This window comes from Musa acuminata, chromosome BXJ1-4, assembly GCF_036884655.1.
Source record: "Musa acuminata AAA Group cultivar baxijiao chromosome BXJ1-4, Cavendish_Baxijiao_AAA, whole genome shotgun sequence".
NCBI classification, from domain to species: domain Eukaryota; kingdom Viridiplantae; phylum Streptophyta; class Magnoliopsida; order Zingiberales; family Musaceae; genus Musa; species Musa acuminata.
In genome coordinates, this window is record NC_088330.1 from 15191010 (window position 1) to 15263098 (window position 72089).

The window sequence follows — 72089 nt, forward strand, 5'->3', positions numbered from 1 at the left end:
CATTTCATTACATACAAAACATGCTTATACAATAATAACATAATAACCAACAAGACTTGCCCATAATTCTGAATAGCTCTCCACTGCCTCAGCCCAATTCAAACATCTCAAAGAGTGACAAGCTGACCTGAAAGATTTATATAACAACGGAGTGAGCTAAAAACAGCTCAGCAAGTAACAAAGCATATTCAGAACAAAAGGAACGGTTTCAAACAAGTAAGATATCATAATGCAAGGCAGAATACAAGAATTCTCAAGGATACCATATCATTAGATACAAAATCATATGTGTCATGTCATTCAAAACCTATTTGGTTCATAACAGATGGAGCATAGAGTAATTGGAGCATATCAATAGCGTACGAGATGTTCCGGAGCATATCAATGGCAGATAGGACATTTCAGAACATATCAGTTCATAGCAAATGGAGCACATAGTAACTGGAGCATATCAATAGCATATGAAATGTTCCGGAGCATATCAATGACATATGGAACATTTCGAAGCATAACAATAACAAATGAAACATTTCAGAGAATATCAAAGGCGTATGAAATGTTTCGGAGCATATCAATGACAAATGAAACATTTCAGAACATATCAATGGCATATGGACCATTTAGAAGCATATCAAAGAACGAATACGAAATAGAAGCTCAGACGTCGTACCCTAGCATAGTGCATGTGAGGTTTAACTCAATGGTGGCTCCACGCTGTGATGAGTTCTCGACTCCATCCACGGGCAGCCCTTTCCTACTCGAGCCCTCTCACCCTACCGAAGTGCTAGGTCGGCTCTGAATTTCAAATCAAACAGATAAATGGTGAAGTTGGATTTCAAACATAATATGGTCCATCCATTTCTGAATGACCACCAAACATAATCTAGAGCATCGCGGGCTCTAAGCACATACCTTTGACCATTTCTGGCAAAGGTCCAAATAATCCCACAAACACTATAGTACAAAAGGGTATTGTGAACAATAAATTGGGACATATCAGAAGCATATGCGGAACAACGAAATGTACATGTGCCTTTATGAAACATTACGATACAAACATGAAGTTTATATAACATATTTAGGTATCCAAATACATGTAGGACAAGAGCATACAAGAATTCAAAGTAGTAATATAAAGCTCAATTGAATAAGAAAGCCAAAGGATATTAATTTCCAAAGGAATGAAACCAGAATATGAGAAATCGACCAAAGCTCGATTTCTGGCAGAATACAAGAGGCACATTGAACAAATGAATCAAACTATAAATTGTGCTCCAATTTTACTGAGAAAATATGTCGTTAGAAAGATATTTCAATCTAGTTTCTGATGAAATAAATTTTGTACGAATCAAGGTTTCCAACAAGGAGTTACCATAGATTTAGTAACCCAAGATCAAAGAACAAATCTCAATTTTATATAATTCACAAGGTCGGTGCAACAGAAACTGGGTAAGTGTTTGGAATCCAAATCTTTCAATCTATATATCAAAAGAAAGATCTGCGAGTCTAGTTTCTAATGAAATCAGTTTTGAACAAATCAGAGGTCAATACATGGAATTATAACCATAAAAAGGTAGAAAGGTCAGAATCTCAAAAGTTGCACAGATTCGAATCGTTTCGTCTAAACATAAGATATATCAAATGCAAGGCGAGAACAATTCAAAATTCTTCATATTCAAAGTAAATGTAGAGATCAAATTATAGTAAGTAAAGATCAGGACACTTGCAATAGGAAAGATTAGAACAATAACAGGAGAAACGATCGGGAAACTTGCCTTTCAAATATTTTGATCTGAAGATCCAAGGAAAGTGTCAGCCCAAATCCTACTACTTTTCCTCCGTGTCCTCTCCCTCTTTCGTTTTCTACATATGTCTTCTCTTTTTCCTCCACAACTGCAGCTCATGTAGAATATAGAAGCATAGTCGCCTGCTCTCTCTTACTCTCGTTCCTTCTTTTTCTTTCTCAAACGTAGCTGCCACAGCCATCGCTGCTACCGCTGCCACAATCGCAGCCCCTTCCACTACACTACCTTCTTTCCTCCCTTCTCTCATTCCTACTTTTTCTTTCCTAAACACATCTGCCGTAGACGCAACCGCCACCACCGTAGTTGCAATCACGGCCACAGGCCCCTCTTTTTTTTTCCCTTTCCTTTCTTCCTCTTTCCCAAAAGCAGCTACTGCAGCCACCACCGCTGCCGCAGCTACCGCAGCCAACGTCGCAGCCGCAGTTGGAGTCGCAGCCATGGCCGCAGCCACCACACCCGCAGCCTCTTCTTTCTCCCTTGCTCTGTTTCCTCTCCTTCTCTTCCAGCCGCAACCCCTTCTCTTCTTCCTCTCCTTCCCTTCTTCCTTTCTCTTCCTCTTTCACTGCCACAGCTGCAGCTGCCACATCCGCAGCCGCAGCTGCTTCTTTCCCTTCTCCTCTTCATTCTCCTTTCTTCTTCCCTCCTCCTCCCTGGCGTCACAGACCCTCTCCTCTGTTTCCTCTATAGGAAACAGAGGTATCACAACCTCTTCTCCTGCTTCCTCTTCTCCTTCTCTTCCTCCTCTTCTTCTTCTCCTCTTCGAACGCCCCACACCTCTCCTCTGTTTCCACCTGCAGGAAACAGAGGTGCTGCAGCCCTAGCTGCTGCCACCTCTCGCTCCTCTCCCTCTTCCCTCTCTTTTCCCTCTTCTTCTCCTTCTCTTCTTCTCCTCTTCCCTTTTCCTCCCCAACGCCACACACCTCCTCGCTGCAACCTTGCCACAGCTATTGTAACATCCCTCATTTCTGAATTTTCGTATAAGTTCATAGTTGTAATATAAGTATCTATTTTAAATTTGATAAAAAGTCAAAGTATGAATCTGAGAACTTATTCATAAGATTTGGAGGATTTGTTCAAAAAAAATCTGAGGACCTATATGTAAACCCTGAGGACCTAATCGTAAATATAATAATACAAGGACTAAACTGCAAAATACACAAAATACAAATCCCACCGTTTAAGCCTCTCTGCCTTCGTTCTTAAGGAAGCAGAGAAGGCAGCTGCGTGGGTGATCAGGGAAAGAAAGAAAGAAGAAGAAGAAGAAGAAGAAGAAGAAGAAGAAGAAGAAGAAGAAGAAGAAGAAAAAATTGGGGCTTTAAGGTTTCTTGCTCAAATCTTCTCATTTAGGGTTATAATTCTCAAAGGCAAGTGTTCTAACCCCATCCTACAGAAGTATTAGTCTATGTTCCTATATTGATTCTGAAAGATTTATGCTTAGAACCTGATATTTCTCTGTTTGGACATAAAACCAATGATCTGAAATTTTTTCGGTAAACTGATCCCTATGCACTGTTTCAGCTATAAATTTTAGCACCAAATGTGGATTCAGGCAAGACCTAGCTCGTTTGAAATTAGACTCTTATATATTTCTTTTGACACAAATTTTGTAGATTTTGGACACCGAATACTTACCCAAACTTTTGTTTCAAATGAGCCTATAGATGCTGCAGAACAGGGATCAAAATTTCTGACCTTTCGATACTAAAATACCTATAAGTCCCTGTTGGAAATTCTGATTTGTACCAAACTGATTTTGTTCGAAATTAGACTTGTAGACCTTTCTTTTGACATATAGATTGAAAAATTTGGAATTCAAATGCCTACCCTATTATCTGTTGAATCCGACCCTATGAATTCTGCAAAACAGTGATTTTGTTTTTGACCTTATGTTACCAAATCAAAGGAAACTCCTTGTTGGAAACCATGATTCGTACGAAACTTGTTTCAACAGAAAATAGATTGATAAATATTTCAACAGTAGCTTTCTTAAGGGTATTGGAGCATAATTGATAATATGAAGTATTTGTTCAATGTGCCTCTTGAATTCTGTCAGAAATCGAGCTTTGGTCGATTTCGCGTATTCTGTTTCATTCGTTTGGAAATGGATTCCATTCAGTCCCTTTCGCTCAATTGAGGCTTTTGTTGGTGCTTGAACTCTAGTTTGATCTTGTCTATAAATTATTTACATTCTTGAAATCCTTTTGTGTAATGTTTATGCTATATCGCATTGACACATATAGGCACATGTATATCCCATTGATCCGCGTTTGCTTTCGATATGTGCCTATTCTAGTTTCATTCCTTTGGATATTAAATTCATCTAACCTTCTTATTTGAATTGAGCTATATATGATTGCTTGGAATCCGTGTATATTCTTGCTTTCATTTCATTCCAAATCTGAACACATTTGTGAGAGGTTGTTGCTTGCATCGTATTGACTCGTAAAGGCACATGTACATTTGTTGTTCCGCGTGTGCTTCCGATATGTGCTATTTGTTGTTCATACTGCCATTTGTACTTTAGTGTTTGTGGGATTATCTGGACCTTTGCCAGAAATGGTAAAGGGTATGTGCATAGAGCTTGAGATGCTCTACCGGCCCCCCTATGACTTCACCTAGACGTGGGTGGATGGAGCTCCCAGACGTGGGAGACTTCTGTCTGGTGGTCATTCAGAAATGGATGATTCACATTCTGTCTGCGGTCCCACTACACCTTCTGTATGTTTGATATGATATCCAGAGCTTTGGTTATGTGTTTCTGTACATGCTTTGGATAAGAATGTTATGAATGCAACGTCAAAGACGACGTTTGAGCTTCTGTTTGGTATTTGATATTGATATGCTCCGAAATGTTCCATATGTCGTCGATATGCTCCGGAACATTTCATATGCCATTGATAAGCTCCGATATGTTTCATTTGTCATTGATATGCTTTGAAATGTTCCATACGTCATTGATATGCTCTGAAACATTTCATATGCCATTGATAAGCTCCGATATGTTTCATTTGTTATTTATATGCTTCGAAATGTTCCATACGCCATTGATATACTCCGGAACATTTGATATGCCATTGATAAGCTCCGATATGTTTCTTTTGTTATTGATATGCTCCAAAACGTTTCATTCGTTGCTGATATGCTCCAATTACTCTATGCCCCATCTATTATGAACCAAATATGTATGATTGAAATGACAATTATGATTCTACACCTAATGATATTACGTCTATGAATTCGTATATTTTGCCTTGCATTTTGAAACTTTATCTCTTTGGAAGTTGTCCTCTTTTGACATGGATATGTTAGTCACTTGCTGAGCTCTTTATGCTCACCCCGTTGTTGTATAAATTTTTCAGGATAGCGTATCGCTTGCTTAAATGTTAAGATCGGGCTGAGGCAGTGGAAAGTTAGAAGATTTTGGGTAGATCTTTATTAGCATATATGTATTTGTTGTATAAGCCACTCTGTATCTAATGAAATGTTGACGATGAATCTAAGCTTGTGGATTTTGTGTAAGTTAAAGGATCTCTCATGTTTAGGATTTTGGAATGTTAAGTTAAATTCGTGTAATGATATGAACTTATGGTAAACGTTGGTTTGGTGACTGCATAGACTTCCCCACTTGTGAATTTATGTTGTGGTTATTAATTTGATGAGTTGGGTTCAGATTTTATGAATCATCGAGCAATGTGTTGTATGTTTATAAACTACGCAGGTTTTATAGATATGAATTTGATAGAATGTTTTCAGTGTCCTCAAATGTTAGTTTGGATCCTGTATTAGTCTGTGATGAAAATTTTTAATATCATGGATATTTTTGAGGGGCGTGACAGAGTTGGTATCAGAGCTTGGTTTGAGGATCACTGAAATATTTGATATGTTGACGTGCAAAATATATTGAAGTCTAGTGAACTATACTGATCGGGAAAAATTTTCTTTATTGTCTTTGGGAATCTAGGATGATGAGGACATTTAGTCCTCCTACTTCATCTGATTTTGATTAATTAAGGGGGATGAAAGGGTTGATCGAGGGTACTAAATCAGAGTAGTGCAATGAAAGCTTGGTGGACCTAATTTCATTGGTGGTAGAAAAAGGGATGATGCAAACAGAGAAGATATTTGATGTACAAAATTGTTCTGATGATCGAAAGATTTCTTTTGCCACCTTATATTGGAAGTAGAGGCTGATCATTAATGGGAACAATGAAAAAAAAAAAAATTTTTTTGAAGATCAGTGGCAAGAATGATAAGGACAAGTTTATCAATAAAAATATGATTGGAAATGAATCAGAAAGTAATAACAAGAGGTTCAAGACATTTGGATTTGAAATGGGAAGTCACCACAAAAGACTCAATCACGTGTGAATTGCAAGTTAAATTATGAAACAAGTTTGTGTTTTCGGGTGACTGGAGTCTATTTTGCTTGTGGAAAGTTGGATCATGAAATAAAAGACTGCCCATTGAACAAGAAGAAAGAGTCACTGCCTCATAAATCATCAGCCCATGTCAGAATGTATGCTATCACTGAATATGATTCTAAAACTTCTGAATCAGTGGTCAAAGGTATTATGTATGTTTATGAAAGAATGCAAATATTTGTTTGACCATGGGTCCTACCTACGATTTGATTCGTAACATGTTGCTTATCACTTGGGCATTCAACCTAGACCACTGCATTATGTGATATATATAAAATATGATCATTGGAGGTTATTTGATAATGAACTTGAATCTGGTCCTCTTGTCTGATTTTTATTGGAGAACTTGAACTTTTGCTGATTTAGTTCTCCTAGAGATTTGGAACTTTGATATTATACTTGGTATGGATTGACTATCTTCTTATCATACCAGTATGGATTGGTATATAACAAATGATCACTTTTTGTATATTTGATCAGTCGATCTTTTATTTTGAAAGTATTGGAAATGATTTATCTCTTTGCCTAATATATCCCAGAATGACTTGCTTGGATTACCTCCAAACGTGACTTTGCTTTTGATTTGGTACTTAGGACAATTCGAAAATCTAAGCCTCTCTACAGAATGACATCATTTGAGTAAGTGAAATTAGAAAAGCAACTACAAGGACTATTAAATAAGGATTTTATTTGGCTTAATATTTCATCATGGGGTGCTCTGAGGTTTGTTAAGAAGAAAGATGGAACATTGAGGCTTTGTATTGATTATAGATAGTTGAATCAGGTGACCATCAAAAATAAGTATCCCATACCCAGAATTGATGATTTGTTTGATCAACTGCAGGGTGCACAAGTATTCTCTAAGATTGACCTGAGGTAAGGTTACTATGAGTTGAAGATTAAGGAGGAGGATATTCCAAAAATAGTTTTCAAAACTCGATATGGTCACTATGAATTCTTGGTGATGCCTTTTTGGTTTGACTAATGCCCCTACAGCTTTTATGGAACTAATGAATAGGATATTTCAACCGCTCTTGGATGGCTATGTAATTGTATTTATTGATGACATATTGGTGTATTCAAGGAGTAATCAGGAGCATGAGGAACACTTGAGAAATGTATTGTCCATACTAAGAGAAAAGAAGTTGTATGCAAAGTTCAGCAAATGTGAATTGTGGGTGAATGAAGTTGCCTTCTTAGGCCATGTGATTTTAGGGAAGGGTATATCTGTTGATCCAAAGAAAATAGAAGCTATAGTTGAATGAGAAGTACCAACAAATGTAATAGAAATTAGAAGCTTCTTGGGCATGGCAGGTTATTATAGGAGATTTGTGGAGGGATTTTCTTGAATCGCTCAACCTCTCACCAAACTCACTAAAAAGAATGTGAAATTTATATGGGGTGATGATTATGAGCAAAGTTTTCAAGAGTTAAAAAGAAGATTAACCAGTGCTCCTATTCTCACTATTCCAAGTGGTAGTGAGGGATTTGTAGTTTATACTGATGCTTCAAGAAAGGGCCTTGGATGTGTTTTGATGTAGGAAGGGAGAGTGATTGCTTATGCTTCTAGGCAACTAAAAGGTTATGAATTGAATTATCCAGCTCATGATTTGGAATTGGCAGCAATTATTTTTGCTCTAAAGATTTGGAGACATTATTTGTATGGTCGACAATTTGAAATCTTTACTGATCACAAGAGTTTGAAATATATTTTCACTCAGAAAGACTTAAACATGAGGCAACGAAGATGGATAGAACTTCTAAGGATTATGATTGTGCCATCCGTTATCACTTGGGCAAAGCCAATGTGGTAGCTGATGCTCTTAGTAGAAAATTTATATGTTTTATGGCTAGCAGGTTTTATAGATATGAATTTTATAGAATGTTTTCAGTGTCCTCAAATGTTAGTTTGGATCCTGGATTAGTTTGTGATGAAAATTTTTAATATCATGGATATTTTTGAGGGGCGTAACAGCTATCCTCCTCTCTTCTTCTTCTTCTTCTTCTTCTTCTTCCTCTTCCCTTCTCCTCCCCAACGCCCCACACATCCTCTCCTCTGTTTCCACCTGCGGAAAACAGAGGTGCTGCAGCCCTAGCTGCAGCTGCTGCCTCTCTCTCTCTCCTCTCCATCTTCCCTCTCTTATTCTTTTCTTCTTCTTTTCTTCTCTTCTCCCTCTTCTTCCTCCTCTTATTTTCCCTCTTCTTCTCTTCTCCCTCTACTTCTCTTCTTCTTCTCCCCATGCCCCACCGCTCCTCTCTCTGTTTCTAGAAACAGAGAGACGTGGGAGGCGGTGGGATAAAACCGAAATTTTCGGTTTCTTTATTTTTTTCTTTTTACAACTTACAGTTTAGTCCTTAAAATTTCTATATTTACATATAGGTCCTCCAATTTACATATAAATCCTTATTAATAAATTTTCAAAAGTGAGGGATATTACACTCTCCCCCCCCTTAAAAGAAAATTTAGTCCTCTAAATTGATCATAGCTCAATCGATGAAAAAATGAGGATTATGATTTCTTTATTTCCTCCTCCTGCTCTCAATTAATTTCATCAATACAATATAATGACACAATTATCCAAGAGTGACCGAAATATCCTCCTGCTTGATCCTCAATAGATGATAACCCGACCTTCAATCAATTTCTAAAAATACTTGTGCACCCTGCAATTAATCAAGCAAGTCGTTACTTCAGAAAATACTCGTTTTTGATGGTCACGTGATTCAATTGTCCATAATCAATACAAAGCCTCAATGTTCCCTCTATCTTTTTAACTAACACCGGAGCACCCAATGATGAAATATTAAGCCAAATAAAATCCTTATTTAATAGTCCTTGTAGTTTCTTTTCTAATTCCACTTACTCAAATGATATCATTGTGTAGAGAGGCTTAGATATTGGGATTGTCCCAAGGACCAAATCAAAAGCAAAGTCACGTTTGGAGGTAATCCAAGCAAGTCATTCTGGGATACATTAGGCAAGGAGATAAATCATGTCTAATACTCTCAAAATAAAAGATCGGCTGATCAAATATGCAAAAAGTGATCATTTGTTATATACCAATTCATACTGGTATGATAGGAAGATAGTCAATCCATACCAAGTATAATATCAAAACTTCAAATCTTTAGGAGAACTAACTCAGCAAAAAGTTCAAGTTCTCCAATAAAATCAAACAATAAGACCAGATTCAAGTTCGTTATCAAAAAATCTCCAATGATCGTATTTACATATAGCACATAATGTAGTGGTCTAGGTTGAATACCCATGTGATAAGCAAAATATTACGAATCAAATCGTAGACGGGACCCATGGTCAAACAAATATTTGCATTCTTTCATAAACATGCATAATACCTTCGATCACTAATTCAGATGTTTTAGAATCATATTCAGTGATAGCATACACTCTAACATGGGCTGATGATTTATGAGGCAGTGACTTTTTTTTTATTCAAGGGGCAGTCTTTTATTTTATGATCCAACTTTCCACAAGCAAAATAGACTCCAGTCACCCGAAAACACAAATTTGTTTCATTATTTAACTTTAATCACACATTATTGAGTCTTTTGTGGTGACTTCCTTTTTCAAATCCAAATGTCTTGACCCTCTTGTTATCACTTTCTGATTCATTTCCAATCATATTTTTTTTTGGTAAACTTGTCCTTATTATTCTTGCCACTGATCTTCAAAATTTTTTTTCATTGTTCCCATAAATGATCAGTCTCTACTTCCAATATAAGGTAGCAAAAGAAATCTTTCGATTATCAGAACAATTTTATACATCATATATCTTCTCCATTTGCATCATTCATTTTTCTACCACCAATGAAATTAGGTCCACCATGCTTCCGCTGCGCCACTCTGATTTAGTATCCTCGATCAACCCTTTCATCCCCCTTAATTAATCAGAAACAAATGAAAATAGGAGGACCAAATGTCCTCATCATCCAAGAACACTAAAATGCATCAAAGAAAATTTCCACTGATCACTATAGTTCACTAGACCACAATATATTTTGCACGTCAACATATCAAATATTTCAGTGATCCTCAAACTATGCTCTGATACCACCTCTGTCAGGCCCCTCAAAAATATCCATGATATTAAAAATTTTCAACACAAATCAATCCAGGATCCAAACTAACATTTGAGGACACTGAAAAAATTCTATCAAATTCACATCTATAAAACCTGAGCAGTTTATAATCATATATCACATCACTCGATAATTCACATTTATGGCAACCCAAGCTAAACTCGACAAACATTAACAACATTTATAAATTCACAAGCTAAATAAATTATACAATCAGAACTCCAATTATTCACCACAAGTTCATATCATCATAAACTAGACTTAACATTCCGAAATTCCAAATAAGAGAGATCTTCTAACACTTTAACACAGTATATCTATTTCGATTCATCGACAACATTTCATTACATACAAAACATGCTTATACAACAATAACATAATAACCAACAAGACTTGCCCATAATTCTGAATAGCTCTCCACTGCCTCAGCCCAATTCAAACATCTCAAAGAGTGACAAGCTAACCTGAAAGATTTATATAACAACGGAGTGAGCTAAAAACAGCTCAGCAAGTAACAAAGCATATTCAGAACAAAAGGAACGGTTTCAAACAAGTAAGATATCATACTGCAAGGCAGAATACAAGAATTCTAAAGGATACCATCTCATTAGATACAAAATCATGTGTCATGTCATTCAAAACCTATTTGGTTCATAACAGATGGAGCATAGAGTAATTGGAGCATATCAATAGCGTACGAGATGTTCCGGAGCATATCAATGGCAGATAGGACATTTCAGAACATATCGGTTCATAGCAAATGGAGCACAGAGTAACTGGAGCATATCAATAGCGTATGAAATGTTTCGGATCATATCAATGACATATGAAACATTTCGAAGCGAAACAATAACAAATGAAACATTTCGGAGCATATCAAAGGCGTATGAAATGTTTCGGAGCATATCAATGACAAATGAAACATTTCGGAACATAACAATGGCATATGGACCATTTCGAAGCATATCAAAGAACGAATACGAAATAGAAGCTCAGACGTCGTACCCTAGCATAGTGCATGTGAGGTTTAACTCAGTGATGGCTCCACGCCGTGATGAGTTCTCGACTCCATCCACGGGCAGCCCTTTCCTACTCGAGCCCTCTCACCCTACCCAAGTGCTAGGTCGGCTCTGAATTTCAAATCAAACAGATAGATGGTGAAGTGGGATTTCAAACATAATATGGTCTATCCATTTCTGAATGACCAACAAACACAATCTAGAGCATCGCGGGCTCTAAGCACATACCCTTTACCATTTCTGGCAAAGGTCCAAATAATCCCACAAACACCAGAGTACAAAAGGGTATTGTGAACAATAAATTGGGACATATCGGAAGCACATGCGGAACAACGAAATGTATATGTGCCTTTATGAAACATTACGATACAAACATGAAGTTTACATAACAGATTTAGGTATCCAAATACATGTAGGACAAGAGCATACAAGAATTCAAAGCAGTAATATAAAGCTCAATTGAATAAGAAAGCCAAAGGATATCAATTTCCAAAGGAATGAAACCAGAATATGAGAAATCGACCAAAGCTCGATTTCTGGTAGAATACAAGAGGAACATTGAACAAATGAATCAAACTATCAATTGTGCTCCAATTTTGCTCAGAAAATATATCATTGGAAAGATATTTCAATCTAGTTTCTGATGAAATAAATTTCATATGAATCAAGGTTTCCAACAAGGAGTTACCATAGATTTAGTAACCCAAGATCAAAGAACAAATCTCAATTTTACAGAATTCACAGGGTCGGTTTCAACAGAAACTGGGCAAGTGTTTGGAATCTAAATCTTTCAATCTATATATCAAAAGAAAGATCTGCGAGTCTAGTTTCTAATGAAATCAGTTTTGAACAAATCAGAGGTCAATACATGGAATTATAACCATAAAAAGGTAGAAAGGTCAGAATCTCAGAAGTTGCACACATTCGAATCGTTTCGTCTAAACAGGAGATATATCAAATGCAAGGTGAGAACAATTCAAAGTTCCTCATATTCAAAGTAAATGTAGAGATCAAATTATAGTAAGGAAAGATCAGGACACTTGCAATAGGAAAGATTAGAACAATAACAGGAGAAACGATCGGGAAACTTGCCTTTCAAATATTTTGATCTGAAGATCCAAGGAAAGTGTCAGCCCAAATCCTTCTACTTTTCCTCCGTGTCCTCTCCCTGTTTCGTTTTCTACATATGTCTTCTCTTTTTCCTCCACAACTGCAGCTCATGCAGAATATAGAAGCATGGTCGCCTGCTCTCTCTTACTCTCGTTCCTTCTTTTTCTTTCTCCAACGCAACTGCCACAGCCACCGCCGCTGTCGCTGCCACAGCCACCGCCGCTGCCGCTGCCATAATCGCAGCCCCTTCCACCGCACTACCTTCCTGCCTCCCTTCTCTCATTTCTACTTTTTCTTTCCCAAACACAGCTGCCGTAGACGCAACCGCCACCACCGCAGTTGCAATCACGGCCACAGGCCCCTTTTTTTTTTTCCCTTTCCTTTCTTCCTCTTTCCCAAAAGCAGCTACTGCAGCCACCACCGCTGCCGCAGCTACCGCAGCCAACGTCGCAGCCGCAGCCGGAGTCGCAGCCACGGCCGCAGCCACCACACCCGCAGCCTCTTCTTCCTCCCTTGCTCTGTTTCCTCTCCTTCTCTTCCAGCTGCAGCTGCCATCGCCGCATCCGCAGCCCCTTCTCTTCTTCCTCACCTTCCCTTCTTCCTTTCCCTTCCTCTTTCCCTGCCACAGCCACAGCCGTAGCTGCTTCTTTCCATTCTCCTCTTCCTTCTCCTTTCTTCTTCCCTCCTCCTCCCCGGCGTCACACACCCTCTCCTCTGTTTCCTCTGTAGGAAACAGAGGTATCACAACCTCTTCTCCTGCTTCCTCTTCTCCTTCTCTTCCTCTTCTTCTCCTTCTCCTCTTCGAATGCCCCACACCTCTCCTCTGTTTCCACCTGCAGGAAACAGAGGTGCTGCAGCCCTAGCTGCTGCCACCTCTCGCTCCTCTCCATCTTCCCTCTCTTTTCCCTCTTCTTCTCCTTCTCTTCTTCTCCTCTTCCCTTTTCCTCCCCGACGCCACACACCTCCTCACTGCAGCCTTGCCACAGCTATCCTCTCTTCTTCTTCTTCTTCTTCTTCTTCTTCTTCTTCCTCTTCCCTTCTCCTCCCCAACGCCCCACACATCCTCTCCTCTGTTTCCACCTGTGGGAAACAGAGGTGCTGCAGCCCTAGCTGCAGCTGCTGCCTCTCTCTCTCTCCTCTCCATCTTCCTTCTCTTATTCTTTTCTTCTCTTCTCCCTCTTATTCTCTTCTCCCTCTACTTCTCTTCTTCTTCTCCCCACGCCCCACCGCTCCTCTCTCTGTTTCTCGAGACGTGGGAGGCGGTGGGATAAAACCAAAATTTTCGATTTTCTTTATTTTTTTCTTTTTGCAACTTACAGTTTAGTCCTTAAAATTTCTATATTTACATATAGGTCCTCCAATATACATATAAATCTTTATTAATAAATTTTCAAAAGTGAGGGATATTACATAATCGGTTGCTAGTTGTCCATCAATATTCTCGTAATCGGTTGGTTTGAAGCGGATTAGTAGTCCTTTTTTGAATTGTCGCCATAAAAGGACTCCATAAGTATGTTCAAACTAGCCAAACCACTGTATAGCATCCCCTTCAAGATGTATAGCTGCAATTTTCACCATAGATGCATCCGCGGTTTTGTGGTACCGAAAATATCGCTCCGCGCGCGAGATCCAACCAATCGGGTCTCTTTCTTCCCATCTAGGGAAGTCCACTCTCATGCATGGATAGTTAGGGTCGGTCATAGAGCTTCCCCTCTCTTGGAAGTCATATCTTTGGGGTTGGTGTGATTGGGCAAAGCTCTCTCCTTGATGTGATTTCTTCGGGCTTAGTGGTCGACCCAATCTGAGTTCGGTAAAGAGCGTCCGAATCTTATCCTCCATTCGCGCCTCGAAGGCTTCGAATTTAGCATTGATTACCTCCTCATATGCCATAGTATATGCTGCCAAATCTATGATGTTAATATCTCTCTTTTGTTGTCAGGTTAAATGTATGTATTGGTTGAGAGAGGTGATGGTCGAAAGGGTTGGTAGATCGGTGGATGTAGGCTACGGTTTAGGCTTGTTTTATGGCTATTTTGGGTACAGTTTGAGGGTATGGTTTGGTGGAGTTTTAGGGCTGTAGATGAAAGTGTTGGATCTATGGTAGATGGTAGCAAAGGTTCGATAGAAATAAGTGGAAGTTGCAGCAAGTATGTGCTGTCTTGTAAGAGTAGAATTGTCGTCGAAGAAATAACGGTTTCTCGACGTAATTTCCACCAAAAAATTGAGAGAATTAAGGAGGGAATTGATAGCAAAATCACAGTTTATATGAAAGCAAGGATATCTAATTTAATCAAGAAAATTTCAGCAGTATAACAGCAAGGAAATTGGTGCAAGTTGCGATTGCAAAATTCTCGTCGAGAAATTTCAGCGGGCTATGACGAAAATTTGCAGCAACACAAAATCGGTTTTAGAAAAGATTTTCTTAATAGATTAATCATATATGGAATCCAAGATGATCTATGAAGTGTATAAGAAATTTCATTCAAAAAAGATTGCAAATAGATGGGTTAAGGCAACAATATACGGTTGAAACTTTCTACAGCACAGATTTTTAAGTATAGCAGATTGGACGTAAAAGATCAATGGTTTATATTGAAAATTTTTTGATGAATCCATAGGGAATTCCACTGTTAGGAAGTGTCAAAGTTATCATAAAAATTTCGTAGAGATTTGGATAGAAACAACGTAGTATCAAGATAAAAAAATCAGTGCTATGCGGCTGAAATTTTACAGTGCAGATTTTCAAGTATAGCAGATTAGACGTAAAATATCAATGGTTTATATTGAGAATTTTTTGACAAAACCAAAGGAAATCTGCTGTTAGGAAATGTCAAAGATGTCATAAAAATTTCATAGAGATTTGGATAGAAAAAACACAGTAGCAAGAATAAACAGACGGTGCTATACAGTTGGAATTCTGCAATATATCTTTCGTCGTAGAGATGAAAACTTTATGATGAAAAGTTTATGCAGCAATATAGGAATAATTTTTTTGAGATTTTCAAATAAGGATAACTAAATTGCAGAAGCAGTAAGGTAGAAAACCAGAACCTATTGCAATTCACGGGGAGATCAAAGGATGATCCGTGGTGGTGGAGATGACGACGGAATTTGGCAACGATTTCTTAAGCAATGTGGGAATTGCTTTGGGCGGTTGTGGAGGGTTGATGGATGGCTGTGGAAGGGCAGCGAGACGCCAAGAACGCTGCTCTGATACCAAGTGTTAGAACCCTTGCAGATTCTAAACTTAGGGTTGATCTCTATAGGGGATCGGCCTCCTTGGAACTCAATAGGGGTTCCTCCCTCCAAGTTGCTACTCAAAGGCTGCAGAAATGATTCATCTATTGCTTATGAAAAGAGGTGGAATACATGACTATTTATAGGGCTTCTAAACCCTAACTCCTAATAGGACTCCTACTCAAGACTCCTATTTCTAACCAACTCCTAATATGACTCCTACTCAAGACTCCTATTTCTTTACAACTCCTTATTATTCTCTAAGAAATAACCACGTAACCCTAGCCGGCCACTTCATCTCTTTAATAGGTGTCGACTTAGGTAGGTTTTACATGAATGTCCCTCTCAATTAGGACGCTCCAAGCTAGAGTCCTAACAGCCGTCACCCTAGGGAGATCTGGTCGCTGCTACAGTACCGTCGCCCTTGGGAAATAGCCAACGTTGTAGGAGATCAAATCACCGCTACAGTGTCGTCGCCCTAGGGAGATCTGGTCGCTGCTACTGTACCGTCGCCGCTACAACACCGTCGCCCTAGGGAGATCTTGTCGTTGCTACAGTACCATCGCCCTTGGGAAATAGCCGACGCTGCAGGAGATCAGATCATCGCTACAGTGCCATCGCCCTAGGGAGATCTGGTCGCTGCTATAGTACCGTCATCGCTACAGTACCATCGCCCTTGGGAAACTACCGGCTTTGCAGGATATTAGATCACTGCTACAGTGTCGTCGCCATCGAGTTTTGATAAATGACGATATTCCCCATCGAGTTTTGATAAATGAGGATAGTGGGAAATAAGATGTTTTGAGACCTACCACATAGCCAACAATCGTCATAGATCATGTCTCAATAAGCTCTGCTGAATCAGCAGTCTCGTATACAGCAATCTTCTTATCAGCCTGAACTTCTGGAGTAAAGAATTCCAAGCTTAGATCCGGACTTCCAACCGAAGCCTTGAAGAGGCTAGTCCAAGGCCGAGGGTCACTGGAAATGAGAGTAGGCTGACGCGATCTAGAGCACGACCTGCTTCGATGCTGCTTCGTCGAAGGAGTTTCTCTCTGGAGAGGATATGGTGGAGGAGCAACTTGAGGGGTAATAGTAGGGAGTCTTGTCATCGTATCAACACTCCCGCTGTTAGGATCGAGAGCACTAAGAGGGGGGGGGGGGGGTGAATTAGTGCAGCGGAAATCTTACAGCGATTAAAACCAAAAGCTGCGTTCGTTCAATAAAAACTATTATGATGCAAAAGCTAATTCTTAGTTTGTATCTAAGTGTAGTTTGCGTCTAAGCGCAGATTGCGTCTAAGCGCAGTTTGCGTCTAAACACAGTTTGCGTCTAAGCGCAGTTTGCGTCTAAACACAGTTTGCGTCTAAGCGCAGTTTGCGTCTAAGCGCAGTTTGCGTCTAAACACAATTTGCGTCTAAGCGCAGTTTGCATCTAAGCACAGTTTACGTCTAAACGCAGATTTACGTCTAAACGCAGTTTTACGTTTAAACGCAGATTTACGTCTAAACGCAGTTTTACGTCTAAACGCAGATTTACGTCTAAACTCAATTTACGTCTAAAACGTCTAAACACAGTTTGAGCAGTTTTACGTCTAAACGCAATTTTACGTCTAGATGCAGTTTCAAAGGGATCTGAACTTTAGAAACTCGTTCGTAAAAGCGCAGAAGACAGTTTTACAGAATCAAGGCGTAAACGTAAACTGCAATGTAAATATCATACGAAAATGCTGGTTTACGTCTGAAAGCAGATTCGGACAGATCAGTACTTAAAAACTTGTTCGTGAAGGCGTAGAAGACAGTTTTGCAGAATTAAAACGTAAATGTAAACTGTAATGTACGAAAACACCGATTTACGTCTGAATGCAAATTCAGAAAGAACAGCACTTAGAACTTGTTCGTAAAAGCGCAGAGAGCAGTAGTTATGAAGGAGGTTTGCAGTAATGATAAAGTGCTCAAAATAAACGCAAACCAGAGATTTAGAGTGGTTCGGTCAGTCTTGACCTACTCCACTTTTGGCTTCCTCCACCGATGAGGTCACCGACGTCAACTAGAGGCCTTCCTTCAATAGGCGAAGGCCAACTGCCCTTTTACAGTTTCTCTCCTTTGGAAAGGCTCAGGAGACAACCTTTACAGATCCTTTCTCTCCTCTCTTTACAACTCAAAACTTGAAGAATAGAAAAGAGGAGAACTTTTGGACTTTACACAAATTTGAGCTCTTAGACTCACTGAAAAGATCAAGAATTCGGTGTGGATCTGTATCTTTTCAGTGCTGAATGGGTGGGGTATTTATAGGCCCCAACTCAGTTCAAATTTGGAGCTCAAAACGATCAAATCCCGGAATTCCGGGATCAGGCGGTTGCACCTCCTGACTGGAGAGGTTGCACCGCCTGGCAGAGCTCGAAGACCGAGCTCAGGCGGTGCCACCTCTCTGTCAGGGAGGTTGCACCGCCCAGTCTTGCTCGAAGACTGAGCTCAGGCGGTGCCACCTCTCTGTCAGGGAGGTTGCACCGCCCAGTCTTGCTCGAAGACTGAGCTCAGGCGGTGCCACCTCCCGGCTGGGGAGGTTGCACCACCCAGTCTCGCTGGGAGGCTTAGCCCAGGTGGTGCCACCTCCTGGCCTAGGCGGTTGCACCTCCTGGTGCAATCAGGGTCCGAATGGTTAGCTCTATTCGGCCCAATTTCAGTCTTTCAAGGGCCCAATTGCCCCAAGATTAAGCTAATGGTATCACCTCCCATTTTCCAACTTAATCAACGTGCTAACTACGATTAGATCTAAGACAGTTTCTGCAGCTTTGCTTCGGTGCGTCAATTGCTTCTTCCGGCGAGTTTCCGGCGAACTTCCGTCGATCATCCGATGAACCCTCGGTGATGCTCCTGCGGACTTCCGGCAAACTCCTGGACTTTGCGACGATCCACTTGGCGAGTTCCGACGAGCTTCGCTTTGCAAGCTTCTGGACTTCTCGGATCTGTTCTCGCAGAACCTCCGACAACCGTCCGAACTTCCGTCGAACTATCGAACTCCCAACGTGATCATGAACTTGACTCCGGCGCAACTCCTGCTGCTTGTCTAACTTTCATCGTAGTTAATCCTGCACACACAAAAACTTCGATCGAGACAATTAATCCTAAGCAATTAACCAAGTTGTCCGGCATGTCATTGGTCCCTCGACGCTTCGTTCGATTCTTCGGCGCATCGTCCTTTCCTGCAGCCTATTGCCCAATCGGTCAGTTGACTCCGTAACTCCGATATCCTTGGCACAATACCCGCTCTTCTTGGTCCGATGCCCGAGTCCACGGCTCGAAGCCTTCTGTCGATACGTCGACCGATCCACCGGCCCGACGTCCAATCTTCTGACATGTTCCTCCGGCACAACATGATGTTCCTGCTTTAATTGTCTCATCCTGATCGAAGCACCCTGCGTCACTCCAAACGCAGATTAAATCATAAACATATATCAAGGAGTTTCATCATCAAAATACGAGATTCAACAATCTCCCCCTTTTTGATGATGACAACTACTTGATGACGAAGTTAAACTTAACTCCCGGAGTTTAAACAAACTCCCCCTATCAATATACCTTATTGATAGAAACTCTTAGATTCAAAAATCTAAGCAACATGTCATCATAATCGGAGTTTACCTTAACTCCCAGAGTTTAAACAAATTCCCCCTATCAATATGCCATATTGATAGAACCTTGAATTCAAACTGAATTCAAGTCATTGTAATATTCATCATGAATACTTGCAACACGTCAACATGAACATATGCAAAAACTTATGCATCACATGTCATGTCATCAACATACTTTCATCAACATACTTCTCCCCCTTTGTCATCAACAAAAAGGAGAAGTATCACAATCAAGTGTTTGTGATATTGGTTCAACTCATTGCATGAAAAACATATTATCAAGTTTTATCATCATGCAATTTTGCTAGAAAATATAGCAAGTTTTGAATCATGCTTAGAATATTCAAGCTATCAAGTTTTAGATATGCAAGTTTTATAGCATACAAGATAGCACTTGGTATGAAAATTATAGATGTTCAAGATAGCAAGTTCTACATCATGCAAGCTAGCAAATTAGAGATGTTCAAGAAGGCAACTCTTGCTTCTTGAAATATGAAAATTTTGTCCACTTTGCTAGATGCGCAAGTTAGCATGTTTTGCTTCTTGAGATAGGCAAGATAGCACCTTTGCTTCTTTTGAGATAGTAACTTTTCGCTTCTCTTTAGACTACAAGCTAGCAATTTTTTACGATATACAAGTTAGCAAAAACTTCGAAAGCAAATGCAAGATAACTTTCTTGTGTAGGCTCATGATTATTGCTTCCTATTGTAATGTGCAGGTTGCAAGTCTTGCTTCTTGAGATATTCAAGATGGTGATGTTCAAGAAGACAACTTTTGCTTCTTGAAATAAGCAAGTTAGCAATCTTTGCTACTTAAGATAGGCAAGCTAGCAATCAAGTTTTTGCATCTTCTTGACTTGTGCAAGCTAGCTATCTCCCCCTTTGTCATTGTAAAAAAGAAAGGAAGAATACAGTTTTGTAGTTCTTTTTCCTTTTACAACGATTTCAAAATCATGACAAAGGATGAATAATCAAGTTATGAATGTCAAGACAATTTTTCATCATGAATATTTTATCATTGCATGCATCATTATCATAAGTTGAAGTATTACATGCATAATATCATATCATCATTCATAATTACATTAATGTTTCAATATAGCAATTTCTTCTCAAAATGTGTAACTTAGCACTCATAGCATTTTAAATCATGATTTACATCATATGCAATACATCACATCATAATTAGAAAGCACAAGTATTGCATGCATAATTGCAAATCATAAATGTTTCATATCATGATGGTATCAATTTTGTCACATTATATCCTACCATGCATGATCAATAACTCCTCATTTGTATTTCATGCATTATTTCATTTCATCTCATAAGGAATATCAAGAAAAGTTATTGGATGAGGAGATAAATATTTTATGAATACACGGAATTGTATAAAAATCATATCATAAGTGTTTCGTGTATTCATATTATCACATGAAGCATATTATCATTTTTGAGATTCATAACATGAATAACGTTATTACTATTTCATCAAAATCAATTTCGAGATTCACACAATATCATGCATTAATCTCGATAAGATGGGAAAAGTATTTTATTTTTAAGTAATTCTTTTAACACATCATAAAAACTCATTCATAATTCAAGTAATTTACAAGAGATCATAGATAAATTTATCACTTGTATTTCATCAAAATCGAGAACTCTAGAGATAGAAAATGATTGAAGCATTTAACATGATTGAAGCATGATTCATATTTAAAGTGTATCTTATGTCGTAAATACGAATCAAGCATTTGTCAAATCTGAAATCATCCTCAAAATTACATTCAATAAATTCATATATCACAAGCATAGATTTATTAAAAAATCAATAAGATAGAGGATTGCATTTCAAGTGTTTATCAATTGTAGCATTTCATCACATGGCAAGATATCATCAAGTAGAATTACGATGCAAGATCTTGATATCTTAACATGATGTAAATTCAAATATGGCACTTATAGTATCAATTCATGAATACCAAAAGATATTATTTGTGATTTCAATTTTGCAAGATCATGATTATGATTTAGACATAACTTATTCAAATCAAATCGTCAACTTGAAACTCATAATCAAGTCATTAAAATTAATTTCGAAATTCACAAAATATCATGAAATCAAAAGACAAGTTGCATTTCATTTGAAGAACTCCGTTTTGATAAATGTAGGGAGCATAATGAACGATCTTGATTTATAAAGAGCTTCATGTTATAATTATCAAGATCATGATTTTAATAATTATTCTCTTTAGCAAAAAATCACAAAAGCACTTTATTTTTGCCTAAGAAATCTCATTGTATTATGATTTATAAATTCTTTTTCTGCACATGAATCATAGGAGATATGTATGTGAAACAAATCTTTGCAAGCAAAGACACTATCATTCATATTTCAAGATGGAATTTGTAAGCATGAATCATTTCATCAAATCCATTTTAGAAAAATATTTTTCATAAGTGTATGAGAAAATCCAATTGTTAGGATACCAATTGTTAAGTGAATCCGAAAATGAAATTAGTACTTTCATGCATTCGGATAAGATTTTGCTATAGATTTTCAAGTTCAATTATGAAGATAAAACATGCTCATGATCATAAAAATTTATGTATCCAAAACATATAATTTCCAACATGTTATAGTGTAAAATCATCATGGCAATTAAGTGTTTTGAACATTGAATCAAGAATGTCCGAAAAATAATCTTAACACGTTCATGCATTCAAGCACATTTTTGCCATAGTTTTTTAAATATACTCATGAGAATAACACATGCTTATCATCGGCTTAAAATCTCATGCATAAAATTGTTAATCGAAATATTTAATTTCATCATTATGCATTTCTTCAAATCAAACATGATCTTTAATCAAAATCAACGTAATGCACATTATTACTTCTTAACCATGATTTCATATTTTCAATCAAGATCATTTTATTTGTTTATCATAAAATATGCAATATTATCATTTTCGAAATTACTTAGTATGATCATAATAAATTTTTTTTTTAACATGTAATTTTTAAGAAAATTAATTCTAAACTAAAAGATAAAAATACATCATGAAAGCATCAAGTAATTTCAAAATAAATTAGGGGGATTTCGATTACCTCATCATTGTAGGCTTTTAAGGCGTAGTTTGCCGCCTTGCTTTTGTTGACTTTCTCTTCTTCGGAGGAGCTCGATTCATCCCAATTTTTGTTCTTCTTCTTGCGTTTAAAGCAAGTAGATTGATTCTTTTTGCTTTTTAATTTTCGTTTCATTTGTAGTTTAAGTTCACCATCACTTGAGCTTATGCTCGAGTGGTCTTCAAATGTTCTATGTCCCAAATCCTTCCTGTTCTTTGGAAGGTTGTTTTGTTCATCATTGTCCTCATCACTTGAGTCATCGCTCAAGTGGCATTCATTTGTCCAGAGTTCCAAATCCTTCCTGTTCTTTGGAAGGTAATTATGTTCAACATGTTCATCATGTGCATTGTGCACCATTTCATATGTGATCAATGAACCAATTAGTTCTTCAAGTGGAAATTGGTTCATGTTTTTCGATTCTTGAATAGCAGTTGCTTTTGAATCCCAAGTTTTAGAAAGTGAGCGCAAAACTTTGTTAACGAGTTCAAAATCCGAAAAGCTTTTACCAAGTGATTTTAAACCATTGAGGACTTCCGTAAAACGGGTGTACATGTCAACAACGGTTTCGCTTGGTTTCATATGAAAAAGCTCGAAATCATGCAGTAAAATATTAACTTTCGAGTCTTTGACTCTACTAGTTCCCTCGTGCGTGATTTCAAGAGCGCGCCAAATATCGAAAGCCGTTTCGCACAAAGAAACCCGATTGAACTCATTTTTGTCCAAAGCGCAAAATAAGGCATTCATAGCCTTTGCGTTTAAAGAATAATACTTCTTCTCTAAATCCGACCATTCGTTCGACGGTTTAGAGGGAAGTTGAAAACCGTTTTCAACGATATTCCATAAATCCAGATTTAGAGAAATCAAGAAAACTCTCATTCGAGTTTTCCAATAAGTATAGTCCAATCCGTTAAAGAACGGTGGACGAAAGACCGAAAAGCCCTCGTGAAGAGCCATTTCTCTCGGGTGTAAATCCGAAATGAGAAATACCCTGCTCTGATACCAATTGTTAGGATCGAGAGCACTAAGAGGGGGGGGGGGGGGTGAATTAGTGCAGCGGAAATCTTACAGCGATTAAAACCAAAAGCTGCGTTCGTTCAATAAAAACTATTATGATGCAAAAGCTAATTCTCAGTTTGTATCTAAGTGCAGTTTGCGTCTAAGCGCAGATTGCGTCTAAGCTCAGTTTGCGTCTAAACACAGTTTGCGTCTAAGCGCAGTTTGCGTCTAAACACAGTTTGCGTCTAAGCGCAGTTTGCGTCTAAACACAGTTTGCGTCTAAGCGCAGTTTGCGTCTAAGCACAGTTTACGTCTAAACGCAGATTTACGTCTAAACGCAGTTTTACGTCTAAACGTAGATTTACGTCTAAACGCAGTTTTACGTGTAAACGCAGATTTACGTCTAAACTCAGTTTACGTCTAAAACGTCTAAACACAGTTTGAGCAGTTTTACGTCTAAACGCAATTTTACGTCTAGACGCAGTTTCAAAGGGATCTGAACTTTAGAAACTCGTTCGTAAAAGCGCAGAAGACAGTTTTGCAGAATCAAGGCGTAAACGTAAACTGTAATGTAAATATCGTACGAAAATGCTGGTTTACGTCTGAAAGCATATTCGGACAGATCAGCACTTAAAAACTTGTTCGTGAAGGCGTAGAAGACAGTTTTGCAGAATTAAAACTTAAACGTAAACTGTAATGTACGAAAACACCGATTTACGTCTGAATGCAGATTCGGAAAGAACAACACTTAGAACTTGTTCGTAAAACCGCAAAGAGCAGTAGTTATGAAGGAGGTTTGCAGTAATGATAAAGTGCTCAAAATAAACGCAAACCAGAGATTTAGAGTGGTTCGGTCGGTCTTGACCTACTCCACTTTTGGCTTCCTCCACCGACGAGGTCACCGACGTCAACTAGAGGCCTTCCTTCAATAGGCGAAGGCCAACTGCCCTTTTACAGTTTCTCTCCTTTTGACAGGCTCAGGAGACAACCTTTACAGATCCTTTCTCTCCTCTCTTTACAACGCAAAACTTGAAGAACAGAAAAGAGGAGAACTTTTGGACTTTACACAAATTTGAGCTCTTAGACTCACTGAAAAGATCAAGAATTCGGTGTGGATCTGTATCTTTTCAGTGCTGAATGAGTGGGGTATTTATAGGCCCCAACCCAGTTCAAATTTGGAGCTCAAAACGATCAAATCCCGGAATTCCGGGATCAGGCGGTTGCACCTCCTGACTGGAGAGGTTGCACCGCCTGGCAGAGCTCGAAGACCGAGCTCAGGCGGTGCCACCTCTCTGTCAGGGAGGTTGCACCGCCCAGTCTTGCTCGAAGACTGAGCTCAGGCGGTGCCACCTCTCTATTAGGGAGGTTGCACCGCCCAGTCTTGCTCGAAGACTGAGCTCAGGCGGTGCCACCTCCCGGCTGGGGAGGTTGCACCGCCCAGTCTCTCTGGGAGGCTTAGCCCAAGCAGTGCCACCTCCTGGCCTAGGCGGTTGCACCTCCTGGTGCAATCAGGGTCCGAATGGTTAGCTCCACTCGGCCCAATTTCAGTCTTTCAGGGGCCCAATTGCCCCAAGATTAAGCTAATGGGATCACCTCCCATTTTCCAACTTAATCAACGTGCTAACTACGATTAGATCTAAGACAATTTCTGCAGCTTTGCTTCGGTGCGTCAATCGCTTCTTCCGGCGAGTTTCCGGCGAACTTCCATCGATCATCCGATGAACCCTCGGTGATGCTCCTGCGGACTTCCGGCAAACTCCTGGACTTTGCGACGATCCACTTGGCGAGTTCCGACGAGCTTCGCTTGGCAAGCTACTGGACTTCTCGGATCTGTTCTCGCAGAACCTCCGACGACCGTCCGAACTTCCGTCGAACTCTCGAACTCCCAACGTGATCATGAACTTGACTCCGGCGCAACTCCTGCTGCTTGTCTAACTTTCATCGTAGTTAATCCTGCACACACAAAAACTTTGATCGAGACAATTAATCCTAAGCAATTAACCAAGTTGTCCGGCATGTCATTGGTCCCTCGACGCTTCGTTCGATTCTTCGGCGCATCGTCCTTTCCTGCAGCCTATTGCCCAATCGGCCAGTTGACTCCGCAACTCCGATATCCTTGGCACAATACCCGCTCTTCTTGGTCCGATGCCCGAGTCCACGGCTCGAAGCCTTCTGTCGATACGTCGACCGATCCACCGGCCCGACGTCCAATCTTCTGACATGTTCCTCCGGCACAACATGATGTTCCTGCTTTAATTGTCTCATCCTGATCGAAGCACCCTGCGTCACTCAAAATGCAGATTAAATCATAAACATATATCAAGGAGTTTCATCATCAAAATACGAGTCTTGAGTAGGAGTCCTATTAGGAGTTGGTTAGAAGTAGGAGTCTTGAGTAGGAGTCCTATTAGGAGTTGGTTAGAAGTAGAAGTCTTAAGTAAGAGTCCTATTAGGAGTTAGGGTTTAGAAGCCCTATAAATAGTCATGTATTCCACCTCTTTTCATAAGCAATAGATGAATCTTTTCTGCTGCCTTTGAGTAGCAAGAACCCCTATAGAGTTCCAAGGAGGCCGATCCCCTAAAGAGATCAACCCCAAGTTTAGAATCTGCAAGGGTTCTAACACCTGGTATCAGAGCAGCGTTCTTAGCATCTCGCTGCCCTTCCATAGCCATCCATCAACCCTCCACAACCGCCCAAAGCAATTCCCACAATTGCTTAAGAGATCGTTGCCAAATTCCGCCGTCATCTCTACCAACACGGATCATCCTTTGATCTCCCCGTGAATTGCAACAGGTTCTGGTTTTCTACCTTACTACTGCTGCAATTTAGTTATCCTTATTTGAAAATCCCAAAAAAATTATTCCTATATTACTGCATAAACTTTTCGTCATAAAGTTTTCATCTCTACGACGAAAGATACATTGCAGAATTCCAACCGTATAGCACCGTCTGTTTGATCTTGCTACTGTGTTTTTTCTATCCAAATATCTACGAAATTTTTATGACATCTTTGACACTTCCTAACAGCAGATTTTCCTTTAGTTTTGTCAAAAAATTCTCAATATAAACCATTGATATTTTACATCTAATCTGCTATACTTGAAAATCTGCACTGTAAAATTTCAACCGCATAGTACTGATTGTTTGATCTTGATACTATGTTGTTTCTATCCAAATTTCTACGAAATTTTTATGATAGCTTTGACACTTCCTACTAGTGGATATTACTTTGGTTTCATAAAAAAATTCTCAATATAAACCACTGATCTTTTACGTCCAATCTGCTATACTTAAAAATCTGTGCTGCAGAATGTTTCAACCACTTATTGTTGCCTTAACCCATCTATTTGAAATCTTTTTTGAATGAAATTTCATGTACACTTCATAGATTATCTTAGCTTCCATCTAAGATTGATCTATTGAAAAATTCTATTAGGATCGAGAGCACTAAGAGGGGGGGTGGGGGGGGGGGGGTGAATTAGTGTAGCGGAAATCTTTCAGCGATTAAAAACGAAAGCTGCGTTCGTTCGATAAAAACTATTTTGATGCAAAAGCCGATTCTACGATTACTTATGATTAAGTGCAGTTTAAGTCTAAACACAGTTTGCGTCTAAGCGCAGTTTACGTCTAAATGCAGTTTGTGTCTAAATGTAGTTTGCGTCTAAATGCAGATTGCGTCTAAGCGCAGATTGCGTCCAAGCGCAGTTTGCGTCTAAGCGCAGTTTGTGTCTAAGCGCAGTTTGCGTCTAAACTCAGATTGCGTCTAAGCGCAGTTTACGTCTAAGCTCAGATTCGGAAAGATCTGAACTTAGACACTTGTTCGTAAAAGCGCAGAAGGCAGTTTGCAGTTATAAATGGAATCAAAACGTAAACGTAAACTGCAAAGAAACTCGTACGTAAAAGCGCAGAAGACAGTTTGCAGTTATAAATAGAATAAAAACGTAAATGTAAACTGCAATGTAAAGATCGTACGAAAACACCGATTTACGTCTGAATGCAGATTCGGAAAGATCAGAACTTAGAAACTTGTTTGTAAAAGCGCAGAGAGCAGTAGCTATGTAGGAGGTTTGCAGTAATGATAAAATGCTCAAAATAAAAGCAAACTAGAGATTAAGAGTGGTTCGGTCAGTCTTGACCTACTCCACTTTTGGCTTCCTCCACCGACGAGGTCACCGACGTCAACTAGAGGCCTTCCTTCAATAGGCGAAGGCCAACTACCCTTTTACAGTTTCACTCCTTTTGACGGGCTCAGGAGACAACCCTTACAGAACCTTTCTCTCCTCTCTTTACAACTCAAGACTTGAAGAACAGAAAGAGGAGAACTTTTGGACTTTACACAAATTTGAGCTCTTAGAATCACAGAAAAGATCAAGAATTCGGTGTAGGTCTGTATCTTTTCAGTGCCGAATGGGTGGGGTATTTATAGGCCCCAACCCAGTTCAAATTTGGAGCTCAAAACGATCAAATCCCGGAATTCCGGGATCAGGCGGTTGCACCTCCTGACTGGGGCGGTTGCACCACCTGGCAGAGCTCGAAGACTGAGCCTCTAGGCGGTGCTACCTCTGTCAGGGGCGGTTGCACCTCTCTGCCAGTGCTTGAAGACCGAGCTCAGGCGGTTGCACCGCCTGACTGGAGAGGTTGCACCGCCTGGTAGAGCTCGAAACTTGAGCTCTGGCGGTGCTACCTCCTGACAGAGGAGGTTGCACCGCCCAGTCTCGCTCGGAGACTGAGCCCTGGGCAGTTGCACCTCTTGGCTGGGGCGGTTGCACCGCCCAGTCTCGCTGGGAGACATAGCCTGGGCGGTGCTACCTCCCTGCCTGGGCGGTTGCACCTCCCACAGCAACCTGGGTCCGAATGGGTTGAACCATTCGACCCAATTTGAGTTCTTCAGGGGCCCAATTGCCCCAGGATTAAGCTAATGGGATCACCTCCCATTTCTAACTTAATCAAAGTGCTAACTACGATTATTTCCTAAGACATATTCTGCAGCTTGCTTCGGTGCGTCACTCGCTTCTTCCGGCGAGTTTCCGGCGAACTTCCGTCGATCATCCGATGAACCCTCGGTGATGCTCCTGCGGACTTCCGGCAAACTCCTGGACTGCGACGAACCACTTGGCAAGTTCCGACGAGCTCCTTTGGCAAGCTTATGGACTTCTCGGATTTGTTCCCGCAGAACCTCCGACGACTGTCCGAACTTCCGTCGAGCTCTCGAACTCCCAACGTGATCATTGTCATGACTCCGGCGCAACTCCTGCTGCATGTCTTTCTTCCATCGTAGTTAATCCTGCACACTCAAAACAAAAACTTCGATCGAGACAATTAGTCCTAAGCAATTAACCAAGTTGTCCGGCATGTCATTGGTCCCTCGATGCTTCGTCCGATTCTTCGGCACATCGTCCTTTCCTGCAGCCTATTGCCCAATCGGCCAGTTGACTCTGCAACTCTGATATCCTTGGCAAAATACCTGCTCTTCTTGGCCCGATACCCGAGTTCACGACCCGAAGCCTTCTGTCGATACGTCGACCGATCCACCGGCCCGACGTCCAATCTTCTAACATGTTCCTCCGGCACAACATAATTTTCCTGCTTTAATTGTCTCATCCAGATCGAAGCATCCTGCGTCACTCAAAATGCAGATTAAATCATAAACATATATCAAGTAGTTTCATCATCAAAATACGAGATTCAACAATCTCCCCCTTTTTGATGATGACAACTACTTGATGACGGAGTTAACCTTAACTCCCGGAGTTTAAACAAACTCCCCCTATCAATATGCCATATTGATAGAAACTCTTGGATTCAAAAATCCAAGCAATATGTCATCATAAACTTATGCATAACATGTCATGTCATCAACATACTTCTCCCCCTTTGTCATCAACAAAAAGGAGAAGTACCACAATCAAGTGTTTGTGATATAATTTTAACTCATTGCATGAAAAACATAATATCTATTGTTACCATCATTCAAGTTTGCTATCATCAAATGGTAAGATATCAATATGTAAAATTACGATTCAAGTTCTTGATATCTTAACATGATATGACATTCATAGCATCTATTCATATGAATGCTGCTTTTGATATCTCATCATAATATGGCATTCATAACATTTATTCATATTTTTCAAATATGGCACTCAGAGTATCAATTTATATATTTCTCCCCTTTTGTCATCAACAACAAGGAGAACGATATAAGCAAATTTTAAATATAAGTGCGATGCCATAAGTTGGTTCATGTCATTTTCCAACAGTGAGTGATAGGATACTAATTATGCAAACATCTCGAGGAAAACATGACATGGAGATAGCTTTTATTGCTTCTTCCTTTTTATTTGTTATCTTTTTACATGAAGGAGGAAAGCCATATGTGAAGTTCAAATCGATAAGATATTAAATCACATTTCATTTTTGCAAGAATTAAGATATGTAAGTGAGTCAAATCCTTGTATGTAAAAATATCTTCCTTTTATAAGAGGGAATCATCAAATATGTTTCTCGAAAAATATTTTTCACATGATAAGTGCATTTGCTAGATGATTTCATATGTCAAAAATCAATGATGTGAATTAAACTTGATATGACATATGCTTGTTAAATTCGGAAGAGGATAATGTATCAAGAAAATCCAATTGTTAGGATCAAGAAAATCCGAAAATGAAATTTGACACTTTCATACATTCGGACAGGGTTTTACTAGAGATATTCAATAACAATCATGAAGGTAAAACATGCTTATTATCATCGAAATTTTTGTATTCAAGCACATAATTTCAAACATGTAATCATGGTAAGTAATTGTGTAAAATTATTATGGCAATCAGGTGATTTGATCATTCAATCAAAAAAGTCCGAAAAATAATTTTAACACGTTTAATCATTCGGACATATTTTTCCATAGTTTTTCAAATATAATCATGAAGATAAGGCATGCTCATCATCATGGTAGTATGATAGCAAGTTTACCATATACAAGCTAGCAAAATTTTTAACATTTTAAGACACGCAAGCTAGCAATTTTAAGATGTTCAAGAAAGCAACTCTTGCTTCCTGGGTTATGCAAGTTGCAAGCTAGCAAATTTTGCTTCCTTTGCAATGTTTGAGCTCGCAATTTTGCTTTCAATGCAAAGTGCAAGTTTAGCATGTTTAGCATGTTGAGATAGGCAAGATAGTGATGTTCAAGAAGACAACTTTTGCTTCTTGAAATAAGCAAGTTAGCAATCTTTGCTACTTAAGATAGGCAAGCTAGCAATCAAGTTTTTGCATCTTCTTGACTTGTGCAAGCTAGCTATTTCTTTGAGATGACCCTTTACATCAATTCAAGATAGAACGTTAGCAACTCTTTCTCAAGATAGGCAAGCTTGTGATGTTCAAGATAGCAAACTATACATCATGTTAGCTAGCAAATTAGAGATATTCGAGAAAGCAACTCTTGCATCTTGAAATATGCAAGTGGCAAGCTAGCAAATTTTTCTTTGAGATATGCACATTAGCAACTCTTTCTCCCCCTTTGTCATTGGCAAAAAGAAGGGAAGACCCTCTACATTAATTTCTAAATTATGACAAAGGTTAGTATCAATCTCATTTGTGCATCATTATATATTCAAATTAAAACATGCACATTTTCAAAACATATAAACTTATTATTATATGCATCATTCCAAATCATAAATATTTCAAATCATCATGGTATTAATTTGTCACATTTCATCCTACCATGCATGATCGAAACTTCTCATTTGCATACATCAAAATAAATTCATGAATATCTCATGCATTCATATCATCACTTGAGGAATATTGAAAAGAAATAATTGGGTGATGAGATAAATATTTCATGAATACAAAGAATTGCATAAAAATCATATCATGAATACAAGGAATACCAGTCACAATCATTCAAGAGAAAAAATCATCATTCATTTTCAATTCCTTCAATTTGATAAATCAAGATCATGATTTTGATAAACCTCATTTCAAATTTAAATCATCAAAATCATTTTTATGGTTCACAAAATATATAACATAAATAGATTCATGATTTCATTGATAATATATTTTCCCCCTTTTTATGTGTTTCATTTTAAGTGGTCGATTTCATGTTACCATGCCTTTTCATTTATGAAAACATGCAATTTTCAAGAAAATTAAATAAAAAAGAAAAATGCATTATGAAAAGCATTATGTAATTTTAAAGTAAATTAAAGGCATTTTTATTATCTCAGCGTCGAAAGGCGTAAAGGCGTAGTTTGCCACCTCGCCTTTGTTGATTTTCTCCTCGTCTTCGGAGGAGCTCGATTCATCCCAGTTTTTGTTTTTCTTCTTGCGTTCAAAGCAAGTAGTTCCGTTCTTTTTACTTTTTAATTTTTGTTTCATTTGTAGTTTAAGTTCACCATCACTTGAGCTTATGCTCGAGTGGTCTTCAAATGTTCTATGTCCCAAATCCTTCCTATTCTTTGGAAGGTGGTTCTCAAGTTCTTCACGTGCATTGCACGTCATTTCATATGTGATCAATGAACCAATTAGTTCTTCAAGTGGAAATTGGTTCAAGTTTTTCGATTCTTGAATAGCAGTTATTTTTGAATCCCAAGTTTTAGAAAGTGAGCGCAAAACTTGTTGAATCTCGGATTTTGATGATGAAGTCAATTGTCATTTGTTGTCTAATCTATGTGTTGAGATAAGTGTGCAGGATTAACTACGATGAAAGATAGACAAGCAGCAGGAGTTGCGCCGGAGTCAAGTTCATGATCACGTTGGGAGTTCGAGAGTTCGACGGAAGTTCGGACGGTCGTCGGAGGTTCTGCGAGAACAGATCCGAGAAGTCCAGAAGCTTGCCAAGCGAAGCTCGTCGGAACTTGCCAAGTGGATCGTCGCAAAGTCCAGGAGTTTGCCGGAAGTCCGCAGGAGCATCACCGAGGGTTCATCGGATGATCGACGGAAGTTCGCCGGAAACTCGCCGGAAGGAGCGATTGACGCACCGAAGCAAAGCTGCAGAAGTTGTCTCAGATTTAATCGTAGTTAGCACGTTGATTAAGTTGGAAAATGGGAGGTGATCCCATTGGCTTAATCTTGGGGCAATTGGGCCCCTGAAAGATTGAAATTGGGCCGAATGGAATGAACCATTCGGACCCTGATTGCACCTGGAGGTGCAACCGTCCAGGCCAGGAGGTGGCACCGCCTGGGCTAAGCCTCCTAGCGAGACTGGGTGGTGCAACCTCCCCAGCCGGGAGGTGGCACCGCCTGAGCTCAGTCTTCGAGCTAGACTGGGCGGTGCAACCTCCCTGACAGAGAGGTGGCACCGCCTGAGCTCAATCATCGAGCAAGACTGGGCGGTGCAACCTCCCTGGCAGAGAGGTGGCACCGCCTGAGCTCGGTCTTCGAGCTCTGCCAGGCGGTGCAACCTCTCCAGTCAAGAGGTGCAACCGCCTGATCCCGGAATTCCGGGATTTGATCGTTTTGAGCTCCAAATTTGAATTGGGTTGGGGCCTATAAATTCCCCACCCATTCAGCACTGAAAAGATACAGACCTACACCGAAATCTTGATCTTTTCTGTGATTCTAAGAGCTCAAAAGTGTTGTAAAGCCTTTAAGTCTCCTCCTTCTGTTCTTCAAGTTTTCAGTTGTAAAGTGAGGAGAGAAAGGTCTGTAAAGGTTGTCTCCTGAGCCTATCAAAAGGAGAGAAACTGTAAAAGGGAAGTTTGGCCTTCGCCTATTGAAGGAAGGCCCCTAATTGACGTCGGCAACCTTGTCGGTGGAGGAAGCCAAAAGTGGAGTAGGTCAAGGCTGACCGAACCACTCTAAATCTCTGGTTTGCGTTTATTTTTGAGCACTTTATCATTACTGCAAACCTCCTTCATTACTACTGCTCTCTGCGCTTTCACGAACAAGTTCTAAGTGCTGTTCTTCCGAATCTGCATTCAGACGTAAATTCGTGTTTTCGTACATTACTGTTTACGTTTACGTTTGATTCTGCAGAACCGTCTTCCGTGCTTTTACGAACGAGTTTCTTTGCAGTTTACACTTACATTTTGATTCTTTTGATAACTGCAAACTGTCCTCTGCAATTTTACGAGCGAGTTTCAACATTTAGACGTAAAACTGCATTTAGACGTAAAACTGCATTTAGACGTAAATCGGCTTTCCTCGCACAATCATCAGATCTCAGTTCATGTTTACGTCTTGATTTCAACTGCATACTACCTTCTGCGAGTATACAAACGAGTTTCAAAGTTTAAACGTAAATCTGCGTTTAAGACGTAAATCTGCGTTTAGACGTAAATCTGCGTCTAGACGTAAATCTGCGTTTAGACGTAAATTTGTTTTTTGCAGATTACGTTTTGAGCTGAAAAACAACAGCACACTGTCTTTATACTTCTGCTTAAACTGCTTCTAGACGCAAACTGTGTTTAGACGCAATCTGCTCTTAGACGCAATCTGCATTTAGACGCAATCTGCGCTTAGACGCAATCTGCGCTAAGACACAAACTGCGCTTAGACGCAATCTGAGTTTAGACGCAATCTGCATTTAGACGCAAACTGCGTTTAGACACTAACTGTGTTTAAACGTAAACTGCACTTAATCATAAGTAATCTTAGAATCGGCTTTTTGCATCAAAATAGTCTTTATCGAACGAACGCAGCTTTCGTTTTTTAATCGCTGAAAAATATCCGCTGCACTAATTCACCCCCCCCCCCTCTTAGTGCTCTCGATCCTAACAAAACTTTGTTAACGAGTTCAAAATCTAAAAAGCTTTTACCAAGTGATTTTAAACCATTGACGACATCCGTAAAACGGGTGTACATGTCAACAACGGTTTCGCTTGGTTTCATATGAAAAAGCTCGAAATCATGCAGTAAAATATTAACTTTCGAGTCTTTGACTCTACTAGTTCTCTCGTGCGTGATTTCAAGAGTGCGCCAAATATCAAAAGCCGTTTCGCACAAAGAAACCCGATTGAACTCATTTTTGTCCAAAGCGCAAAATAAGGCATTCATAGCCTTTGCGTTTAAAGAAAAATACTTCTTCTCTAAATCCGACCATTCGTTCATCGGTTTAGAGGGAAATTGAAAACCGTTTTCAATGATATTCCATAAATCCAGATTTAGAGAAATCAAGAAAACTCTCATTCGAGTTTTCCAATAAGTGTAGTCCAATCCGTTAAAGAACGGTGGACGAAAGACCGAAAAGCCCTCTTGAAGAGCCATTTCTCTCGGGTGTAAATCCGAAATGAGAAATACCCCGCTCTGATACCAATTGTTAGGATCGAGAGCACTAAGAGGGGGGGTCAGCGATTAAAAATGAAAGCTGCATTCGTTCGATAAAAACTATTTTGATGCAAAAGCCGATTCTAAGATTACTTATGATTAAGTGCAGTTTACGTCTAAACACAGTTTGCGTCTAAGCGCAGTTTGCGTATAAATGCAGTTTGTGTCTAAATGCAGTTTGCGTCTAAATGCAGATTGCGTCTAAGTTCAGATTGGGTATAAGCGTAGTTTGCGTATAAGCGCAGATTGCGTCTAAGCGCAGTTTGCGTCTAAACTCAGATTGCGTCTAAGCGCAGTTTACGTTTAAGCTCAGATTCAGAAAGATCTGAACTTAGACAATTGTTCGTAAAAGCGCAGAAGGCAGTTTGTGTTGAATCTCGGATTTTGATGATGAAGTCAATTGTCATTTGTTGTCTAATCTATGTGTTGAGATAAGTGTGCAGGATTAACTACGATGAAAGTTAGACAAGCAGCAGGAGTTGCGCCGGAGTCAAGTTCATGATCACGTTGGGAGTTCGAGAGTTCGACGGAAGTTCGGACGGTCGTCGGAGGTTCTGCGAGAACAGATCCGAGAAGTCCAGAAGCTTGCCAAGCGAAGCTCGTCGGAACTTGCCAAGTGGATCGTCGCAAAGTCCAGGAGTTTGCCGGAAGTCCGCAGGAGCATCACCGAGGGTTCATCGGATGATCGACGAAAGTTCGCCGGAAACTCGCCGGAAGGAGCGATTGACGCACCGAAGCAAAGCTGCAGAAATTGTCTCAGATTTAATCGTAGTTAGCATGTTGATTAAGTTGGAAAATGGGAGGTGATCCCATTAGCTTAATCTTGGGGCAATTGGGGCCCTGAAAGACTGAAATTGGACCGAATGGAGCTAACCATTCGGACCCTGATTGCACCAGGAGGTGCAACCGCCTAGGCCAGGAGGTGGCACCGCCTGGGCTAAGCCTCCTAGCGAGACTGGGCGGTGCAACCTCCCCAGCCAGGAGGTGGCACCGCCTGAGCTTAGTCTTCGAGCAAGATTGGGCGGTGCAACCTCCCTGGTAGAGAGGTGGCACCGCCTGAGCTCGGTCTTCGAGCTCTGGCAGAGAGGTGCAACCGCCTCAGTCAAGAGGTGGCACCGCCTGGGCTCAGTCTTCGAGCTCTACCAGGCGGTGCAACCTCTCCAGTCAGGAGGTACAACCGCCTGATCCCGGAATTCCGGGATTTGATCGTTTTGAGCTCCAAATTTGAACTGGGTTGGGGCCTATAAATACCCCACCCATTCAGCACTAAAAAGATACAGACCTACACCGAAATCTTGATCTTTTCTGTGATTCTAAGAGCTCAAAAGTGTTGTAAAGCCTTTAAGTCTCCTCCTTCTGTTCTTCAAGTTTTGAGTTGTAAAGTGAGGAGAGAAAGGTCTGTAAAGGTTGTCTCCTGAGCCTGTCAAAAGGAGAGAAACTGTAAAAGGGCAGTTGGCCTTCGCCTATTGAAGGAAGGCCTCTAGTTGATGTCGGTGGAGGAAGCCAAAAGTGGAGTAGGTCAAGACTGACCGAACCACTCTAAATCTCTGGTTTGCGTTTATTTTGAGCACTTTATCATTACTGCAAACCTCCTTCATAACTACTGCTCTCTGCGCTTTTACGAACAAGTTCTAAGTGCTGTTCTTTCCGAATCTGCATTCAGACGTAAATCGGTGATTTCGTACATTACAGTTTACGTTTACGTTTTAATTCTGCAAAACTGTCTTCTACGCCTTCACGAACAAGTTTTTAAGTGCTGATCTGTCCGAATCTGCTTTCAGATGTAAACCAGCGTTTTCGTACGATATTTACATTGCAATTTACGTTTACGCCTTGATTCTGCAAAACTGTCTTCTGCGCTTTTACGAACGAGTTTCTAAAGTTCAGATCCCTTTGAAACTGCGTCTAGACGTAAAATTGCGTTTAGACGTAAAACTGCTCAAACTGTGTTTAGACGTTTTAGACGTAAACTGAGTTTAGACATAAATCTGCGTTTAGATGTAAAACTGCGTTTAGACGTAAATCTGCGTTTAGACGTAAAATTGCGTTTAGACGTAAATCTGCGTTTAGATGTAAGCTGTGCTTAGACGCAAACTGCGCTTAGACGCAAACTGTGTTTAGACGCAAACTGCGCCTAGATGCAAACTGCGCTTAGACACAAATTGTGTTTAGACGCAAACTGCGCTTAGACGCAATTGGCACTTAGACGCAAACTGCACTTAGATACAAACTGAGAATTAGCTTTTGCATCACAATAGTTTTTATTGAACGAACGTAGCTTTTGGTTTTAATCGCTGTAAGATTTCCGCTGCACTAATTCACCCCCCCCCCTCTTAGTGCTCTCGATCCTAACAGTTTGCAGTTATAAATGGAATCAATACGTAAACGTAAACTGCAAAGAAACTCGTTCGTAAAAGTGTAGAAGACAGTTTGCAGTTATAAATAGAATCAAAACGTAAATGTAAACTGCAATGTAAAGATCATACGAAAACACCGATTTACGTCTGAATGCAGATTCGGAAAGATCAGAACTTAGAAACTTGTTCGTAAAAGCGCAGAGAGCAGTAGCTATGTAGGAGGTTTGCAGTAATGATAAAGTGCTCAAAATAAAAGCTAACCAGAGATTTAGAGTGGTTCGGTCAGTCTTGACCTACTCCACTTTTGGCTTCCTCCATCGACGAGGTCACCGACGTCAACTAGAGGCCTTCCTTCAATAGGCGAAGGCCAACTACCCTTTTACAGTTTCACTCCTTTTGACGGGCTTAGGAGACAACCCTTACAGAACCTTTCTCTCCTCTCTTTACAACTCAAGACTTGAAGAACAGAAAGAGGAGAACTTTTGGACTTTACACAAATTTGAGCTCTTAGAATCACAGAAAAGATCAAGAATTCGGTGTAGGTCTGTATCTTTTCAGTGCTGAATGTGTGGGGTATTTATAGGCCCCAACCCAGTTCAAATTTGGAGCTCAAAACGATCAAATCCCGGAATTTCGGGATCAGGCGGTTGCACCTCCTGACTGGGGCGGTTGCACCGCCTGGCAGAGCTCGAAGACTGAGCCTCTGGGCGGTGCTACCTCTGTCAGGGGCGGTTGCACCTCTCTGCCAAAGCTCGAAGACCGAGCTTAGGCGGTTGCAACACCTGACTGGAGAGGTTGCACCGCTTGGCAGAGCTACCTCCTGACAGAGGAGGTTGCACCGCCCAGTCTCGCTCGGAGACTGAGCCCTGGGCGGTTGCACCACTTGGCTCGGGCGGTTGCACCGCGTAGTCTCGCTGGGAGACATAGCCTGGGCGGTGCTACCTCTTTGCCTGGGCGGTTGCACCTCCCACAGCAACCAGGGTCCGAATGGGTTGAACCATTCGACCCAATTTGAGTTCTTCAGGGGCCCAATTGCCCCAGGATTAAGCTAATGGGATCACCTCCCATTTCTAACTTAATCAAAGTGCTAACTACGATTATTTCCTAAGACATATTCTGCAGCTTGCTTCGGTGCGTCACTCGCTTCTTCCGGCGAACTTCCGTCGATCATCCGATGAACCCTCGGTGATGCTCTTGCGGACTTCCGGCAAACTCCTGGACTACGACGATCCACTTGGCAAGTTCTGACGAGCTCCTTTGGCAAGCTTCTGGACTTCTCGGATTTGTTCCCGCAGAACCTCCGACGACTGTCCGAACTTCCGTCGAGCTCTCGAACTCCCAACGTGATCATTGTCATGACTCCGGCGTAACTCCTGCTGCATGTCTTTCTTCCATCGTAGTTAATCCTGCACACTCAAAACAAAAAACTTTGATCGAGACAATTAGTCTTAAGCAATTAACCAAGTTGTCCGACATGTCATTGGTCCCTCGACGCTTCGTCCGATTCGTCGGCACATCATCCTTTCTTGCAGCCTATTGCCCAATCGGCCAGTTGACTCTACAACTCCGATATCCTTGGCAAAATATCCGCTCTTCTTGGCCCGATGCCCGAGTTCACGACCCGAAGCCTTCTGTCGATACGTCGACCGATCCACCGGCCCGACGTCCAATCTTCTGACATGTTCCTCCGGCACAACATGATTTTCCTGCTTTAATTGTCTCATCCAGATCGAAGCATCTCGCGTCACTCAAAATGCAGATTAAATCATAAACATATATCAAGTAGTTTCATCATCAAAATACGAGATTCAACAAATTCATCTCTAAAAACTATTTTGTGTTGCTACAAATTTTCGTCATAAACCGCTGAAATTTTTCAACGACAATTCTGCTATCGCAACTTGCACCAATTTTCTTGCTGTTATAGTGCCGAAATTCTCTTGATTAAATTAGACATCCTTGCTGTCATATAAACAGTGATTTTGTTATCAATTCTCTCCTCAATTCTCTCAAGTTTTTTGTAGAAATTACATCGAGAAACTATTGTTTCTTCGACGATAATTCTACTCTTACAAGACGGCACATATTTGTTGCAACTTCCACTTATTTCTATCAAACCTTTGCTACCATCTACCATAGATCCAAAACTTTCATCTACAGCCCTAAAACTCCACCAAACCACACCATCAAACTGCACCCAAAATAGCCACAAAACAAGCCTAAACCGTAGCCTACATCCACCGATCTACCAACCCTTTCAACCATCACCTCTCTCAACCAATACATGCCTTTAACCTGACAACAAAAGAGAGATCTGAGGAGGTAATAAATGCTAAATTCGAAGCCTTCGAGGCGCGAATGGAGGATAAGATTCGGACGCTCTTTACCGAACTCAAATTGGGCCGACCACTAAGCCCGAAGAAATCACATCAAGGAGAGAGCTGTGCCGAATCACACCAAGCCCGAAGATATGATGTTAGGACTCTAGCTAGGAGAGTCCTAATTGAGAGGGACATTCTGTTAGGACTCTATTAGGACTCTAGCTAGGAGAGTCCTAATTGAGTGGGACATTCTGTTAGGACTCTAGCTAGGAGAGTCCTAATTGAGAGGGACATTCATGTAGGAGTTTTTTCTTAGAGAAGAATTAGGAGTTGTAAGGGAATAGGAGTCTTGAGTAGGAGTCATATTAGGAGTTGGTTAGAAGTAAGAGTCTTAAGTAGGAGTCCTATTAGGAGTTAGAGTTTAGAAGCCCTATAAATAGCCATGTATTCCTTCTCTTTTCTAAAGCAAAAGATGAATCTTTTCTGCAGCCTTTGAGCAACAACTTGGAGGGAGGAACCCCTATAGAGTTCCAAGGAGGTCGATCCCCTAAAGAGATCAACCCCAAGTTTAGAATCTACAAGGGTTCTAACACCTTGTATCAGAGCAGCATTCTTGGCACCTCGCTGCCTTCCACAGCCATCCATCAACCCTCCACAACCATCCAAAGCAATTCCCACAATTGCTTAAAAGATCGTCGTCGAATTCCGCCATCATCTCCACCACCGCAGATCATCCTTTGATCTCCCCGTGAATTGCAATAGGTTCTGGTTTCCTACCTTACTGCTGCTGTAATTTAGTTATCCCTATTCGAAAATACAAAAAAAAAAAAAATTTCGTTCCTATATTGCTGCAAATTTTAATCGTAAGTTGCTAAAATTTTTCGACGAGAATTCTGCTATCGCAACTTACACCAATTTTCTTGCTGTTACTGTCGAAATTTTCTTGATTAAATTGGACATCCTTACTGTCATATAAACTAAGATATTGTTGTCAATTCCCTCCTCAAATCTCTCAAATTTTTTGTGGAGATTTCGTCGAGAAACCGCTGTTTCTTCGACGATAATTCTGCTCTTACAAGACAACACAATTCTGCAGCAAACTTTCACTGATTTATATCAAACCTACACATGCCTTTAACCCGTCAACAAAAGAGAGATCTTAACATCACAGATTTGGCGGCATATACTATGGCATCTGAGGAGGCAATCAATGCTAAATTTGAAGCCTTTGAGGCACGAATGGAGGATAAGATTCGGACTCTCCTTACCGAATTCAGTTTGAGCCGACCACCAAGCCCGAAGAAATCACATCAAGGAGAGAGCTCTAACCAATCACATCATGCCCAAAGAGATGACTTCCAAGAGAGGGGAGGCTCTATGACCGACTATCATGCCCCTAAAAATATCCATGATATTTAAAATTTTCGTCACAGACCAATCCAGCCAGGATCCAAACTAACGTTTGAGGACACTGAAAAACATTCTATTTATATTCACATCCATAAAACCTGTGTAGTTTAAAATCATATATCACATTTATGGCAACCCAAGCCAACTTGACAAAAAATGAACAACATTTATAAATCCACAAGCTAAATAAATTATACAATCAAACTCCAACTATTCACCACAAGTTCATATCACCATAAATTAGACTTAACATTCTGAAATTCCAAATAAGAGAGATCTCCTAACACTTTGACACAGTATATCCATTTCGGTTCATCGACAACATTTCATTACATACAAGACATACTTATACAACAATATCGTAATAACCAACCAGACTTGCCCATTATTCTGAATAGCTATCCACTGCCTCAGCCCAAATCAAACATCTCGAAGAGTGACAAGCTGACCTGAAAGATTTATATAACAATGGAGTGAGCCAAAAACGGCTCAGCAAGTAACAAAGCATATTCAGAACAAAAGGAACGGTTTGAAACGAGTAAGGTATCATAATGCAAGGCAGAATACAAGAATTCTCAAGGATACCATCTCAATAGATACCAAATCATACGTATCATGTCATTCAAAACATATTTGATCCATAACGAATGGAGCACAGAGTAATGGGAGCATATCAATGACAGATAGGACATTTCAGAACATATCAATTCATAGCAAATGGAGCACAGAGTAATTGGAGCATATCAATGGCGTATGAAATGTTCCGGAGCATATCAACGATATATGGAACATTTCGAAACATAATCATCAGTGAATGAAGCATTTCAGAGCATATCAAAATCAAATATCATACAGAAGCTCAAACGTCATCTTTGACGTTGCAAACATATCAATCTTATCCAAAGCATGTACAGAAACACATAACCAAAGCTCTGGATATCATATCAAACATACAGAAGGTGTAGTGGGATCTCAATCAGAATGTGATTCATCCATTTCTGAATGACCACCTGACAAAAGTCTCCCATGTCTGGGAGCTCCATCCACCCACGTCTAGGTGAAGTCAAAGGGGGCCGGCAGAGCATCGCAGGCTCTAAGCAATATCCCACAAAGCGGGCAAATAAGCGCATACCAGAATATCCCACAAAGCGGGACCCCACAAAGCGGGCAAATCAGCGCATACCCTTTACCATTTCTGGCAAAGGTCCAGACAATCCCACACACCAGAGTACAAAAGGGCAGTTTCAACAATAAGTAGCATATATCGGAAGCACACGCGGAACAACGAAGCTTACATGTGCCTTTACGAGTCAATCCGAAGTAAGCAATAATCTTTCACAAGTATATTCAGATTTGAAAGGAATTGAAAGCAAGGGCACATATGGAATCCAAGCAATCACATATAACTCAATTCAATAAAAAGATTTGATGAATTCAATGTCCAAAGGAATGAAACTGGAATAGGCACATATCGAAAGCAAATGCGGAACAATAGGATATACATGTGCCTATATGAGTCAATACGATATAGCATAAACGTTACACAACAATTTTCAAGAATGCAATAATTTTAAGGACAAGAGCATACAAGAATTCAAAGCAGTAATATAAAGCTCAATTGAATAAGAAAGCTAAAGGATATCAATTTCCAAAGGAATGAAACCAGAATATGAGAAATCGACCAAAGCTCGATTTCTGGCAGAATACAGAAGGCCCATTGAACAAATGATTCAAACTATCAATTGTGCTCCAATTTACTCAGAAATAATCATTGGATAATACTTTCAGATAAGACAGGCTTCATATGAATTGAACTGTCCAACAGAGAGAGTTACAAATAATTTGGTAAACAAGGGTCGTAGAACAAAATCTCTGTTTGGCAGAATTCATAATGTCAGATTCAACAGATAACTGGGCAGGTGTTTGGATTCCAAATCTTTCAATCCATACATCAATGAAAGGTCTACGAGTCTAGTTTCCAATGAAACCAGTTTTGAACAAATCAGAGTTTCCACAAAAGACTTATAGGCAACTCGGTATCAAAAGGTCAGAATCTCAAAAGTTGCACAGATTCGAATCGTTACGTCTAAACAGGAGATATATCAAATGCAAGGCTAGAACAATTCAAAGTTCCTCATATTCAAAGCAAATGTTGAGATAAAATTGGCAGTGAGGAAAGATCAGGATACTTACAATAAGACATATCAGAGCAATTATAGGAGAAACGATCAGGAAACTTGCAATAGAAATGATCGAAATAGTTGCAACAGAAAGGATCGAAACACTTGCAATAGAAAGGATCGAAACAAGCAGGAAACTTGCCTTTCAAAGATTTCGATCCGAAGATCCAAAGAAGGTGCCAGCCCAAATCCTTCTACTTTTCCTCCGTGTCCTCTCTCTGTTTCGTTTTGTGTTCTCGTTTTCTTCCTTTCTTCGCAACTACACCACGTGTCGAACATCGAGGCACAGTCACCTGCTCTCTCTTACTCTCAATCTCATTCCTTCTTTTTCTTTCCCAAACGCAGTTGCCGCCGCCGCCGCACTACCTTCCTTCCTCCCTTCTCTCGCAGACATAACTGCTGCATACGCAGTCACTGCCGCTGCGGCCGCAATCCCGTCCGCAGCCCCTTTTTCCCCCTTTCCTTTCTTTTCTTTCCCAGCTGCAACTGCCGCAGTCGCAGTCGCAACCATGGCCGCAGCCACCACAGCCGCAGCCTTTTCTTTCTCCCCTGCTCTATTTCTTCTCCTTCTCTTCCAACTGCAGCTGCCACTGCCACAGATGCCTCTCCTTCTCCTCTTCCTCTCTTCTTCCCTTTTTACTTTCTCTTCTTCTTCCTTTCCTTCTCTTCTTCCCCAGCTGCACTGCTGCAGTCGCAGCCTCAGCCACGACCACAACCTCTTCTTCCTCCCCTGCTCATCTTCCTCTCCTTCTTCTCTTCCGACTGCAGCTGCCATCGCCGCAGCCGCAGCCGCCTCTTTCCCTTCTCTTCTTCCTCTCCTTCCCTTCTTCCTTTCTCTTCCTCTTTCCCTGCCATAGCTGCAGCTGCCACAGCCGCAGCCGCAGCCGCAGCTACTTCTTTCCCTTCTCCTCCTCGATCGCCCCACACCTCTCCTCGGTTTCCACCTGCAGGAAACAGAGGTGCTGCTGCCACCTCTCGCACCTCTCCCTCTTCCCTCTCTTTTCCCTCTTCTTCTCCTTCTCCTTCCTTTCTTCTTCTTCTCTTCTTCTCCTTCTCTTCCAGTCGCAGCTGCCACCGCCGCAGCCGCAGCTCCTCCTTTCCCTTCTCTTCTTCTCCTCTTCTTCTTCCCTCCTCCTCCCCGGCGTCACACACACCCTCTCCTCTGTTTCCTCTGTAGGAACAGAGGCATCACAACCTCTTCTCCTGCTTCCTCTTCTTCTTCTCTTCCTCTTCTTCTTCTTCTTCTTCTTCTTCTTCTTCTTCCCTTTTCATCCTCAACGCCCCACACATCCTCTCCTCTGTTTCCACCTGCGGGAAACAGAGGTGCTGCAGCTGCCTCTCTTTCTCCTCTCCATCTTCCCTCTCTTCTACTTCTTCTTTTCTTCTCTTCTCCCTCTTCTTCCTCTCTTCTTTTCCCTCTTCTTCTCTTCTCCCTCTACTTCTCTTCTTCTTCTCCCCACGCCCCACCGCTTCTCTCTGTTTCTCGAAGAAACAGAGAGAGCGTGGGAGGCGGTGGGATAAAACCGAATTTTCGGTTTTCCTTTATCTTTTTCTTATTGCAACTTAACAGTTTAGTCCTTGAAATTTCCATATTTACATATAGGTCCTCCGATTTATAAATAAATATTTATTAATAATTTTCAAAAGTGAGGGATATTACACTCTCCCCTCCTTAAAAGAAAATTTAGTCCTCTAAATTGATCATAGCTCAATCGATGAAAAGATGAGGATTATGATATCTTTATTTCCTCCTCTTGCTCTTAAATAATTTCATCAATACAATACAATTACATAATTATCCACGAGTGACCGAAATATTCTCCTCCTTGATCCTCAATAGACGGTAACCCGACCTTCAATCAGTTTCTAAAAATACTTGCGCACCCTACAGTTAATCAAGCAAGTCGTTACTCTAGAAAATACTCATTTTTTATGGTCACCTAATTTAACTGTCTATAATCATTACAAAGCCTCAATGTTCCATACATCTTTTTAACTAACACCGGAGCACCCCATGATGAAATATTAAGCCAAATAAAATCCTCATTTAATAATCCTTGTAGTTGCTTTTCTAATTCCACTTACTCAAATGATATCATTGTGTAGAGAGGCTTAGATATTGCGATTATCCCAAGGACCAAATCAAAAGCAAAGTCACATTTTGAAGGTAATTCAAGTAAGTCATCCTGGGATACATTAGGCAAGGAGATAAATCATGTCCCATACTCTTAAAATCAAAGATCGGCTGATCAAATATGTAAAAAGTGATCATTTGTTATATACCAATCCATACTGGTATGATAAGAAGATAGCCAATCCATACCAAGTATAATATCATAACTCCAAATCTCGAGGAGAACTAAATCAGCAAAAGTTCAAGTTCCCCAACAAAAATCAGACAAGAGGACCAGATTCAAGTTCATTATCAAAGAATCTCCAATGATCGTATTTACATATAGCACATAATGTAGCGGTCTAGATTGAATACCCAAGTGATAGGCAAAATATTCCGAATCAAATCATAGATGGGACCCATGGTCAAACAAATATTTGCATTCTTTCATAAACATGCATAATACCTTTGACCACTAATTCAGAAGTTTCAGAATCATATTCAGTGATAGCATACACTCTGACATGGGCTGATGATTTATGAGGTAGTGACACTTTCTTCTTATTCAAGGGGCAGTCTTTTATCTTATGATCCAACTTTCCACAAGCAAAATAGACTCCAGTCATTTGAAAACACAAACTTGTTTCATAATTTAACTTACAATTCACACGTGATTGAGTCTTTTGTGGTTGACTTCCTTTTTCAAATCCAAATGTCTTGACCCTTCTGTTATTTCTTACTGATTCATTTCCAATCATATTTTTTATTGGTAAACTTGTTCTTGTCATTCTTGCCATTGATCTTCAAAAATTCTTTTCATTGTTGCCATCAATAATAAGTCTTTACTTCCAATATAACGTGGCAAAAGAAATCTTTCGAGTATCAGAACAATTTTGTACATCATATATCTTCTCCGTTTGCATCATTCATTTTTCTACCACCAATGAAATTAGGTCTACCATGCTTCCGCTGCGTCACTCTGATTCAATATCCCCGATCAATCCTTTCATTCCCACTTAATTAATCAAAATCAGATGAAGTAGGAGGACTAAATGTCATCGTCATCCTAGATTCCTAAAATACATCAAAGAAAATTTCCACCAATCACTATAATTCACTAGACCTCAATATATTTTGCACGTCAACATATCAAATATTTCAGTGATCCTCAAACTATGCTCTGATACCACCTCTGTCACGCCCCTAAAAATATCCATGATATTTAAAATTTTCGTCACAGACCAATCCAGCCAGGATCCAAACTAACGTTTGAGGACACTGAAAAACATTCTATTCATATTCACATCCATAAAACCTGTGTAGTTTAAAATCATATATCACATCACTCGATAATTCACATTTATGGCAACCCAAGCCAACTTGACAAAAAATGAACAACATTTATAAATCCACAAGCTAAATAAATTATACAATCAGAACTCCAACTATTCACCACAAGTTCATATCACCATAAATTAGACTTAACATTCTGAAATTCCAAATAAGAGAGATCTCCTAACACTTTGACACAGTATATCCATTTCGGTTCATCGACAACATTTCATTACATACAAGACATACTTATACAACAATATCGTAATAACCAACCAGACTTGCCCATTATTCTGAATAGCTATCCACTGCCTCAGCCCAAATCAAACATCTCGAAGAGTGACAAGCTGACCTGAAAGATTTATATAACAACAGAGTGAGCCAAAAACGGCTCAGCAAGTAACAAAGCATATTCAGAACAAAAGGAACGGTTTGAAACGAGTAAGGTATCATAATGCAAGGCAGAATACAAGAATTCTCAAGGATACCATCTCAATAGATACCAAATCATACGTATCATGTCATTCAAAACATATTTGATCCATAACGAATGGAGCACAGAGTAATGGGAGCATATCAATGACAGATAGGACATTTCAGAACATATCAATTCATAGCAAATGGAGCACAGAGTAATTGGAGCATATCAATGGCGTATGAAATGTTCCGGAGCATATCAACGACATATGGAACATTTCGAAACATAATCATCAGTGAATGAAGCATTTCAGAGCATATCAAAATCAAATATCGTACAGAAGCTCAAACGTCATCTTTGACATTGCAAACATATCAATCTTATCCAAAGCATGTACAGAAACACATAACCAAAGCTCTGGATATCATATCAAACATACAGAAGGTGTAGTGGGATCTCAGTCAAAATGTGATTCATCCATTTCTGAATGACCACCTGACAAAAGTCTCCCACGTCTGGGAGCTCCATCCACCCACGTCTAGGTGAAGTCAAAGGGGGCCGGCAGAGCATCGCAGGCTCTAAGCAATATCCCACAAAGCGGGACCCCACAAAGCGGGCAAATAAGCGCATACCAGAATATCCCACAAAGCGGGACCCCACAAAGCGGGCAAATCAGCGCATACCCTTTACCATTTCTGGCAAAGGTCCAGACAATCCCACACACCAGAGTACAAAAGGGCAGTTTCAACAATAAGTAGCATATATCGGAAGCACACGCGGAACAACGAAGCTTACATGTGCCTTTACGAGTCAATCCGAAGTAAGCAATAATCTTTCACAAGTATATTCAGATTTGAAAGGAATTGAAAGCAAGGGCACATATGGAATCCAAGCAATCACATATAACTCAATTCAATAAGAAGATTTGATGAATTCAATGTCCAAAGGAATGAAACTGGAATAGGCACATATCGAAAGCAAATGCAGAACAATAGGATATACATGTGCCTATATGAGTCAATACGATATAGCATAAACGTTACACAACAGTTTTCAAGAATGCAATAATTTTAAGGACAAGAGCATACAAGAATTCAAAGCAGTAATATAAAGCTCAATTGAATAAGAAAGCTAAAGGATATCAATTTCCAAAGGAATGAAACCAGAATATGAGAAATCGACCAAAGCTCGATTTCTGGCAGAATACAGAAGGCCCATTGAACAAATGATTCAAACTATCAATTGTGCTCCAATTTACTCAGAAATAATCATTGGATAATACTTTCAGATAAGACAGGCTTCATATGAATTGAACTGTCCAACAGAGAGAGTTACAAATAATTTGGTAAACAAGGGTCGTAGAACAAAATCTCTGTTTGGCAGAATTCATAATGTCAGATTCAACAGATAACTGGGCAGGTGTTTGGATTCCAAATCTTTCAATCCATACATCAATGAAAGGTCTACGAGTCTAGTTTCCAATGAAACCAGTTTTGAACAAATCAGAGTTTCCACAAAAGACTTATAGGCAACTCGGTATCAAAAGGTCAGAATCTCAGAAGTTGCACAGATTCGAATCGTTACGTCTAAACAGGAGATATATCAAATGCAAGGCTAGAACAATTCAAAGTTCCTCATATTCAAAGCAAATGTTGAGATAAAATTGGCAGTGAGGAAAGATCAGGATACTTGCAATAAGACATATCAGAGCAATTATAGGAGAAACGATCAGGAAACTTGCAATAGAAATGATCGAAACAGTTGCAACAAAAAGGATCTAAACACTTGCAATAGAAAGGATCGAAACAAGCAGGAAACTTGCCTTTCAAAGATTTCGATCCGAAGATCCAAAGAAGGTGCCAGCCCAAATCCTTCTACTTTTCCTCCGTGTCCTCTCTCTGTTTCGTTGTGTTCTCGTTTTCTTCCTTTCTTCGCAACTACACCACGTGTCGAACATCGAGGCACAGTCACCAGCTCTCTCTTACTCTCATTCTCATTCCTTCTTTTTCTTTCCCAAACGCAGTTGCCACAGCCGCCGCCACTGCCACAATCGCAGCCCCTTCGACTGCACTACCTTCCTTCCTCCCTTCTCTCGCAGACATAACTGTTGCATACGCAGTCACTGCCGCTGCGGCCGTAATCCCGTCCACAGCCCCTTTTTCCCCCTTTCCTTTCTTTTCTTTCCCAGCTGCAACTGCCGCAGTCGCAATCACAACCATGGCCGCAGCCACCACAGCCGCAGCCTTTTCTTTCTCCCCTGCTCTATTTCTTCTCCTTCTCTTCCAGCTGCAGCTGCCACTGCCACAGCTGCCTCTCCTTCTCCTCTTCCTCTCTTCTTCCCTTTTTACTTTCTCTTCTTCTTCCTTTCCTTCTCTTCTTCCCCAGCTGCACTGCTGCAGTCGCAGCCTCAGCCACGGCCACAACCTCTTCTTCCTCCCCTGCTCATCTTCCTCTCCTTCTTCTCTTCCGACTGCAGCTGCCATCGCCGCAGCCGCAACCGCCTCTTTCCCTTCTCTTCTTCCTCTCCTTCCCTTCTTCCTTTCTCTTCCTCTTTCCCTGCCATAGCTGCAGCTGCCACAGCCGCAGCCGCAGCTACTTCTTTCCCTTCTCCTCTTTGAACGCCCCACACCTCTCCTCGGTTTCCACCTGCAGGAAACAGAGGTGCTGCTGCCACCTCTCGCTCCTCTCCCTCTTCCCTCTCTTTTCCCTCTTCTTCTCCTTCTCCTTCCTTTCTTCTTCTTCTCTTCTTCCTCACCTTCTCTTCTTCTCCTTCTATTCCAGTCGCAACTGCCACCGCCGCAGCCGCAGCTCCTCCTTTCCCTTCTCTTCTTCTCCTCCTCCCCGGCGTCACACACACCCTCTCCTCTGTTTCCTCTGCAGGAACAGAGGCATCACAACCTCTTCTCCTGCTTCCTCTTCTTATTCTCTTCCTCTTCTTCTTCTTCTTCTTCTTCTTCTTCTTCTTCTTCTTCTTCCCTTTTCATCCTCAACGCCCCACACATCCTCTCCTCTGTTTCCACCTGCGGGAAACAGAGGTTCTGCAGCCCTAGCTGCTGCAGCTGCCTCTCTTTCTCCTCTCCATCTTCCCTCTCTTCTACTTCTTCTTTTCTTCTCTTCTCCCTCTTCTTCCTCTCTTCTTTTCCCTCTTCTTCTCTTCTCCCTCTACTTCTCTTCTTCTTCTCCCCACGCCCCACCGCTTCTCTCTGTTTCTCGAAGAAACAGAGAGAGCGTGGGAGGTGGTGGGATAAAACCGAATTTTCGGTTTTCCTTTATCTTTTTCTTATTGCAACTTAACAGTTTAGTCCTTGAAATTTCCATATTTACATATAGGTCCTCCGATTTATAAATAAATATTTATTAATAATTTTCAAAAGTGAGGGATATTACACCGACCCCAACTATTCGAGCATAAGAGTGGACTTTCCTAGATGGGAAGAAAGAGACCCAATTGGTTGGATCTCGAATGCGGAGCGATATTTTCGGTACCATAAAACTGCGGATGCATCCATGGTGGAAATTGCAGCTATACATCTTGAAGGGTATGCCATAAAATGGTTTGACTGGTTTGAACACACTTATGGAGTCCTTTCATGGAGACAATTCAAAGACGGACTACTAATCCTCTTCGGACCAACTTATTACGAGAACATTGACGGACAACTAGCAAAGATCCGATAAACCTCTAGCATTCAGGAGTACCAGACCAGGTTTGAAAGGTTATCTAATCAAACTCGTGATTGGTCTGAAAAACAGTTATTGGGGACCTTTATTGAGGGTTAAAGCCGGAGATCCGGGGAGAAGTTAAGGCGCGACAACCTTACACGCTTATGGCAGCCATCTCTTTCGCATGACTTCAAAAGGAGCGATTGAACCATGAAGCCCGGAGGACTAGGATCACACCACGACCTACAATACTAAAGCCCTCAGCCCCCCCTACAATCAACCGAGTCCTTCCACTGAAAAGGTTAACAAGAGAAGAACTTCGGGAGCGATATGTGAAGGGGTTATGTTGGCATTGCGACGAGCCGTGGAGCCGCGAGCATCGCTGTAAAAGGTAGACTTCTTATGATTGAACCAGTAGAAGAAGAGGTCATTGAACACCTAGAAGAGAGCCTTGAACATGAAGAAGAAGATATGGAAGAAGAGCCACAGCCGACCGACATTACGGTACACGCACTAGCCGGCTACTCAAATCCGCAAACGATGAAAGTTGGAGGCCTTCTCAAACAACAGCCGATCACTATTCTCATTGACACGGGTAGCACTAATAACTTCCTGAATAGTAAGGTTGCTGCTCGGATGGCACTGCATATTGAAGGTTGTAGCAAGTTCGATATAAAGGTTGCCGATGGCAGAATCCTAAAGTGCGACCAAAGATGCCTACAGGTGAAACTATTACTACAAGACCAAGAAATTATCACCGATTTCTTCCTCCTACGGTTGAATCTCGTATTTTGATGATGAAACTACTTGATATATATTTATGATTTAATCTGTGTTTTGAGTGACGTAGGATGCTTTGATCAGGATGAGACAATTAAAGCAGGAAAACCATGTTGCGCCGGAAGAACATGTCAGAAGATTGGACGTCGGGCCCGTGGATCGGTCGACGTATCGATAGAAGGCTTCGGGCTGTGGACTCGAGCATCGGGTTAAGAAGAGCAGGTATTGTGCCAAAGATATCGGAGTTGCGGAGTCAACTGGTCGATTGGGCAATAGGTTGCAGGAGAGGACGATGCGCCGAAGAATCGGACGAAGCGTCGAGGGACCAATGACATGCCGAATAACTTGGTTAATTGCTTAGGATTAATTGTCTCAATCGAAGTTTTGTTTTAAGTGTGCAGGATTAACTACGATGGAAGAAAGACATGCAGCAGGAGTTGCGCCAGAGTCAAGACAATGATCACATTGGGAGTTCGAGAGTTCGACGGAAGTTCGGACAGTCGTCGGAGGTTCTACGGAAACAAATCCGAGAAGTCCATGAGCTTGCCAAACAAGCTCATCGGAACTCGCCAAGTGGATCGTCGCAAGTCCAGGAGTTTGCCGGAAGTCCGCAGGAGCATCACCGAGGGTTCATCGGATGATCGATGGAAGTTCGCCGGAAGCTCGCCGGAAGAAGCGATTGATCCACCGGAGCAAGTTGCAGTAAATGTCTTAGGGAATATCGTAGTTAGCACAATGACTAAGTTGGAAATGGGAGGTGATCCCATTAACTTAATCTTGGGGCAATTGGGCCCCTGAGAAACCCAAATTGGGCTAAATGGATCAACCCATTCGGACCCTGATTTCTGCTGGTGGTGCAACCGCCCAAGCCAGGAGGTAGCACCGCCTAGGCTAAGTCTCCGAGCGAGACTGGGCAGTGCAACCGCCCCAGCCAGGAGGTGGCACCACCTGGGCTCAGTCTCCGAGCGAGACTGGGCGGTGCAACCTCCCCTGATAGGAGGTAGCACCGCCTGAGCTCGGTCTTCGAGCTTTGGCAGGAGGTGCAACCGCCTCAGTCAGTCGGTGGCACCGCTTGAGCTCAGTCTTCGAGCTTTGGCAGGAGGTGCAACCGCCCCTGACAGAGGTGGCACCGCCCAAAGGCTCAGTCTTCGAGCTCTGCCAAGTGGTGCAACCACCTCAGTTAGGAGGTGCAACCGCCTGATCCCGGAATTTTGAGAATTGATAGTTTTGAGCTCCAAATTTGAACTGGGTTGGGGCCTATAAATACCCCACCCATTCAGCACTGAAAGGGTAAGAACTCACACCGAAATCTTGATCTTGTTCTGTGATTTTTAGAGCTCAAAATTGTTGTAAAGGCCAAAAGTTCTTCTCCCTCTTTTCTTCCAAGTTCTGAGTTGTAAAGAGAGGAGAGAAAATTCTATAAGGGTTGTCTCCTAAGCCCGTCAAAAGGAGTGAAACTGTAAAAGGGTGGTTGGCCTTTGCCTATTGAAGGAAGGCCTCTAGTTGACGTCGGTGACCTCGTCGGTGGAGGAAGCCAAAGGTGGAGTAGGTCAAGATTGACCGAACCACTCTAAATCTCGGTTTGCATTTACTTTAAGCATATTATCTTTACTACAAACCTCCTCAAAAGCTTACTGCTTTCTGCGCATATACGATCGGGTTTCAAGCTTTGCATTTTCCGAATCAGCGTTTAGACGTAAATTAGCTTTTTCGTACGATCATCATATTTCAGTTTGCATTTACATTTTGATTTGTATCATAACTACAAACTGCCTTCATATCCTTGCTTAAACTGCATCTCGCTTAATCAAGTGATTTACGAATCATCATTTAGACGTAAATCAGTTTCTTCGTACGAATATCATATTTCAGTTTGCGCCTACTATCTGATTTGAATCATAACTGCAAACTGCATTTATATCATTGCTGCATTTCGCTTAAACAAAAGTTAAAGTGATTTACGAATCGGCTTTCTTACCGAAATCACTTTTAACGAACGAACGCAGTTTTTTTCGTAGAAGGTTTTCTGCTGGACTAATTCACCCCCCCCCCCCCCTCTTAGTGCTCTTGATCCTAACAATTGGTATCAGAGTGGGGTTAACTCTCAAACGGATTAAAACCCAAGAGAGATGGCATACGTTGGAAACCAAGAGGGCTTATCGGTTGTTCGTCCACCGTTGTATAACGAATTGGACTACACTTATTGGAAAACTCGAATGAGAGTTTTCTTAATTTCTATGAATTTGGATTTGTGGAATATCGTTGAAAACGGTTTTTAACTTCCCTCTAAACCGATGAACGAATGGTCGGATTTGGAGAAGAAGTATTTTTTTTTAAACGCAAAGGCTATGAATGCCTTATTTTACGCTTTGGACAAAAATGAGTTCAATCGGATTTCTACGTGCAAAACAGCTTTTGACATTTGGCGAACACTTGAAATCACGCACGAGGGAACTAGTAGAGTCAAAGACTCGAAAGTCAACATTTTATTGCATGATTTTGAGCTTTTTCGAATGTAACCAAACAAGACTATAGGCGACATGTACACCCATTTCACGGATGTCGTCAATAGTTTAAGAGCTCTTGGAAAATGTTTTTCGGATTTTGAACTCGTAAACAAGATTTTGCGTTCTCTTTCTAAGAAGTGGGATTCAAAAGTAACTACAATACAAGAAGGATTTGGAATGACACTTTTGGAACTTATTGAACCCGGTGAGCAATATTTTGTTTTGAGAAATGGATTTGATGAAATGATTACTGCTTATAAATTCCTTCTTGAAAAAGGAAGTCATTTTTACGTACAAAGATTTGATTCACATACATATCTTGATACTTGGAAAAATGAAGTGTGCTTTAATATCCTATCAATTTTAACTTCATTCGAGTAAGCTCAGAAATAGCTTTCCTCCTTCATGCAAAAAAAAAAAAAAGGAAAATAACAAATAAAATGGAAGAAGTTTTCAAAGCTATCTCCATGTCATATGTTCCTTGAGATGTTTGAATATTTGGTATCTTATCACTCTTTGTTGAAAAATGACATGAACCTGCTTATGGCATCGCATTTATATTTGCTTATATCGTTTTCCTTTTTGTTGACGACAAAGGGGGAGAAATATATGAATTGATGCTATAATTGCCTTATTTGCTCTATGCCATGGTTGCATTATAGTAATATATCAAGAACTAGCATCGCAACTTTACTTATTGATATCATGCCATATTATGAAATACTACAATTGATAAACACTTGAAATGGTTGCGTTACGATATCAAAAGCTAACATCGCAAAGAAAGAAAAAATTTGCTAGCTTGCAACTTGCATATTTCAAGAAGCAAGAGTTGCCTTCTTGAACATCTCTAAATTGCTAGCTTGCAAGTTCTAAAATATTGTAACATTGCTAGCTTGCATGTTCTAAAAGTGCTATCTTGCATGCTGTAAAACTAGAATATCTAAAACTTCATAGCTTGAATGTTCTAAGCATGATGTAACATTTGCTAAATTTTCTGGCATCAAAACTACATGATGATAAAACTTGATATTATGTTTTTCATTCAATGAGTTGAACCAATATCACAAACGCTTGATTGTGGTACTTCTCCTTTTTGTTGATGACGAAGGGGGAGAAGTATGATGTTATGCATAAGTTTATGCATAAGTTCATGATGACGTGTTGCAAGTATTCATGATGAATATTGCAATAACTTGGATTCAGTTTGAATTCAAGGTTCTATCAATATGGCATATTGATAGGGGGAGTTTGTTTAAACTCCGGGAGTACAGTTTAACTCCGCCATCAAGTGGTTGTCATCATCAAAAAGGGGGAGATTGTTGAATCTCGTATTTTGATGATGAAACTACTTGATATATGTTTATGATTTAATCTGCGTTTTGAGTAACGCAGGATGCTTCGATCAAGATGAGACAATTAAAGCAGGAAAATCATGTTGTGCCGGAAGAACATGTCAGAAGATTGGACGTCGGGCCGGTGGATCGGTCGACGTATCGATAGAAGGCTTTGGGCCGTGGACTCGGGCATCGGGCCAAGAAGAGCGGGTATTGTGCCAAAGATATCGGAGTTGCGGAGTCAACTGGCCGATTGGGCAATAGGCTGCAGGAGATGATGATGCGCCGAAGAATCGGACGAAGCGTCGAGGGACCAATGACATGCCGGACAACTTGGTTAATTGCTTAGGATTAATTGTCTCGATCGAAGTTTTGTTTTAAGTGTGCAGGATTAACTACGATGGAAGAAAGACATGCAGCAGGAGTTGCGCTGGAGTCAAGACAATGATCACGTTTGGAGTTCGAGAGTTCGACGGAAGTTCGGACAGTCGTCGGAAGTTCTGCGGGAACAAATCCGAGAAGTCCATGAGCTTGCCAAAGAAGCTCGTCGGAACTCGCCAAGTGGATCGTCGCAAGTCCAGGAGTTGCCGGAAGTCCGCAGGAGCATCACCGAGGGTTCATCGGATGATCGACGGAAGTTCGCCGGAAGCTCGCCGGAAGAAGCGATTGACGCACCGGAGCAAGTTGCAGTAAATGTCATAGGGAATATCTTAGTTAGCACAATGATTAAGTTAGAAATGGGAGGTGATCCCATTAGCTTAATCTTGGGGCAATTGGGCCCCTGAAAAACCCAAATTGGGCCAAATGGATCAACCCATTAGGAGCCTGATTTTTGCTGGGAGGTGTAACCGCCCAAGCCAGGAGGTAGCACTGCCTGGGCTAAGTCTCCGAGCGAGACTAGGTGGTGCAACCGCCCCAGCCAGGAGGTGGCACTGCTTGGGCTCAGTCTCCGAGCGAGATTGGGCGGTGCAACCTCCCCTTACAGGAGGTAGCACCGCTTGAGCTCGGTCTTCGAGCTCTAGCAAGAGGTGCAACCGCCTCAGTCAGGCGGTGGCACCACTTGAGCTCAGTCTTCGAGCTCTGGTAGGAGGTGTAACCGCCTCTGACAGAGGTGGCACCGCCCAAAGGCTGAGTCTTCGAGCTCTGCCAAGCGGTGCAACCGCCTCAGTTAGGAGGTGCAACCGCCTGATCCCGGAATTCCAGGAATTGACAGTTTTGAGCTCCAAATTTGAACTGGGTTGGGGCCTATAAATACCCCACCCATTCAGCACTGAAACGGTAAGAACTCACACCGAAATCTTGATCTTGTTCTGTGATTTTTAGAGCTCAAAATTGTTGTAAAGGCCAAAAGTTCTTCGCCCTCTTTTCTTTCAAGTTCTGAGTTGTAAAGAGAAGAGAGAAAATTCTGTAAGGGTTGTCTCCTAAGCCCGTCAAAAGGAGTGAAACTGTAAAAGAGTGGTTGGCCTTCGCCTATTGAAGGAAGGCCTCTAGTTGACGTCGATGACCTCGTCGGTGGAGGAAGCCAAAAGTGGATTAGGTCAAGATTGATCGAACCACTCTAAATCTCAGTTTGCATTTACTTTGAGCATATTATCTTTACTGCAAAACCTCCTCAAAAGCTTACTGCTATCTGCGCATATACGATCGGGTTTCAAGTTTTGCATTTTTCGAATCAGCGTTTAGACGTAAATAAGCTTTTTCGTACGATCATCATATTTCAGTTTGCGTTTACGTTTTGATTTCTATCATAACTGCAAACTGCCTTTATATCCTTGCTTAAACTGCATCTCGCTTAATCAAGTGATTTACGAATCATCATTTAGACGTAAATCAGTTTCTTCGTACGAATATCATATTTCAGTTTGCGCCTACTATCTGATTTGAATCATAACTGCAAACTGCATTTATATCATTGCTGCATTTCGCTTAAACAAAAGTTAAAGTGATTTACGAATCGGCTTTTTTACCGAAATCACTTTTAACGAACGAACGCAGTTTTTATCATAGAAGGTTTTCCGCTGCACTAATTCACCCCCCCCCCCCCCCTCTTAGTGCTTTTGATCCTAACAATTGGTATCAGAGCGGGGTTAACTCTCAAACGTATTAAAACCCAAGATAGATGGCATACGCCGGAAACCAAGAGGGCTTATCGGTTGTTCGTCCACCGTTGTTTAACGGATTGGACTACACTTATTGGAAAACTCGAATGAGAGTTTTTTTTTTTGGTAAGTAAAAGTAAATTGATTATGTGTAAAGTTTCTACAAATAGCTTTATCTATACAAGTCATAGACAAAGACAAGTAACTCATAGAGTGCGAATGCGATAGTTATGACTACACATGCTGTAGACTATAACTCCTAATTATAGTCAACATAGAATATGTTTATCCAGATATATCAAAACTACCTATGGGTACATAATTTGGCATCATTCCCAAGATCTTTAGCTAATAGCAAAATTAAATTTGATAAAAATATCTTTTTCGATTCGGGTAAAGTGCTCCGTTTTGAGATCTTGCTCCATACAGGATCTTGAGTCTCTAATAATATGTTTCAAGAGCTGAGCATTGTTTGTGTGTTGACATTCAAATATTCTGTTATATCTCTCCTTCGACATCCACCAAATAGCGCATCTGAAATTAACCTTTGCTAGTTGTGTGAGGGGCCCTTTTCTTGAGAAACATTGCATGAGGTCGCCTAGTTCTTGGTGCAAGTTTGGTTGCGACAGTCTATTGAGTTCAAATCGCTGGAGAATCTCCTTCCATATCCATTTTGTATAATCACAAGCGAAATAGAGGTGGTCAATAGTTTCTTCTTGTTGCATACAAATGGAGCATCGTTTAACATGATAGATACCTCTTGTTTTCATATTGTCTATTGTAGGTAGTTTATTGAGAAGGGCCTGCCATGTACATAAGGAATGTCTTTGTGATCCCGGTCGATCCCATGTCCAACTGCTTGGGACCCACTTGTTATTTCTTTGCCTAATTTGATTCCATGCGGATGTGGCACTAAATTTGCCATTGTCATGAGGCCAAATAAGTATATCTGAAGAGTTGTTCATGATTGGAATAGCTATAATAGTCGGCAAAAGTGATAACATTTCGGGAGAAATAGGATTAGGGAGACACCAGGTACCGTTAGCAATGAACTCGGAAACCTTCCAATCTTTGGGAGCCCCAAGATCTTTTCGTATTCTGTCGCCATATAATTGAAATATACTCTTCCCATTCACCCAAGGATCATACCACATATTAGTACTAGTTCCATAAGAGATTGCATAAGAAATGTGTTTGATTAGCCAATTCCTTGCCTTTAAAATTCCTTTCCAAGCTATAGAGTGGTATGTTCTTATTGAAATTTCCCAGATTGATTCCTTTAAAAGATACCTAGCAGAAACCCAATGTGACCATAAGGAACATTTGTTTTGCAAAAGATCCCACAATTGCTGTACCAGACATGCTTGATTCCAATCTCTAGTATTTCTCAAGTTTAGCCCCCCTTCATCTTTTGGTTTGCAAATGTTATCCCAATTTACCATATTCATTGCCTTATCATTTGTGCCATTCCAGAAGAAGTTCATTAATAACCGTTCAATATCTTGGAGAAGTCCAACAGGCAGAAGAAATGCATTACACCAATATATAGAGTAGGAGTGCAATATCGAACGGATGAGTTCGAATCGTCCTGCTTTTGATAGAAACCTATTTTTCCAAGAAGAAATTCTATTCTTTATTTTTTGCAGGATAGGTTGACAGTGGGTTTTGTAAATGCCTATGGATACGAGCGGGAGACCCAAATAAGGAACTGGCAGGCTTCCCTCACTAACCCCCAAAGTTTGTGCAAAAAAGACCTTATCTTCAACGTAAGGGCTCATATATACTTTACTTTTCGCATGATTTAACTGAAGTCCAGAAACCATACCAAAGTCATTCATAATAGTAGCCAGGTTCTTTACTGAAGTTGGATTATTTTGGAGAAAGATAAGTAAATCATCTGCAAATGTTATATGTGATATATGAATAGAACCAGCAATGGTTAATGCTGCCATTTAAGACTGCGTGTTCCAACATACAGCTAAGTCCTTCCATCGCAATAGTAAAGAGATACGGAGAGAGTGGATCACCTTGTCGGATGTCATTCGTGCTCCCAAAAAAACCAATAGGTGAGCCATTGAAGAGTATCGAAAACTTTAGAGTTTCCAAGCAAGATTGAATCCAATTAACCCATTGCTGTGGGAAGTTCATATCGAGGAGCATCTTATAGATAAATTTCCTATTAACTGAATCAAAGGCTTTCCGTAAATCAGCTTTAAAACAGATTTTTGTCCCTCTTGCTTTTGAATGCAAATCTTTGACCAAGTCATTAGCAAGCAAAATGTTATGATGTATACTTCTCCATTTGATGAAAGCAGCTTGATTTGGGCTAATGATCTTGTGTATTGCCTTTTGCATTCTATTTGCCAATACTTTGGAGATGATCTTGTAAATAAAGTTGCATAATGATATGGGTCGATAGTTCTCTAGTGAATCAGCCCCTGCATTCTTCGGAATTAAAGAAATAAAAGTGCAATTCATCTCTCTAAGAATATGACCTGAAGAGAAAAAATGTTGGCAAGCCTTAATCACATCATTTCCAATAATAGACCAAGCAGTTTGGTAAAATTCAGTTGGAAATCCATCTGGACCAGGGCTTTTGTGCTTTGGTGACTTAAAGACAACACATACAATTTCGTCATCTGTAATTTGGGGCATTGAGGATTGAAATAGCTTCCGAATCAAGTTTTCTAGTCGGCTCCACATGAATGTTATTAGGTTTCCCAGCTTGATTGAGTAAGGAATAAAAAAATTGCTCTGTGTGTGCTTTAACCTCATCTAAATTCTCAATAAGATTATCATCTGTCTCTGCATTTACTGATACGGTTAATAGCCCTTCGAGCAGCAATTGAAGCATAGAAAAATTTAGTATTGGAATCCCCTAGTGATTGCCAATGCTGTCGAGACTTCTGCTTTGCAAAACTTTCCTCCTGTTTTAAGGCTTGCATGAAGTTATTTCTGGCTTCTGTCTCTTTGTAGATAATATTCTCATCATTTGGCTGAAGTTGCAGCTCATGTTGCAATGACATTAGTTCCTTTCTGCAAAATTGAACTCTGGTGGTAATATTGCCAAAGGTATTTATATTCCACTACTTTAGTGCTGCTTTACAGGCTTTGAGCTTTTGACATAAGATGTAAGGGGGGGATCCATGTACATTAACATTCCAAGCAGATCTGATAACATCAAGAAATTGAGGATGAGTACTCCACATGTTAAAGAATCTAAACGGTTTCTTGCCTCTTGGTGTCGCTTTGTCTGCGTGTATATACATTAAAGAGTGGTCAGAAAACAAAGGAGCACCATACTCAAGAAGTGAATCTGGGTAAACTGTTAACCATTCATGATTAATCAAACACCTATCAAGTCGAGCCATTATTTTTCTATTAGCAGCACCTTGATTACTCCAGGAGAGCCAATTACCGACAGATTTCATATCAAACAATGCTGTAGTGTCAATGTAATCATTAAAACTTTGAAGCTGGCTTTCTGAAAGTTGTCTACCCCCCTCTTTTTCATTTGTGTACCGAACAGTATTAAAGTCTCCAAGAACAATCCAAGGTACATTGAGACAGCCATTTACAATATTAGTCAGGTCAGACCAAAGAGTATTTCTTTCTTGCATACTGTTTGAAGCATATATACCAGTGAAATTGAATTGACAGCCATTCTTTTTGTCCTCTACCTTAAGATAAATGAATTGATCAGTAGCAGAAATAAACCAAGTATTAATAGAGTTAGGATGCCATAAGACCCATATTCTACCAAAAGTTTCATTTGAGTCATTAGTAAATAGTTCTGCGTCCGGCCATATTAAATTCTTTTGAGCTTGAACGCGCGATTGTTTAATTTTCGTTTCCACTAGAATAACAATATCACATGCGACAAACTTAATTATTCTGTTGAGCTCCCGACATTTCTCCGGCTTATTAAGTCCGTGAACATTTCAGCATGTTATCTTCATCAGTAATAAACAAATGAAAAGGTGGTAATGTATTCATCCTACGACTTTGGATGGACTGTACCATCCTTTTTCTTATCCTTCGGTTTTGTATTTTCCTCCCGCATAATATCCTTACCTTTTATGGCTTTATTCCTATATTTATCCACTTCATCTACAGCTTGCAGATTTTTAAACTTTAAAGTATCTTGAATCATATGGTCTTGATTGGCAGGGTTTGTTGAAGCACGATAAGATTATTGCAGCACAATATCCTAGATAGTACTTGTTGGAGCAACCTGGCTAGAGAGGTTTGTTGGGGCATGAGTTTGTTGAGACAGAATATCCTTGTTGGCGATGTTTGTTGTGGCCTGAGTTTGTTGAGGAAGAATATCCTTGCTGGCGAGATTTGTTTGGGCTTGAGTTCGTTGAGCTATTGTGGACGGATCCGATGATATTGGAAGAGATAAAGTTCCTGACTTATGTTTCTCCTGTCCACTAGTACCATGGGAATCCTCTGTTGTGGAAGGCTCCGACATTATAGGAAGAGATAAAGTTTTGGATTTGTCCTTCTGTCCGCGGTGCTTTTCTTGCGAGTCGGAATGCTCAATAGTTTTCGCCACCATCGGTGCTACTGCCATTAGAGAAGAATCACTTTGTTGCTGAGGCGCTTGACGTGGTCGATAGACCTTTGTGGTTGGTTTTGGGGTTTGTTGACAAGCTCTATTTGCATGACCAAAAGATAAGCAACACTGACATCGTTGTGGCTTCCAGGAATATGAGACATGTACCTTCCGAGTGTTCCCGTCAAGATCACGATAGAAAGCCTCATTAGGAAGATCTTCGTCGGAAGAAACCAGCACACATGCTCGTGCAAATGCTAATCTCGTCTGAGCTGCTGTTGCTTTGTCGATGTAGAGTGGCTGTCCTAGAGTGCTGCATAACTTTGCAATAAAACGTTGACTCCAAAAATGTAGAGGCAGTCCTTGAAAGGATACCCATAATGGAATAGACTGTAGGCTATCTAACTCCAAACGGACATCAGGAGACCAACGTCATAGAATCATTGGATGACCGCGGATTGTCCAGAATCCTTCGAGGATTCATTGCAAATCTTCTTCAGAGTATAGCTTGCAAACAAAGAATCCGTTCTCCAGCATATGAAGGTCAAATGACGATATTCCCCATCGAGTTTTGATAAATGAGGATAGTGGGAAATAAGATGTTTTGAGACCTACCACATAGCCAACAATCGCCATAGACCATGTCTCAATAAGTTCTGCTAAATCAGCAATCTCGTATACAACAATCTTCTTATCAGCCTGAACTTCAGGAGTAAAGAATTCCAAGCTTAGATCTGGACTTCCAACCGGAGCCTTGAAGAGGCTAGTCCAAGGCCGAGGATCGCTGGAAATGAGAGCAGGCTGCCGCGATCTAGAGCGCGACCTGCTTCGATGCTGCTTCGTCGAAGGAGTTTCTCTCTGGAAAGGATATGGTGGAGGAGCAACTTGGTGGGTAACGGTAGGGAGCCTTGCCATCGTTTCAACCCTCCCGCCACCATCGCCAGCCCTAGGGGCCGTCGCTGCCATGTTTGATCCCTCTTCTGGTCGCCACTATAGAAACGACGCCATTGGGAAATGTCACCGCTGCAGTATATTAGATCGCCGCTACAGTACCGTCACCCTAGGGAGATTTGGTCGCTGCTACAGTATCGTCTCCCTTGGGGGGAAGCCGACGATGCAGGAGATAAGATCGCTGCTACAGTACTGTCGCCCGTGGGAGAGAGCCAACGCTGTAGGAGTTAGATCGCCCTAGGGAGATCTGATCGTCGCTACAGTACAGTCGCCCTTGGGAAACAGGCGACGCTATAGGAAATCAGATCACCGCTATAGTACCTACGGAGATCTGGTCGCCGCTATAGTGTCGTCGCCGCTATAGTCCGTCGCCCTAGATCTGGTCGCCGCTACAGTGTCGTCGCCGCTACAGTCTGTCGCCCTAGATCTGGTCGCCGCTACAGTACCGTCGCCGCTACAGTCATCGCCCTAGATCTGGTCGCCGCTACAGTGTCGGCCTATCTTTTAATAAGAGTTTTCTTGATTTCTATGAATTTGGATTTGTGGAATATCGTTGAAAACTGTTTTCAACTTCCCTCTAAACCGATGAACGAATGGTCGGATTTGGAGAAGAAGTATTTTTCTTTAAACGCAAAGGCTATGAATGCCTTATTTTGTGCTTTGGACAAAAATGAGTTCAATCGGATTTCTACGTGCGAAACGGCTTTTGACATTTGGCGAACACTTGAAATCACGCACGAGGGAACTAGTAGAGTCAAAGACTCGAAAGTTAATATTTTATTGCATGATTTTGAGCTTTTTCGAATGCAACCAAGCGAGACTATATGCGATATGTACACCCATTTCACGGATGTCGTCAATAGTTTAAGAGCTCTTGGAAAATGTTTTTCAGATTTTGAACTCGTAAACATGATTCTGCGTTCTCTTTCTAAGAAGTGGGATTCAAAAGTAACTGCAATACAAGAAGCTAAAAACCTAAACAACTTACCACTTGAAGAACTAATTGGTTCGTTGATAACTTATGAAATGGTGCACAATGCACATGATGAACATGATGAACAAAATCACCTTCCAAAGAATAGGAAGGATTTGGAACTCTAGACAAATGAATACCACTTGAGCGATGACTCAAGTGATGCGGACAATGATGAACTCGAACTTCGAACACTAAATCTTAATAAGTTTATTAAACAAAAATCTAAAATAAACAATAAACTTGAACGAAGGAAGAGGCCAAAGAAGAAGAACATAAAGTGGGATGAATCGAGCTCCTCCGAAGACGAGGAGAAAATCAAGAAAGGCGAGGTGGCAAACTACGCCTTAACGACATTCAACGATGAGATAATCAAAACCCCCTTAATTTATGTTGAAATTACATGATGCTCTTCATAATGCATTTTCTTTTTTAGTATAGAATTAATTTTCTTGAAAATTAAATGTTAAAAAAAAATATGATGAAAATACAAAATTTATGATCATGCTAGTAGTTATGAAAATAATCATAAAAAATATATATTTTATGATAAACAAACAAAATGATTTTGATTGAAAATATGAAATCATGCTTGATGATATAATGATTTTTGATACCATGATTTTATTCTATGCGTGAGATTTTAAAAATCGTGTTTATTGGTTTTATAATTATGGATGATAAATCTTGCGATTTTCGATTTTCACGGTAATGAAAGTGCCTTATTGATCTTTGTCATAATAAAACTTGCACTTTTGATTTTAAAACATGCTACATGTTTGGCATAGATGAAATAAAATCATATGAATTAAAACAACTAAAAAGAGAAAAAGTATTTTTCTTGAAAATTTATTTTTCTCTACCTTATTGACTTTTTCACTAAGAGATTAATAAAATTATCTATGCCATTTTGAATCTCTTGAAAGTAATGTTGAGATTTTGATGATTTGAATTTAATGGGTTTTATCGAAATCATGATCTTAATTTCCCATGATTTATAACTTGAAATCATTTATGAATCAAGATCACCTACTTCGTGTTCTTATTGAAATTTATCGAAATGAATTGTGATTTCTTGGAATTATAACTTGAGAATTCTTTTTATAAATCAAAATAACTTACTATGATTCTTTCTTTTTGCTATTTAAGTTATCTAAAACGAATCATAATATGTCTCTTAATATTCATAATTTGTCTACATGATTCGTAAATCTCATTACCAATTCTTCTTGATATTCCTTATGTGATGATATGAATACATGAAATATTCATTAATTTATTTTGATGTATACAAATGAAAAGTGATGATCTGGCATGGTAGGATATAATTTGACAAAATTGATACCATCATGATATGAAGCATTTATGATTTGCAATGATACATGCAATACTTGAGCCTTTTAATTATGATGTGATGTATTGCATATGATGTAAATCATGATTTAAAATGCTATGAGTTGTTACTAAAATTATGTATTATAAATGTTGATTTAATGTCATGAATACTCTAAATATTGAATGTTTGGTATCATGATCAAAATGTTGACAAATAGTTAAAAATTTAAGTATCATGTATGATATGCTCATAATATTGATTGATTTATTCAGTATCATGAATGAAATATAAGGTTTTCGAAATTGTGCATGTTCGAATTTGAAAATATAATGATGCACAAATAAGATTGAAACCTACCTTTATCATAATTTAGAAATTAATGTAAAGGGTCTTCCCTTCTTTTTGCCAATGACATAGGGGGAGAAAGAGTTGCTAATTTGCATATCTCAAAGAGAAAATTGCTAGCTTGCGTGTATTAAAATGTTAAAAAAATTTTGCTAGCATGTATATTGTAAACTTGCTATCGTACTACCATGATGATGAGCATGTCTTATCTTCATGATTGTATTTAAAAAATTATGGCAAAAATATGTCCGAATGATTGAACTTGTTAAAATTAATTTTCGGACTTTCTTGATTGAATGATCAAATCACTCGATTGCCATGATGATTTTACACAATTACATGCCCTAATAACAGGTTGGAAATTATGTGCTTTGGATACAAATATTTTCATGATAATAAGCATGTTTTGTCATCATGATTGTATTTGAAAATCAATAGCACAGCCTTGTCGGAATGCATGAAAGTGTTAATTTCATTTTCGGATTCTCTTAACTATTGGTATCCCAACAATTGGATTTTCGAATTATCCTCTTCTAGACTTAATAAGCATATGTCATATCAAGTTTCATTCATATCATTGATTTTTGACATATGGAATCAACTAGCAAATACATCTCCCGTACACTTATCATGTGAACAATATTTTGTTTTGAGAAATGGATTTGATGAAATGATTCCTGCTTATAAATTCCTTCTTGAAAAAGGAAGTCATTTTTACGTACAAAGATTTGATTCACATACATATCTTGATACTTATAAAAATGAAGCATGCTTTAATATCCTATCGATTTTAACTTCATTCGAGTAAGCTCAGAAATAGCTTTCCTCCTTCATGCAAAAAAAAAAAAAAAAGGAAAATAACAAATAAAATGAAAGAAATTTTCAAAGCTATCTCCATGTCATGTTTTCCTTGAGATGTTTGAATATTTGGTATCTTATCACTCTTTGTTAAAAAATGACATGAACCAGCTTATGGCATTGCACTTATATTTGCTTATATCGTTCTCCTTTTTGTTGATGACAAAGGGGGAGAAATATTTGAATTGATGCTATGATTGCCTTATTTGCTCTATGCCATGGTTGCATTATAGTAATATATCAAGAACTAGCATCGCAACTTTTCTTATTGATATCATGCCATATGATGAAATACTACAATTGATAAACACTTGAAATGGTTGCGTTACGATATCAAAAGCTAACATCGCAAAGAAAGCAAAAATTTGCTAGCTTGCAACTTGCATATTTCAAGAAGCAAGAGTTGCCTTCTTGAACATCTCTAAATTGCTAGCTTGCAAGTTCTAAAATATTATAACATTGCTAGCTTGCATGTTCTAAAAGTGCTATCTTGTATGCTGTAAAACTTGCATATCTAAAACTTCATAGCTTGAATGTTCTAAGCATGATGTAACATTTGCTAAATTTTCTGGCTTCAAAACTGCATGATGATAAAACTTGATATTATGTTTTTCATGCAATGAGTTGAACCAATATCACAAACGCTTGATTGTGGTACTTCTCCTTTTTGTTGATGATAAAGGGGGAGAAGTATGATGTTATGCATAAGTTTATGCATAAGTTCATGATGACGTGTTGCAAGTATTCATGATGAATATTGCAATGACTAGAATTCAGTTTGAATTCAAGGTTCTATCAATATGGCATATTGATAGGGGGAGTTTGTTTAAACTCCGGGTGTTAAGTTTAACTCCGCCATCAAGTGGTTATCATCATCAAAAAGGGAGAGATTGCTGAATCTCGTATTTTGATGATGAAACTACTTGATATATGTTTATGATTTAATCTGCGTTTTGAGTGACCTAGGATGCTTCGATCAGGATGAGACAATTAAAGCAGGAAAATCATGTTATGCCGGAAGAACATGTTAGAAGATTGGACGTCGGGCCGGTGGATCGGTCGACATATCGTCAGAAGGCTTCGGGCCGTGGACTCGGGCATCGGGCCAAGAAGAGCGGGTATTGTGCCAAGGATATCGGAGTTGCGGAGTCAACTGGCCGATTGGGCAATAGGCTGTATGAGAGGACGATTGTTAGGACTCTAGCTAGGAGAGTCCTAATTGAGAGGGACATTCTGTAAGGACTCTAGCTAGGAGAGTCCTAATTGAGAGGGACACTCTGTTAGGACTCTAACTAGGAGAGTCCTAATTGAGAGAGACATTCTGTTAAGAGGTTTTTCTTAGAGAAGAATTAGGAGTTGTAAGGGAATAGGAGTCTTGAGTATGAGTCATATTAGGAGTTGGTTAGAAGTAAGAGTCTTAAGTAGGAGTCCTATTAGGAGTTAGGGTTTAGAAGCCCTATAAATAGCCATGTATTCCTTCTCTTTTCATAAGCAATAGATGAATATTTTCTGCAGCCTTTGAGTAGCAACTTGGAGGGAGGAACCCCTATAGAGTTCCAAGGAGGCCGATCCCCTAAAGAGATCAACCCCAAGTTTAGAATCTGCAAGGGTTCTAACACCTAGTATCAGAGCAACGTTCTTGGCATCACGCTGTCCGTCCACTACCATCCATCAACCCTCCACAACCGCCCAAAGCAATTCCCACAATTGCTTAAAAGATCGTCGCCAAATTCCACCATCATCTCCACCACCGCAGATCATCCTTTGATCTCCCTGTGAATTGCAATAGGTTCTGGTTTCCTACCTTACTGCTGCTGCAATTTAGTTATCCATATTCGAAAATCCAAAAAAAAAAAAAAATTCGTTCCTATATTGCTGCAAATTTCATCGTAAGTTGCTGAAATTTTTCGACGAGAATTCTGCTATCGCAACTTACACCAATTTTCTTGCTGTTACTGCCGAAATTTTCTTGATTAAATTGGACATCCTTGCTGTCATATAAACTGAGATATTGCTGTCAATTCCCTCCTCAAATCTCTCAAATTTTTGTGGAGATTTCGTCGAGAAACCGCTGTTTCTTCGACGTTAATTCTGCTCTTACAAGACAACAGAATTCTGCAGCAAACTTTCACTGATTTCTATCAAACCTATACATGCCTTTAACCCGTCAACAAAAGAGAGATCTTAACATCATAGATTTGGAGTCATATACTATGGCATCTGAGGACGCAATCAATGCTAAGTTTGAAGCCTTTGAGGCACGAATGGAGGATAAGATTCGGACTCTCCTTACCGAATTCAGTTTGGGCCGACCACCAAGCCCGAAGAAATCACATCAAGGAGAGAGCTCTAATCAATCAAATCATGCCCAAAGAGATGACTTCCAAGAGAGGGGAGGTTCTATGACCGACCCCAACTATTCGCGCATGAGAGTGGACTTCCCTATATGAGAAGAAGGAGACCCAATTGGTTGGATCTCGTGCGCGGAGCGATATTTTCGGTACCATAAAACTGCGGATGCATCCATGGTGGAAATTGCAGCTATACATCTTGAAGGGGATGCCATACAATGGTTTGACTGGTTTGAACACACTTATGGAGCCCTTTCATGGCGACAATTCAAAGAAGGACTACTGATCCGCTTCAGACCAACTTATTACGAGAACATTGACGGACAACTAGCAAAGATCCGACAAACCTCCACCATTCAGGAGTACCAAACCAGGTTTGAAAGGTTATCTAATCAAACTCGTGATTGGTCTGAAAAACAATTATTGGGGACTTTTATTGAGGGCTTAAAGCCAGAGATCCGGGGAGAAGTTAAGGCACGACAACCATACACGCTTATGGCAGCCATCTCTTTCGCACGACTTCAAGAGGAGCGATTGAACCATGAAGCCCGGAGGACAAGGATCACTCCACGACCTACAATACTAAAGCCCTCAGCCCCCCCTACTATCAATCGAGTCCCTGCACCGAAAAGGTTAACAAGAGAAGAACTTCGGGAGCGATCTGCGAAGGGGTTATGTTGGCACTGCGATGAGCCGTGGAGCCGCGAGCATCGCTGTAAAAAAGGTAGACTTCTTATGATTGAACCAGTAGAAGAAGAGGTCATTGAACATCTAGAAGAGAGCCTTGAACATGAAGAAGAAGATATGGAAGAAGAGCCACAGCCGACCGACATTACGGTAAACGCACTAGCCGGCTACTCAAATCCGCAAACGATGAAAGTTGGAGGCCTTCTCAAACAACAGCCGATCACTGTTCTCATCGACACGGGTAGCACTAATAACTTCCTAAATAGTAAGGTTGCTGCTCGGATGGCACTGCATATTGAAGGTTGCAGCAAGTTCGATGTAAAGGTTGCCGACGGCAGAATCCTAAAGTGCAACCAAAGATGCCCGCAGGTGAAACTATTACTGCAAGACCAAGAAATTATCACCGATTTCTTCCTCCTACCATTCGATGACTATGAGGCAGTGCTTGGTATCGAATGGCTGACTACACTAGGTGATGTCTCTTAGAACTTTTCTAAATTAATTATGAAATTCTACTGTAAGGGCAAACAGATCATCCTACGCGGGAAACGCGGAAGCAACGTTACCAATGTTTCGATCCAACAAGGTAAATGGTGCCTTTTTGATGCACCTCCAGCAGCAACCAGAGGGGAAGAAAATAGAATTTAAAGATCAAAATCTTGCCCAATTGCTTACTGAATTTGCCGACATATTTGCTGAACCGCGCGGTCTTCCTCCTTCTCGGCAACGTGACCATCGAATTCCAATCCTTTCGGGCAAGCCACCAGCGAACACTCGACCATACCGATATCCTCACCTCCAGAAAGATGAAATTGAAAAGATCGTAAAGGAGATGCTTGAAATAGGGGTGATTCGACCAAGTTGCAGCCCCTATTCCTCACCGGTGCTACTTGTACGCAAGAAGGACGGAACTTGGCGGATGTGCATCGACTACCGAGCTTTAAATGGCATCATCGTCATGGACAAATACCCAATACCAGTGGTGGATGAACTTCTTGATGAATTGAAAGGAGCTCGAGTCGTCACGAAGTTGGACCTCCGATCCGGTTACCACCAAATTCGGGTATGTGATGATGACATTCCAAAAACTGCATTTCGCATACATGATGGCCATTATGAATTCTTGGTAATGCCTTTTGGACTCACTAATGCTCCTTCAACCTTTCAAAGTCTCATGAATGATATATTTCGGAGCTTTCTTCGTAAATTTGTGCTGATATTTTTCGATGATATTCTCGTTTACAGCCCTTCTCTTGAGACTCACTTTCAGCATTTACGGATTATTTTGACGATCCTTTGGAAGAATACTCTTTTTGTTAAGCAACCAAAGTGCAGCTTTCTCTAGCAAAAAGTAGAGTACCTTGGGCATATAATATCAGAAGAAGGAGTGGCGGTAGACCCAACAAAAATTGAGGCAATGCAAAGCTGGCCGAAACCTACAAACGTGAAATTACTGCGGGGGTTCCTTGGACTAACGGGCTACTACCGAAAATTTGTTAAGGACTATGGGAAGATCAATGCACCACTCACTTCTTTACTGAAAAAAGATGCTTTCCAATGGTCGGACAAAGCCTCTGCTGCTTTCGACAAACTTAAAGCAGCCATGACAACGACGCTGGTGCTTGCGCTATCAGATTTCAATAGACCCTTCATCATTGAGGCCGACGCATCTGGAGTCGGAATTGGAGCCGTTCTCATGCAAAATGGTCGACCACTCGCATACACTAGCAAGGCATTATCTCCCTCCCATCAAAACATGTCAGTATATGATAAGGAGATGGTTGCCATTGTACACGTAGTAACGAGGTGGAGACCCTACCTGATCGGCCGACGATTTTAAATTAAAACTGACCATAAAATCCTCAAGTACTTTTTGGAGCAAAAGATATCATCCCTTGAGCAGCAAAAATGGGTAACCAAACTTCTTGGATTTGATTATGAAATTATTTACAAAAAGGGGAAAGAAAACGTTGTTGCAGATGTACTCTCACGGCTACCTGAACAAGCTAAGGTTTTAGCCATCTCCCTTCCTACCACCAGTCTCCTCGAGGACATTAGGGAAGAATGGAAGAAGGATCCAGAGATCAACAAGATCATAAAAAAATTGGAGGAGGATCCAAGTGCAATAGCCCACTACACTTGGGATTCGAGGGATTTACGCTACAAAGGTCGCATTGTGCTTATACCTGACTCCCCTTGCATCGCAATCATCTTGCATGAAATGCACTCTATACCTTCAGCAGGGCACTCTGGATTCCTAAGAACCTACAAAAGAGTGAAGCAAAATTTTTATTGGTGAGGGATGAAAAAAATTATTGCTAAATATGTGGCACAATGTGATGTATGTCAACAGAACAAGGGTGAAACTATGGCAAATCCAGGGAAGCTACAACCACTACCCATACCAGACTCAGTGTGGAATGACATCTCCATGGACTTCATTGAAGGGCTGCCATCTTCCAAAGGTAAAAGCACGATTCTCGTGGTGGTTGATCGACTTACGAAATATGCTCATTTTTGTGCTGTGAGAAATCCCTACACTGCTGCTAGTATTGCCCAGATTTTCATAGAAAATATTGTTAAACTGCATGGGATGCCAAAATCCATCGTAAGTGATCGTGACAGGATCTTCACTAGTAAATTTTGGACCGAGTTATTTCCGTTACAAGGCACCAAACTCAAGATGAGCACAGCATATCATCCACAAACTGACGGCCAAACAGAGGTGGTAAATAGGTGCTTAGAGACGTACCTCCGGTGTTTCGTTAGCGACCGACCAAAAG

At 40.4% G+C, this 72089-nt stretch overlaps 2 long non-coding RNA genes across 2 annotated transcripts; both read right to left on the reverse strand.

Annotated features, from left to right (window-relative positions):
- Positions 1 to 41031: 41031 nt before the first annotated feature.
- LOC135672452 (uncharacterized) lies at positions 41032 to 43326 on the reverse strand. Its single transcript, XR_010512989.1, has 2 exons — positions 43141 to 43326; positions 41032 to 41267 (listed from the first exon to the last, which is right to left on the reverse strand). It is a non-coding gene; the product is annotated as an uncharacterized LOC135672452 (long non-coding RNA).
- A 3233-nt stretch (positions 43327 to 46559) lies between these two features.
- Positions 46560 to 48777, reverse strand: LOC135672453 (uncharacterized). The gene is made up of 2 exons (XR_010512990.1): positions 48684 to 48777; positions 46560 to 46795 (listed from the first exon to the last, which is right to left on the reverse strand). It is a non-coding gene; the product is annotated as an uncharacterized LOC135672453 (long non-coding RNA).
- Positions 48778 to 72089: the final 23312 nt, after the last annotated feature.